Raw genomic sequence first — 68,340 nt, forward strand, 5'->3', positions numbered from 1 at the left:
CAACATTGGTATGGCATTTATAATTTACACAATGCAAAAAAACCTATGGAATTGCGTGCTAAACCGCGGGTAACTGCTAGTATGTATTTTATTATAGATATTTAGATGCTTGAAAAAAACCTAATGTTAACCTATTGTACATCTTAATATTAGATAACCCTAAAGTTTGGAACTGTATGGTAGACTAGCTAAAGTACTTTGTACCATTATAGTAGAAATTTTAAAAAAAAAACTTAAACCGTTGTGTGCTTAGGAGCAGTAATTTATTTTTTGAAGTTTTACTTTCCCACCTCCTCCTCCCAGATGGGGCATTTTTAACAAATTTGTGGTAAGAATATTGAGTGTAGCTACAGTAATACATTCCTCTTATGAAGCGTCTGGAACTGAGGCTGACAAAAACTAGACTTGTAGAATCGGAAGTGTCGTTCGTCTAAAGGGATGCAACAAATTCTACCCAACGAAGACGCTGGAGATTAACTTTTTTAAACTGTTTCTCTACACCAGAGACACATAAAATATACCAAATATTTACATTGAATAAACTATTTAGTGCCGAAGCTTAATTATTTATGTGTGGAAAAATGTCGCGTTTTACAAAAAACGCTCCTGATGTAATTGTATTCCCGATGATTTGTGGCCGTACGCCTATTACTGTTGGAGTAATTTTCGGTTCCCTCTCTGACTTTGCTCCACTAAAGATAGTTTCTTGGCCATAGTGGCCAGAAATAGCTGTGTTTATCACAGATAACCGCGAACACCTACGTATTTGGTGATGATGTTGCCGATAAACCGATTAAAATTTAGCCGTTCTCTCGACGGGGTTTCACTAACAACTCTTGGCCAAAAGACCTCTTGACAAATCGACTAACCAAACTGTGGATTCATGATTTGTGTCCAACGTCTCAATGTTCAACTTCCCTATCACGACGTATTCCTGACGTTGGTTGGTCAAGTTTGTTAGTAACTGTTCGAATTTTGAGAGGAATTTGCGCTTGTTTCCACTGGATGACCTGTACATTCTGATCACTATTAATTTTAATTTGTTTCTTTGAAGATTAAATTCCGACTGCTTCAAAATCTTTTTCGGTTGAAGCCTTAGATCGGAAAGAGGGAAAACAGGAAATTGTGTTTAAGAAAAAATGGCAAAACCCTTCTCCTTTAAGTTGGGTCGATAATACGCGCGATAATGTTGGACTGTGCGATTATTTCCTTGTTGAACCCGTTTTTCTGCTACAACAACAAGATCAGTTTTTTATCCTCGCACATGAGTTTTTTGATCTCTTCCAATTTGTTAGTTTGCGAATTGAACATTTTTTGTGAAACAATATTAATTTTTAGTTTTATGCCATATTTGTTCGCATTGGTCTGTTTTTGGCGGGGTTTTTCGTAAATCTTTCCTCTGTATTAAAGTGGGGCCCAAAACAATTAATTTTTAGATGTTGAAGGGCTGGGCTGTAGGTCTGAGATGGGCTCACCAGCCTGAGAATACGGTCAGTCTGTACACACTTTCCACGGGCCGAAAGTGCATTCTATGACCAGTGACCAAACGCCTACTGATGGTGATGAAATTGAGAATATGTAGACCCTCATGTCTGGCACGTAATTCCTTCATACAGCCGTTGATTATAGACAAGTTTGTTGGTTCTCTGTGTGGTGCGGAGGCAAGTCGTACCTGTGGGGGACAGTTGCTAGGTTCACGCTGGCTGACCTTGTCCGTGAGAGGATGCGCCTGCTCCAGGTCTCCGCGATGTAGTTCGCGCAGGATAATATGCCGCAGCGCTCCTAGGAGGGGCGGCGGTGCAGAAGTTATCGCAAGAAACTTGGTCCACGGATTGCTAACACAAGTCACTGTAGTTGTCTTCTCCACTCGTTTTTTGATGAGAGCGGCCAGGCCTCGCTATATACATTTCTACTCATAAACTATCTAAAAAATATAAACGAAAAGTACAAAAAATACTTTATAATGGATTTAAAATTCCTCAACTTTGCTTGGATTACACTATATTTCATATTTTGTTATCTATGTGTCTCTGATGTTGAAACTATGTACATGTAATAATATTTTTCTTAATACACCATCAGTTAGCCTTTGTTTTAAAATCAGGTACAATCACGATTGATAAGAAATTTAAAAACCGTTCTCTTTGTTAAAATGAAGAAAAGACATGATCACTGTTACGTTTCTTACTTTCTTTTGATAAATAATAATCCAAGATCTCTATTTAAACTACTATTAAAACATGACCAGTACTTTTTTAGTGTGTTAGTCATTAACAATGCTGTGCAGATTTCTTACTATAATCGTGGCGTTTTCTTGAGGTATTTATTGCACTTTGTGAGTTTAATTAAAATGAACTGTAAGAAAATATGCAAATAGAAGCAATAGAGATTATTCTGAAGTTGTTTTCTTCTATTATAAGATTTGTGTATAACGCTCCGTATATAAAAAGCAAAACGATAACGTAAAAACAACTTAATTCAACGTACGAGCATAATAAGGCGCGGGCAATGAGAGCATTGCATAGATTGCCTTCTCTGCGAAATGAAACTTTTTAATATTCTAAGTCCGTGAAAAGCTAGAACATTAAGAACTGGGCACTTTGTGGTTTTCTTGTAAGTGGATGGTTTTCATTATTAAAATGGCTACAGGAATGTTAATTTATCCGGAGATCATTTTTAAGAACTTCAAGTGTTTTTAAAATCCTAGTTTCTCCAAAAACATTTAATTTTACACAAACAGAAAACATTTGATAAGAGAAATATATATTTTTATATAACACAGGGCATTTAGATCACGATGAAGCATATGCAGAGTGAAAAGAAGAACAAAAACACATCTTGTTCCATGCATGTATGATTAGAATGTGGTAACTTTTGTAAATATAATAGAATATAAATATAACTGCTTTACTTATTTACTAATCTTTATGTTATTTAACGAGTAAGATTAAGTACAACATATATATTGTTTTATAAAAATGGTATTAATAAATTATTCCATGATTACGATAAATTTGGCTTATAACAAAACAAAACCGTTGTACTTCCTACGTGTAAAAAATTGAAATGCATAAAATGTGAAATAAAAATAGCATACAATACTATAATGTACGGAAAAAAATTTTATTAATATTGTTTAAAACAAAAAAAGTAACATTTGTAATCATGTTTTTTTGTAAAGCAAGCGGAAACAAGGACTTACAATTCGCAGCAAAAGCCCTGGACTAAATTCATAATTAGTTTTGGTGTTTCCAATTAAGCAACCTAGCTACCTACGTTACGTAAAGAAAACTCGGTTGCTCCACCTTGCTTAAAGATCGTCTCAGAACTACGTAATATACTCATTTGTTCACCTGATGAGACAATGAGACTGCCTCTTTACCTATGAATAGGTGCCTATGATGTCATAACTATGTAAAGGTTCGTTTTTTGAGCTTCTTCGCCGCCAACTTTTCTATGATCTCTTCAGACAAATGTGCCTCCATATTCCAGGAGTCAAGTCCGAGACAGCATAAAATACAAGATAAAAATGTTAAAAAGTTGTCTCAGATCCAACTGAGTTCCTTTCAGATGTAATCTAGTTGAAAATATTAACTTTTAACCAATGTAATGTGAAAGACATCTGACATTATCTTTGCAAATACCACAATAAAATAATACAAATTTAAATAGATAAAAACCTTTCCCTATGGTAAACTACACTATTTTTACATTTGTGTATTTGTAAGTAAATTAAATATAATTAAATACTATGAATGATTGGCACCAATCAATGATTACGTAGTTAATGCATTTGTCAATGTTCTAAACATAGCTATTACTCGGTTTTGACGTATCGCCTTAATGACTAATTATTGTTTGTCAATTATGTCTCTTCCATTATTAGTCGTAGCCTTCAGCAAATGCATTATAATGGGTATTACTTTACTATGTAACTACTTAGTAACATAACCTGAAGCGTCGAGCTAATAGTCAATTATATTCAAACACAACGCAACAAAACAAAATCCCGTCCCTCAAAGATAGACTCTAAAATGTGCATATTCATCAAAAATTTAATCAGGAATTGTTAAAGTTTAGATATCCTATAATTCTGGGATACACAGGAAATCTCAAAAATAAATTAACTATACCTATCAAGAAAATAGGCTATTGACAAAGAGAGGGCACTGTGATGTACTGACAGCACACCCGGCAAGGTCTTGGGTCGAGTCGCTGCGCAGCATTTGCTTTTTGTAATAGAATATTTATTTAAATTAAATTAGGTTATTGCCATTGGTGCAAGTTTCATTGATGTAATAAGTCGTTTGACAGGTGTTTGGTCTTCCGATCATATGTTAGTGTAGCTATTGTAACACATAGATGAAAGAAATGTAGCGCACTGAACACCGGCATCTATATATGAGCCTACTTTTAATCTGGAATATAGATGTATTAAATTTTTGTATACGAAATTCACGCCTTTAAGTTCCTTATAATACTTTTGACTCCAAAATTTCAGAACAGTAGTCCCGGTTTGGTTTTAACATCTAAACATAACATCTATAATTTAACAGCTTAGAAGTTGTATATACTACCTAGAGTCACGTGCCCAGTGCCCAACCATAAGCCTCTCAGTCCGTCATACTCAGCTTTGATGAACTAGTTGTATAATTTGAATATTTAATGTAAGCAAATTATATAATCAACGACACTACCAGCTGTTTCTCTGTTATTTCTACACAATTCTCTGTTGAACTCCTCTATAAATAAGTAATAAGCTGAACAGCCGGCTCCATCACTTTGCAATCTCTTGTTCTAATTTAATATTGTTTATGAACCGCCTACATTTTTATCAAGAAGCTGAAGATGAACCCGTTGGAATGTTTCATAAATTATTTTCACATAAATATTACAAAGATTATAAATTTTATTATTTAAAATAATAACTTATTATGACTAAAATTATTGTTGTAAGGAGATATGTTATAAGGAAGATTTGTATTTACAGCATATGAAGGAATAAGTCCGTCAAGCAGAGTTACGGCATCAAAAGTCAGCACTGCGAGGACACATCGGTGACATCGCATATTGATCGTGTCTGTAGCTAAAAAGAGAGAGCAATAGAAAATACAACATCGGAAATGTTGGCGATATGGTAAAGCTTATCATCACAATTAATAATCAGATCCTGCTCAACGGGCTAAGTGTAATATTAGTTCAAAAGTGGGTGACTTTGAAAAAATGTCTTATAAGTCTAATAATGTAACATGTCTAAAAACACAACATTAATTAAAAATAATCTTGTAATTTATACTAAATTATTAAGACTTATTAATATATTTCCCCCTCTTAGATAAAAAGGCAGGTAAATGATCCTTATAAATTAGCATTCTCGGGTTTCTTGTGATTATACTTCCTTTTGTTCATGTTAGCTGAGTTACGTTTTGGGGCATTTTCTTTCTTCCCTAAATATCACAGAATATGAGATGTAGCTGTCATTGTTCTACCAAACCATGAGAGCATTCGGTCTCTCGAAGCTCCTGAACTCTGATCGCACCTTTAAACCAACAACCGGTTTAACCTCAATATATCTGGTAATTCAGTGGCTGTTGGTGCTCAATGACTCACGGATAGTATTTTAGGTTCCAGAAGCTCTTAACCTCTTGGAATATGGAAATCCGCCCTGGCGTAACGTTTATAATAGACAAAATGTCTGCTAGCCTGATATTTTAAACTACTTTTTTTCTAAATTTTACAGATATCGGATTGTTTTCAAAGTGTTAGGCTAGTTGCACACACTCACCGATTTTGGATGGTCGGTAAAAAATCGGCCGACTTTTTATCGGCAGCATATATTTGCACACACACACCGATTTTTGACGGTCGGTAAAAAATCGACCGACTTTTTATCGGCAGCATACCAAACTTTACCGGTCAAAGAATCAGTTAACTCTATTGTCGTGAAACGAGGTTATTTCATAATAATGAATCCTTAACGAGTAGTTGCTATGTGGGTTTTGTATCGCCGTATTAAGCGACGTAGAATTAAGCGCAAGTGTTGGATTCATCCTATCAATCAAAGCAGAGAATACACGGGGACATTTTACACTCTTTTTGAAGAACTAAGGCTTGATAGTTGTAAGTTTTTTTAACTATTTCAGAATGTCCATTGAATCCTTTGACAAACTCCATGATAAGTTGAAAAAATGAAATTCAACGTCAGAATACTAAAATGAGAAACTCTATTCCTTCAAGAGAAAGGCTTGCTCTAACATTGAGGTAAGTAGTAACTTAATATATATATATATATATATATATATATATATATATATATATATATACCTGACACTTTTCATTGATATTCCAAATGTACTAAAAATTAGTGATTACATATTTTTGTAACATTTATTTATAATCTATAATAAATAAACCAAAAGATTCTTACAACAATAAAATAAGAAGTCCAAGATTATAAGATTTTTTGTCTATGATTTTGGAACTGATTTTGGAAACAACTTTTAGGTAAGTAGGTATTGAAAAGTGCAATTTTTTAGATATAATTTTAAAATGTTTCAAAACGCATCACAAGGACTCTACAGTTTGCGAGTTTGGGGTACAAAATAGCGATTCAATAAATTGTAGAAAACAAATAAACACACAAGTTATTTTTTGAATATTAACTTAATTTTTTTTACATGTTACCTTGAAACCGAATACTTTAAATATTATAAAGACTTGATGTAACTAATTAATTAAAGTCATAACTGGCTTCTGAATACGGAGATTCGGCTGGAGAAGGGCTCGCCGATGGATAGTTCTCTGGAGACGTGGTTGCTGACGTGTGGCCAAAATCTTGATAGTATTGTGCAGTGGTTTGTTGTTGATGTTCAAGCTGGTGGTTTGAATCACTTTTACTGGGATTTTGAATTTCGATTTTCGTGGAATTGATGAATTTGGGGATTGATGGATTTGGGGTGGTTGTGGGGTTGTTGTGATTGGAAGCTGTTATTTACGCTGAATTGGTTGGGATAAGACAATTGGGAAGTGCGACATGATTAATACTGTGGAAAGGGATAGTTTGTTCGGATAATAGGAAGATGTTTGCGTGGGAAGTAGTTGAGGTTGAGCAGCGTGTTTGCGTTTGTTGTTTATTTTATTAATTACTTCCAAAACACCCATTTGGAATTCAAGAATTTCAGTGTCATCGAACTTGTGCAAATGGGGCAAAAGACCTTGAATAAAAGAAATATGAGGACTTTGTTCTTCTAATGCTTTGATCATTTTTAGTTCAACCTCATCAGGCTGACGACGTCTTTTGTTTTCTCGTGGTTTGGGCTCCGTAAAGGTAGGCTTCTTGGGGGGTAGTTGGGCTTCGGGTAGATTATTATCAGCTTTGTCTTCATTGTTGTCTGTTCTAACTTCTAAACTTTCTGCAACTTCCCTTGACTGGTATAATTTATTTAAAAATTGCATCTGGTCAGCGTAGATGTATTTCTTAATATTATGGGCAACCAGCTCCACTTTTCTTACACTCTGATAGTTTCTTCTTCGACTTCGAGAATGCGTCCCGAAGATTGCCCCATCTCTTTATTACTTCTTTTCCTGAAACAATTAAATATAAATGTACACCGGGGTATTTGGACAAAAGAAACATCAACCTGAATTTCAAATAACATGCTGAAATTTGGTGAAGATGGTAGGTATACCATCCAATACAACACACTCAAAATATAAAAAAGCCACCGAGGACAACGACCGTGATTTAGGATACTATAAAATATCTGTGTGGCGAAGCATCTTATTGTAGGAGGAATAGTTTGTTTCGCTTTAAATGTCAGGAAATCCATGTTGAAATGAAGACACCAGTCTCACATACTATTAATACTATAATAATTTGGCGTGTCACAAGATTATATCGTCAGACCTTTGAAAGTATGTAAACACTGCGCTTAGGGAAATGTGGCATATTGAATTCATTTACAAATATATACTCTCTGACAAGAGGACTCTTACGAACAAATCCGTTTCATTTGGTAGAAAATCGCCAAATTTTAGCTGTTGTTTCATTGTCCAGGTTAATGTCCAAATGCACCGGTATAATAGTTTTTTGTTTTTAAAATATTCATAAATCACCATACTCCTACTAAACTATTTTTTCAGGTATCTAGCGAGCGGATGCACCTTTACCGACCTGCATTATTCCTTCAGAGTTGGGATTTCCACTGCAAGGAAAATAATAAAAGAAGTATGCCAAGCCATCTGGTTAGTTATGAAGAAAGCGTGTATACCTGAACTTACTAAAGATTATCTTGAAACAATCGCTTCTGAATTTAAAAAAAAAAAAACGCCAACTTTCCCCATTGCATAGGTGCTGTTGATGGCAAGCACGTTCGCATAATCTGCCCGATAAGAAGTGGTTCCATGTTTTTCAATTACAAAGACTATTACTCCGTAGTATTAATGGCAGTAGCTGATTCAAAATATCGTTTTATGTATGTTAAAGTCGGAAGTTTTGGCAAAGATTGTGATCCTTCCATTTTTAAACAATCCACTCTTTGGCAATCGTTATTGATAAACTCATTACAATTACCTGAAGAAAAATGCCTGCCGGGGACAGAATCTCCTAAAGTTCCTTACTACTTTGTTGGTGATGAAGCATTTGGTCTTCACACACATTTAATGAGGCCCTACGGTGGAACCCATCTAACACTTGAAAAAAGAGTATTTAACTATCGTTTGTGTAGGGCTCGGCGTTATGTCGAGTGCGCATTTGGCATATTGACCAACAAATGGCGTATATTTCACAGGCCTATAAACGTTGAACCTGACTTCGCAGTAGACATTGTAAAAGCGTGCATTGTTCTACACAATTTTGTACGTGACTTTAGTACGTGACGGGATGGTTATTTTCCAGAAGATACTACAACAATAACTGGTTTGGAAGATTTGTCAAGAGACCCAACAGCACGGGGTGGTCTACAAGCCAACAATGTTAGAAAAATATTGAGTAAATATTTTTTAACACGTATTGGGGCAGTTCCCTGGCAAATGAGTAAGATATGAGTTATGAAAAAGTGTAAAAAGCTTTAATTTGTTGAGTTTGTTCTTTATCTTTCAAGGCGTATAGGTAGAGTTTTAGATTGTTGTTTAATATTCTAGTCATGTACTGTAAAAAAGAGATTGAATAATAAAATATGGTACAAAGAAAAATACTTACCAAATGCATTTTTTTCTTTCTCCTCCATAGCCTCAAAATCGTCTTTCAGAACGCAGCAAACTTCTCTCCATGCATCCCGTGTAAGATTCCTGTCTTTAAATGATGACAAAGTTTTATCCCATAAAACGGGTCTTGCCTGCACTAACGAAATAAGAACATCATTGTCTATAAATTCACCCATTGGAAATGAATGTAATTAGCACGTACTAATTACCCTAGTTATAAAATAATGCACACCTATCAGCACAAAGTCGGCTGGAATGGAAGATGGCGGTGCGAGAGCTGTGAGGACGATCGGTAAACAATCGGTGCGTGTGCAAGCATGTGTTTAGTCACGTGCGCCACTGTTGTCACCGGCAACGGCGGTACGCAGTGGCAGTGGCCGGCTGCTGACCGGCATTTTACCGGCGCCGATCAGCTGTCGGTGTGTGTGCCAGGTTCCGTTCCCTCATTCAGTTCACTATTGGAATTTGGACGGCCGGTAAAAAATCGGTCGTCCAAAATCGGTGTGTGTTCAACTAGCCTTAATCGTGAAAATAGTAAATCTTGGTCATCTTTCTTTGGGTTTCAATACAACTCAATATATCAACGGTTCCTAAGAACCTTCATCAAGATTTAGATTTAAGATACGGAAGAGGTTGAATATTTGTGAACAAAGTTGCTTTGGTTCTAAGGTTCCACCTTCCTGAGTAAGGATGTTATAAACAACCAAATCTAGTTCACCATTTACTTATAGAATGCCTACGCTGATTTTCTTTAGAATCCTTTAATAATCAAAATATATTATAATCCTTCATGCAAATGTAGATAAATTTTACATATTCATAGTGCAATAGGTGGATTTGATTTCTACCTTGAAAGCTCAAGAAAGTAACAAAGAAGTTTTCTAGAAACACTCTTATTAAATCTACACAAACTAAAATTTATGTTCACCTCTGAAATAAAGCCACACGAGAATAAAGAAGTAATTTCCGTTGTTTTCCTGTAACTTCTGGTCTGCAGGGAGTAATAAAGAGTTCTTTGTCCCCGGTGGTAATGCATAATCCAGGGATATATCATAGCCTACATCACGGCCTTTTCTAGAATTGAGAAAGAAGAATGTGAACTATAAAAAACCTAGTTCAATACAACCAGTTTTATAATATAATTTATATTAATAAAGAAGCATTTTTACCTATTCTAATTTTAATATTTAAAACATTTAACAGTTGTTTCTAAAAGAATTGTAATTTTGGTTGTAATAGTCCGAAACTAATTCTAGCCATATGTAATATATAGAAAATTATTCTGTTTTACAATGAAGATATCTTTAGTTTATACAATGGATTGAATAGTTTTATCCAAATTGAATTATATTATTATGGTATTGTTACAAAAACACTATTTAACGTTGGCTATAAAACCTAAAGTATTCTCATGACTCAAAATGCGGAATTTAGCGACAAATTGTATTACACACTAATTACTGTATGACTGCAGTTGTATATAATTACCAATAAATTAAAAGTTATATTTTTAAATTTATATATTTACATAAATATTTCTCATATTAGATCTATGTACTGTTTTATATTGACATGGTATTCAGTCAAATTAATGAATACGTTTAAAAAACGTTTAAATAAAATGTGTTCTTCAAGTGGTTCATTGAAATTAATCTGGTTTAGACGAAGTTACGCTTACTTAGTAAATGATTATAATCTAATAATTATAAGTATATATTTTACTCATAAAATGAAGACTACTGTGATATAACCAAGTTATGTATTAGAAAATATTAAAATTTCAATTCGCATCCTTATTTAAAAATACAATATAGGAAATTGTGAGCACCGAAACTGTCGTATTATGGCGGGACAAAATCAATTCCTATAATATTACTCAGACATTTGTTTTATCCAAAAGATATTAATGATGGATGCCTAAGGTGTTGTGGACCGTGTCAGTGTGATAGGCTGTAGCTGCCATTAATAATTCAAATTGACAGCTTTCCATTCTAGGTGATGCGTCATTACCATGGCAAAACATTCACCAGGGTGGTGCCTAAATGTTCACTACAATTACAGTTAGTCATTAGGTTACCGATTGGTTGAGTAATACATTGAGGAATGACCACTTTATTCGATACTGTTGCTATAATTGTTTCGCTCCTTTTATTAACAGGAACTGCACTATCTGCCAAAGAAGAGGGTTCGAGGTAATACGTTTCAGTTGGTTAATGTGTATAAATTTACAGCTATTTAATATTTATTAACTGGAAAGGTCATTCTGTAGTGAATTTCAATAAAAGGGAAGTACATAATTCCAGAAATTATTTATAAGCAGTAAAGTATTTGAGTGTTTGAGGATTTAACAAACGATCATTACACCGATTAGTCGATGTTCAGTAAGGGTTATTATCGTTTTCAGATAAAGTAGCATAGTCCTCATGGAATTCTGCTGAACTGCACAAAAGTTTCATAATGATCCTTAGTTTGCATAAATTTTGTTCACATTGAAAATGTAATAAAACCTTATCATAATTTCTTACCTACCAGTACAAACCTAAACTGATCAAATAGAAATGTTTGTACTTGCAAGCAACCATTCAATGCCAAATCAGAGTCTAAAATAATAGACGTTAACCTGAATATTCATTTTTTACATTGTAGAGCTAGCAGTTACTCGCGGCTCGCTTGCAATTTCGTGGGTTCGCGGGTGTATGCCCTTTATTGTTCATGTGAATCTGACATCATAGTTAATCTGGCCTTTTATCCCCGATCAAGAAAATATTCATCCATAAACAGTTCTGAGTATGCCTAGTTCAGTCATAAATCTCAGATCTTCTGCCATTGTAATATACTTAGATAGTTCCGATAGCACAACGGATTATGTATGAGTTTTGTAAGCAAGAAGTTTTAGAAGATGAGTACAACCATAAGTTTATAATAACCCAGGAATCTTATGGCAAGCACATTACAATTACAAAATATACAACAATATAAATAAAAAATACAAACAACCAACAGTTAGATTGATCTGAATAGTCAATTTTATTAACTGTCAGTTATTGACCATGTATAAATCACCTCATGTCATAAGATTTTATGGTAATTATAACGGAGCTATAACGTATGTATAAAGTAAAAGAAGAATCTAATGAGTATTTGATTACGAGCAACATTATTTTAATGGCCGTTTTTGTGACGTCACAATACACGTTTAAAATAAGCCCCCCCCCACCCCCCCCCCCCCCCACCCCCCCCCCCCCCCACCCCCCCCCCCCCCCACCCCCCCCCCCCCCCACCCCCCCCCCCCCCCACCCCCCCCCCATTTGTTCTTAAAGATTTGTGGGCCAAACTTGTCCACACATCATTTTTACAAGTGACTGATAAGGGAACTCCTCTCCTGTACATTGCTCTTTATGTTAATATATCTTATCACCAGTCAATATATGAGATTTTCATCAGCATCTAAGGGGGACGGCGTGGAAGCGAGCTGGAGGTACGGTAGTGTGTAATCTTGTTGATCCAAGTGAAATAGTCTGAACTGACTAGACGTCCTTATAGGCTTCTTTCATTTGTAATTTTGTAAGACCTGTTTTATTTTTGATCCTGCTTGAATATAGCGCTTGATTTCTTGAAGGATTGCAATTCTGAGAGTTACAATCTTCTTAACATTCTTTTCACTTTAGCTTTTTGTTTACTAAGTATTCATAACCTCTCCTGGACTCGTCTTGCTTCCTTCAGAAGATTGTGGCCTCTGACCAATACTTATTGACGGGTCTATCTCATCGAATGATCCTGAATCTTCGCGTTACCATCAAACAACTGATATAGGTCTTTGATTCTTTTCAATTCTCTCAATGAATAGTTTTATAAATCTCGTTTCTTGTGGTTCGTGGTTTCCATGGCTTCAGCGGGATGGAGCACCGAAACAGTCCTAGAGACGGTCGCCACAAACTCATTTTGGATTCCGTAGTTGTCCAGTAAAAACCCGTTGATTTCGGGATCATGATATGGTGATTTAGTCTAACACTATGAGCTTTCCTGTCAGCTCCAGAACCCTTAACTACTTTTGGAAATAAGTTCTGATCATTCATTACATACTATATTTACTTGAGCGAACGTGTTGCGATTGAATAAGTTCCATTTGGTGTTATTAGTTTCTTTTAATGAGTCGCTAGTTTTCTTCAGTATATCTTTTGTAAGCGATTTTGTCTTACGTCATTGTAGATTTCAACATCCGGTATTCCGCTTGAAAAAATTCAACTCGTTACAGACCACCTGCTTGTTTTTTGGCTTATTAACGCCAACATCATCCATATTCAGAAATACATACCTTGTTCCTTCATCTCAAAAAACTGCAATTCCTTTATTGCCAACCATTAAAGTATTTTTTTCGTAACGAGGACCGTCAAAGATGGGTCAATTTTAGCATGAACGTCCACACCCAAATCCTTCATAAGCTCTTGACATGTTACTTCATTTATCGGTCAAACGGGATGAGCCAAAGCTTGTCGGGCGATATATTGGGACGGCTTAGCCGTCCTGTTAGGACCCGTAGGTGTGTTGAGAGGCATTTTTGTATATTTTCGCTGTTTCCCACCCATCACCGTTGGTCCCCCCCCGTCTGTCTCAAACACTTCTTCTGCTCACAATAAATCAAGTTCTAGTGGGACGACCGGATAGGTTTTTAAAATGGGGTAAGATTCGGCGAAGATAAATGACATTGTGGGTAGAAACTCTTGAGTTTGTGCAGATCATCGGTCATCATCTGCATCATTCTTCCTCTTTTCTTGATTTCCGTATCTTGACATTCGGTGTGGTAAAGGTGCGGGGTCCTCCTTGGTGTCAACGCCCCCCCCCCCCCCCCCCCCCCCCCCCCCCCCAAATTCCTTGATCAAACGGACTGGTATTTGACTTTTCAAAGACATGTCTCCTCGGACTCACAAATTCACCCCGCCTTAAACCGATTATACTTTTGTTTTATAGCATTTCTTTAATTATTGATATCTTCCGTCATAAGCTGCCTTTCTTGTATTCGCGCCCATGATTGACACTGAACCCTACAGCCTTGCTATCTGTTTATTTATATAGGTATTTCCTCATCTGCTGCTTCGAAAAAAAGAGATGAAAAGTATTCGAATAATGCTGCGAACCTCGTCAAGTACCGCGGAACTAGCACTTACCTGTCCACTCGTATCGTCCCGAAACCTATACCCTCTTCATGGTAGTGTCTACTTGTCTAAAAAACACAATGCCCGCTTCTTGTGTTTGTCTAAATGTTAAACGAATCACTTCTTTAAGTGAAACCAACCAGAGGTCAATGTGGAGTAAAGGTCGCGTAGTAATATCTGGTCTGTCTCAGGGATTGAATCTCTGGGTATGCGTTCTCGGTAGGCGTCATATCTCTAAAAATAAATGGTTCTTTTTAAATACCGTCGCCGCCACCTGAGGGATATCAGCAAGCGAACCGTATACTGATCGTTTGGGACACTGTTCTGTCCATATATTTCCTTCAAACGTTGAAATAGGTCGATGTCAAACGTTAGTGGTTTGTGCATACAGATTATGGAGTTTAGAAGAAGAAAACTCATTCCGAGTTTGCGCCGGTTAAATTCATGGCAAGGTGGGGGGGTGGGGGGCCAGCTTCTTAAACAGGTTTGGTTTGCGTTATTTTATACTCCACCGGTTTTCGTTACCTAAAGAGATGCCGAATTTTTGTCGCAACTGCAGTGGTTACTGTGGGTAATGCTCATATTTTCAAGAAATTCTGCTGGTGTACAGTCCATTGAACATATGTTGTTCACTGCAGCAAAAAACGAGTTTAACCTCCGCCTTCCCTATTATACACTACTAGTGCATTGGGCCGTAACCTTACATTTGTATACTTTATGTGTTAAGTAACACCGCGGACCGCTAGTGACACGTCTATAGAGTGTTTTTTGTAACGGGGGATCTGAACTGGATATACTTGCCGCTCAGATCCACACACTATAGCTTGTACAACCTGTAGTTGGCATAAGGTTTATTCTACAAGCAATCACTTCAACATCTTACTTAAGTATATCTGGAGAGTAAAGTGTTTCAAACTAACGTAGTGACATGTTTACTGAGTTTCCAATTATCGGCTTGGCCAAAGGAGGTCTGGGGAACGGGTCCTAAACCGAGAACAGGTTAGGTTCAATGGGTTCACGCACCGTACCGTTCTTATAGCAGTGTCCCTGCCCGCATGGTAATATTACCAAATTCATAATAGGTACATTTCTTCTCCCTGGACATCTCGGCTATAAAACGCCTATCCACCTTCATCTCTTGTTGTGTGTATATACGCCTGGGGCTAGGATGGAAATCATCAACAGGCACTATTTGGCAGGTAAGCTCCTGGCTGTTAGCAACCTTGCGTCTTCTATGTCGGCCAACAAAGTCGCTTCATTATAACGCATGGACCGTGTGCACCACGATGTCTACTGCAATAGTTTACCGCAACAAGCCCCCTTGTTCTTATCTGCGTAATAACCACGGTGCAAAGATTAGAAGCTTACCTTTGTAAGTCCTCTTGATAACCGCACCGCAACCGGCATCTGCATACCTTCTAACGTCGTTGTTTAAGTAATAGATCCGCGTTACTCATAGTGGACTCAAGGAATAGTGTCAACCCCAACGCTGGTATCTTGCCCTTATAAAGGTCGCGATCCTGTGTCCTATGACAAGAAAATCCCGATGCTTGTCATTCCACGCTAAGAGTGCATAGTTATTTTTCAAAGAGTCATAATAACGGCCATGTCTGTATTAGATGTGATCAGCGTACACGTGTTTAAGATTTCATGGTCATCCTGTTTAAAGAGTATTAAAAAATTTGCATTGTCTCGTAATCAGTTATGTTTGGGGATCCTGCTGTACGTTTGGCCAAGATAGAAAACAATCGATAATTGGTTGTGAACGGCCCATAGTAGAAAATGAAGCGCGGATGTTGTCATGCTTTTCACACGTTTAGGGCTATGTCGTCGAAAACCATAATGGAATGCGGTTTGGCTTCGCTAGGACTTATAACGGTGTTATTGTCATCTGAAAGGAAAGTAACTTCAAATCTCTTTAGGGCCAATACCTTTGCAAGAAAATTGGTTTTTGGGTTGATAAAGTGATTTAAGAAAAAACGTACACGTTCTCGTAAACAAGGCCGTTTGGATCAAACAAGAGGTTGAACAGCACGTTGGTTTTACCGCAATTTAGAAGGCCCTGCAATAATACAGCGTTATAGAGTTTGGTAGGAGAAGACCGTGCTTGCTTTTTTTCCAAATCTCCCCCTCCACCCACATACCGGTCAAAATTTAGACACGGGTAGCTCCAGAAGACATGCTTTCACGACACGCATTATCCAGCTGTTACTGACTGCTGCATCGTAAATAATCTATTGTTTTAAATATAGCTTGACACCAGCAGTCGCTCTCTCTCTCTCTCTCTCTTTAGGACGGAACTATTAAGTCCTCAGATTAATATGGCTTCTTGTCTATCCACGTATATCACTTGTTTCTATCGAAACCTGTCCATCTAACAATTACTTTTATCTATTTTTTCTTGTATAATACTTTTTCAATTAGATAATACGTCACCAGTTTTTTGCTTTGGCTAGTTCCTCTTTGTAACAAACCACCTTTTTAACACAGTCCCGCTAGAGGTCCATCAGAATGTATGTCTTTGGAATTGCTCGGTTTCCACGACGGCGAACACTGTGAATATTTCATTCGTCCAGTTCGGCATGTAACCTTTTTTTAAAAACACGCTTGTACTTGCTAATTCTTACTTTATCGTTCACGTTGAACTTTGACTCGATCTGTTTTTTCCCTTTATTTCTTCTCGATTTTTCGATACGCGTCAGAATAAGCTTTACGTGTTTTTCCCTCACATCCTTCGGTTTCATACCGATGCTCCCTGTGAAACGGACGCGTTGTACTCCTTAACTATTCTCGGTAACATGGAGAGCCACTCGTAATTACCTCTAGCAGTAAACAGTTTTCCACATTTTTTTTCTTTTAGCGTCCGATTGAGCCGTTCTACTATACTTGCTTTAAGCTCTGAGTAAGTGTTATAGTGATTTATTTCGTACGCCGTCATCAGTTTGTTAACATGAATGTTGAACCATTCTTTACCCTGATCGGTCTTGAAAGTTCTTCATCTTATGCTTCTTCAAAATTGGTTCTAACGCTCTCGCTACCTCTAATCCGGTTTTACTCTTTAGCGGTACAGCAAAAGCAAACTTTGTTAAGCAATTTATCATCGTAAGTATGTATTTCATACCTTTGTTTTCAACCAGCGTACGGTAGCATCTCTACAAGATCCGCTTGGTACAAATCGTCTTTACCTTTTAAGGTGACGCCACGCGCCTCTTGAAATTGCGACGAGCCGGTCTGTGTAGCTCGTTAGCTATTGCTTGACGCTTGTCCATTACGCAAATGATGAATATCTAAGTAAATCTTTTTATATTTAACCCCCTTAAATTCTACAGCCCCTCCACCGCTGTAGACCGTGGCATGCTCCAAAAGACGCTAGTTCATGCCTCCGTTATCCCCTGGCATTACCGATGGTTGTCAACACTCTGATCGACTGTCAACACGCCGACCGGGAATACCCATACAGCCCCAACCAAACGCTGTATGCTGTGATGGGACAACGAGTTCCCACCTCCCTTCCTTGTCCGTTGAACAAGGGTATTCTCTCGAGCAGCGATAAAGACCGAGAGTATGATACTATATTCCCTTTAGTAGTGGTATTAGGATTGTGGAAAGAGTTTATATAATCTAGAGGTCTGCAGAGGCATAAAAATCGGATTAGTGGCTGAAATTAGCCTTATTGCATACTTCATATCATTATACACCTGCTGACGTAAACCACGGGTTTCCGAGCGCTTTAACAGGGTGGTGGACGCTAGAGGTGCCCGTCCAGTGAAGGTTTTCACCCATCTACATGCGTGAGTCCTCGCACCTTACATGGTCACACCTCGTAACGACCGAAGGAAAAGTTTGTTTCTACGGTGTTTAGACCAAACCTCCTCGTCACCCCGGCTCTGGAACCAGCGAATACAACAGCGCAGGAAGTGCGTCACAACATGTGTTGACCACATGTGCTAGTAGAGGCGCCGTTCTGCCACGTATCCCGCTCTCAGTACTGAGTTCGGCTCCGTGCAGAGTGCTACCAATTATTCTTGGTGCGTATCACCTATACTCGTTTCTCGTTGATACGTTTTTCAATAATACCACTATCACGATCATCCCTCTGCGTCATCCGTGGTCTCCAGTGCTAGTGATTAGTAGTTTTTTTGCGGAATTCGCAATCAGGATATTCGGGTGAGGAAGATGAAGAACCCAGAATATTTCCGGTGTACGTGGTGATGGTGGATGGAGTACGACTAAAGGGAATACAGTACAGAGGTAAATTTATTCATTATTTTCTCATTTTCGCTCCAAACTCAATTCGACTGTGACAAATAGACTCATTACTTGTTAACATAATTCTGTATTGTCAGGCATAAGGTACCATCTAACTGGTTTTTGACATTTTACAATAACCATAAGGCAGGGTTTCCATACTCACCTTCGCGTCTGCGTTTTGGACCTGTAATTTTGAAAACCTTTGTCTCTTTGACAGTTAACTATTTGCCTGGACTTTGTTCTCCTAATTCTGTTTTCTTTCAATATCGAGTGTTTACCCAGGTTTCACTAAGAACCATTTCTTTAAGTTTTTCAAAATTTTAGATTTTTTTGAAGTTTTTAGGTTAAGAGTGAGACCCTTGATTTTGCAGACAGATACAAAATCGTTTTTGTTTGTGGAAAAAACGCGATAAGCATACGTCTTTGGACCACCGGAAAACAAATTCTACAATATGAGATCCGGGACCAGGGTTTCAAATCCTGGGCGGCTTGGTATACTTTTTGCGTCCTCACTTGTCGCTACCAGAATGTTGTAAGCCGTCTCTACCAGATAGCAGCACCGCAGTCGCACACGTACGCTAAGAAAAATAGTGTTTACAGTAGGCATACTTTTTGCGTCCTCACTTGCCGCTACCAGCATGTTGTAAGCCGTCTCTACCAGATAGCAGCACCGCAGTCGCAAAGCTAGCTAAGAAACTACAAGCTGATATGGAAAAAACCCGTTGATCGCCGGGCGCCCCGCGCCGCACGTACAGCCATATCGCGCGCCGCCACGCACAACTCGTCTCCGTGGTCCAGTGGTCAGCGCGACAGTCTCGCATTCGTAGGGGCCCGGGTTCGGATACCGGCCGCCGGAGACACAAATTTTTGTTCATCCGCCATGACACCGTCCGCCATCGCTCGTCCGCCATCGCTCGTTCCGCCATCGCTCTCGTAAGGTGGGGGGCTTGCTGCTCTCCCATTGGCTGGGGGGTCGTCGCAGGGGGTCTAGGAGGGGGCGGGGGGTGTGGGAGGGGTGAGGGGAGGGGGGCAGGGGGCGTGGCCCTAGCCGCCATTGCTGCTTTCTCATTGGTCCAGAATAACTCCATAAGAGCCCATGTTACGGCCAAAGTGGCGCCCGTTCTACTTTATATATATGCTCTATTACTAGTCCAATATTGGTAATAATTCTTAGTCACTCACGAAAATTATTTTATAATTCGGTATGTTTCTCTATATTAAATATATTCTCTATATTATTATAAAATATTATAATCTATATTTAGTTTGGTACTAACAGCTAACAGCCGTTACGTGTTACTTAATAAACAATTGAAGCATAACCGAAACTTTGAAAATATCTGTTTCAACAGTGTATAATTTTATGATTATTTATGGATCAATGTTTATTACATTCCAAATGTTATTTATATTCACGTGAACTACGTTAAACGGCTAACTATTAATTAATTTTTATAACTAGTTATAAATGTAAAACATTCTAAGTATTTGCAATTTATATGAAGAAAATAACGTATTATTACGTACAGCACATTATTAAAATCCTAAAAAAATACAAGCCTAAAATAATCTGGAGTATTCCAGTTAAGAAAAACGCTCACAACCTGGTGAATTGCCATAAAAAGTTTGTTCACTATACTTTGCAGTAGCAAAATAGGATTATGTGAAGTTTTCAGCAAATTTTAACTTATAATTGGTGCCCAGAGCAAACTTTCTGCATTGCTACATTTCATGTTCGTCCTAGTTCGGTAAAAATATCAATAAATCACAAAATTTTGCATTAAAGTGTGTTTAGTATGCAAAGTTAGGTATACACACAGGAAGACAAGTTATTTTTTATGCTTTATTGGCTAACACTTTCCGTTTATCTTCATATTTCTAAAATCTGAAATATTAAGATGTTGTAGTTTGTGTCTAATATTATACATAATTATAAGTAAGAGTAAATGGACGAGGGTTTTGAATCCTTTTCGGGCACTATACATTTCTAAAAACATACAAATAACCAAACTACCTAACACTTTTAAATAAACTAATAGTTCTATAAACTAGTAAGGTGTTGAAGGTGGAGCTTGTATTTGGCACTGTTAACTTATTTACATTTAAACACATAAACCGATGTTTGCAACTTTTATTTTTGTGAGGCCTTTCTATTGCAAGGCTATCTTCGTCAGATACATTACAAAGGTAAATACCAAAAATAAATTAGATTTTTAATAATTGTTAAACATATCAGATTTTATTTATAATTAACATATGTTTAACTGTTAATTAAAATCAAATTTACTTTTGTAACGTGTCTGACGAAGATAGCCTTGCTATCGAAAGGCCTCACAAAAATAAAAGTTTTAAATATTGGTTTATGTGTTTAAATGTAAATAAGTTAGTAAGAAGATATCTAAATTTTAAATTAAAATAAATGTACCATAGTACATTCCAGCTCTTTAGGCAGCACTAGTTCTATTCTTCTCGTACTCCTCTTATGAATGTGCTAATATCGGCTTGAGAAATTTTGTTCAATGTATTTCATTGTTTTTCTCAGTTTTATTTACTCTGAATTCCGACCCTTCCAATTGCATATAGTTTTTGCCGGTTTATTTTTCCATTTCTTAAACATTCTGGCATTTAGAAACATAACCTGTATCGTAACATGCAATTTCCTCATATAAAACAAATTTAAATTGTTTTTCATCACTAAAGTACATTCTAAAACCCAGGACCATATTATTCGGTTCAGCGAGTCATGTGCATTTTTGGTACCACCATGTAAGCATTTTGTTGAATTTCCAGGGCTGGCCATGTCTTTGAAAATTGGTCTTTTTTCCTCCATAATTGTTGTGGGGATTGAAAATGGTTAGAATGAGCACACTGCTCACCGCTATCCATTTCAATCTTTCCCCAGTATACCTACACTAGGAGCTCCAGCTAAAGGAAACTGTCGATTAAAGTCAAAAGTTACTGGAAAAATATGGCGTTTTTGCATTGTGAAATCTTATTTTTCACTGGCTCAAGAAATAACAGAGTAATGGACACTAATATGCATTAACACCTATATCACGCAAAACGGATAACAAACATTTGTTATTTTAAAATGATGTACGAATAGTAGGGAATTTTCGGTCTTTTCTTACATTAGAAGTAGATTATAAGCACCATAAGTCAATAATTGTTAACTGAAGCAGTACATTAAGCCTAATTGTGTATTTTATTTATATTTTCTTCATCAGAGTATGAAAGGAAACTTAATTATGGCACTTTAAACATCTGAAACCAGGGTAATATAGAGAAGCAAGAAATATACGCTTTTTAGTGTAGAAGGTTTCCGAAACTTAGGTATGTGCTATTTTCTGTATAACAATATTTTCTGATTTAAGGATTGCTTTTGTCGGAGCAACTTTGGTGTTGTAAATATAATTTATTCAAAACAGAAATACTTCTGCAAGACAGGCATAGAGCCAGTCACAACGTTCCTACCTTCTGATCGGAGGATGGTGTGTTACTATTTTAATACAAAATTCGAAACGAATGCTGTGTTAAATTAATAACTTTGTGCCAAATTTAGTCTGGGCCATTAAATATTACACGGGTACAGTGTTTATAACCCCATTGTTAAGTTATATAAGCCTATACACTATATTTTGATTTTCATTTTCATTCAATGACATGTCATTACATTTCGTATGCTAATTATATTTCTGTCAACCCGTAATTATGTTAAAACTAAGAGAGTTTAGTATATCCTAACGATAGGTATTTGCACAACCTATTCCTGTTCAAGTTAAATGTTTCCTCGTTAGAAGTTACTAAAATAGTTTCCCTTTAATAATAGGTTGATTTTATAGGTAGATAAAAACATTATTTCATATTTTTGGTGAGCATTAGCGAATCATGTCACTAAAGGGACTGAAAACTTTTATTTCTGTACATATGTATGTCTAACTCTCCGCACAATACCTCAAACATGAACTGATGTATAGACTTGAAAGTTTGCACAAAGCTTCTTTTCTATATAGACAACTAAGAATTAGATATTGGTGCATGTCGCTTGACGATATTTCGGTGAGAATTAGCATTTACGTTTGCATTGGTCATTATGGGTAACCCAGATGAAAATGATACAATCTCAGAATAAATAAACCCTTAACCAAACCAAATACAATATAATGAGATTGTAACATGTCGTTTTATTTATATAGAAAAAAATAAAAGGGTGCTATTTAATATTTAAAAAGGATGTTTTTAGTTGTATTTAATATGTAAATGGATGTTTTTAGTTCATTATAGCATTGTAGTGCTCTCCCTAGCTCACCGGAGCTTTTATTATTTGAACACAGCTATGAAACCTTATGAAGAAAATTATGAATGTGTCATGTAATAAGATATCTCAAAAGAGTTTATTTGTAAATTTTAAATTTGGCATGAAAATGTATTTTGGAAAATAATAGAATGAGTTCTATATATGGTACATGTCCAACTACGTAATGTGGCGTCATTGAAGCCTACACATCATACAGTAGACTTACAACATTTCTATTTATCTGCCTAAGGGATGAAAACATTTCTTTTCTGTATGATTGACTCTTTATCTATCTGTAAATAGGACTACCAAGAATGAAATCTGGTACAGACTTGAAATTTTTGTCGCTACCTCAGTGACCCCTTTAACACAAATGTTTGTGTAGCTTACTAATAAATTTATTTGAAACGCCCTACTAACTAATTCTTCTATTGATATTTTCTGAAGACAGATAATAAAAAATGGAATCATACGGTTACTGAATAAAATAATTGCTTATTTTCGACTTACTCATAAGCTTCTGGAACAAATAAGTATATTCTTTGATAACAAAGGTGTACCATTAAACTTTAATAGTGTAAATTACCAAGAGACAACTTAACAGTCGTCAAATACTCACATATGATGATATGGAGTAAACGTGAGGAGGCTCGCAACAAACAGTAAAGAGCAGTCATCTCGGTGATAGGGTTGGGTTTAGTGTAAATACAACCGGAAGCAGGTAAAAACAAGTTAGAGGAGGAAATGGCCTCTACCACATCTGCGATTGCTTGGTTTATAAACGACTTCCGTTTTACTTTGGCTCCTCCAGTGTTTTATTTTTTTATATTACTCCAACAACCACGGTACACTTTTTGTTAATGTACCATATCAACTTATAAAATTTAAAAATAGTTATAAAATGGTTTTCAATTTTGGGGGGTTTATACCTTTACCTAAATTTGTACTGTCTAAATAAGGAATAAACATATCCTAAAGGTTAACCAATACATTTGCATGCTATGCACATCAAGAAACACGTTTTAAAAATAGTCTAATCATATTATGAATCTTCTAAAATATAAATAAATTAAACTAAGGGTGTTACATTATTTTAGATATACGAGTATTTTACTAAAACCATATGCTATAACATCACTCGTAACAAATTTGTGATGACTCGAAATGAACATTTTTACTGTACTGACCATACGTATTCTAAATCATTTTTAGAGTATTATAGCTCATGCAGTATGAATCTGGTTTTCGTATACAATAACTGCCGTGATTTCTGAATGCGTCATGCTTAACTTAATATAAACTAATCTGTAAGGCTTGAATAAGTACCTTACCAGCGTCTCAATAAAACGCTTCAATATCATTTGTTTCATGTTTGCTATATTGACTACTGTGCAACATGTAACTAATACAAACTTTCTTTTAAAAATATACGTAGTTTTAATTAGTCGAAATTTCTTTTAGTCTTTTAATACAACACCAAAATAATATAATTTCCAAATTGTTGTAGTATTTAAAGTTATCATTTGAGTTATGTTTCAGGTTTAAGTATTATAAGATAAAGAGATTCTAAATTGACAAGTCACTTTTCAAGTACGTGTTCACATAAGTATTTCTAGATCATATGAGGCTTCAAAATGACTTCCATAGAATGTTTAAATGTTTTATTGATCCAAGGAATGTATCCAATAAAAATGAGTACAATCGTTATAGGTATACCAGGGCAGTATCAAAGTGTTGGGTTATATTATATTCCAGAGATTAGTCATATCAATAATACTAGTTAAATTACGTAGTTAGTGACTAAAAAAAAACAAAGGTAACCTTTCAACCGTTCAAAAACCAGTTGGGGTGATTTGACAGACTTTGTTTATTCATTCGCTTCTTATAGTAGTCCGGTCGAATCAAGACATCACTTCAGTTAGGACGTGTTCCTGTCATGTTTATTCCAAGAAACTATTGACAATTCCAATTTATAATTTTAAAAACAAAGTAAAACGATCCTAATTGATTACATGGCTATACTTTTAATACTAGTTTTCATTCATTTTTAAAATATTCACATTTTTATATTAAGAGTTTACATGTACGATTAGATACACTGTTTATAGCGATATAAATAAAACAACTGGATATACGGACAATTATATTATATTCAAAGATTTTGGGCCTGTAACGACAATGAGTTTTATATTGTAAAATGAAATTTTGAATTGTCTAACAACAAACTAAATATTGATCTATTATTAAAGTTAATTTCAAATAATATAAATATAAAATATTCTATCGTCGCATAGTTTAATTATTGAATTCCTTATTTCTTCCACTTCATATATGAGTCGATACTCAAATATAAACTCCAAATAGTCTATTAATACTTCACTATACCCTACATTGCCTATATTTTATATATGACGGTAGGGTTTACAAAACCTTCTTTGAGAAAATGCAAACAAATGATTTCTAATAGCTAGAGCAAGTCCAAGGATATTCCATATAAGCTACTGTTTAAGGTGAAGGCAGTAAGATAATGTTAAACGGAGACTAATATTATGTATAATCTGAAATATTCGCTTCAAAAATTGCAAAAGTTTGTATAGCTTAAGGTAAAAATTACAAACTTTTTAAGAATTGAATTATTATAACAACAAAACATTTGAACAGTATACTAACGATATTCAATAAATTGAACCAAAACCATGTTTGGTAAAACATTTTAAAATTCACAAATAAAAGACCACTTACGAGTAGATAAAATGTTAAAGAAAACGGCTAGACCAACTTTTGTAGCTTAGTTATCAATCGTTTCTTTCCTCAGCACATTTTAAGGAAATAATTACAATATTTTGAATTAAAAACTTGGGGACAAAATTAACTATGAAATTAAGGAAATAAATTAGTAAATACATATATGTAGAAGAATTTACACCATCGTCAATAATAAAGTTATCGAGTATTATCATGATATACATATATATAAATCCTGAAGCAAAGAACATTTTTAACATTTTATATGTGCTTTTATAGTTTAGATTCATATCTTCTGTCAATTGGTTTAAAGACCAAAATAATGCATTGCTTATATAAACATTCAAATAGAAAATAATATGAACATAAAAATAAGACCAGGTAGGACGCTTTAAATGTGTACGGAAGAATTTTATTTTCTCCAGGTCATAAAACTCTATTCAAGTAAATCAGGTAATAATCATTCAAGTAAATCAAAAACAATATCCACTATATATAACAATATACACAAATACAAATCACATAGAAGGAGTAACAGAAAGTGCGAACAACTGATTAAGTAATTAATAAGTAACAGATTATAATACAAGCTAACACCCTTACTACACCAAAATTTGGTTAAAGAGCTTTTCTCAGCCTTTAACAGGGCTGATACAAGATGCTGTCGTATCTAGAAGCTGCAATCCCTTATAATCCGAATGGATACGAATACATTACTGAGATGAATTGTGATGTATCTATAAAATGTTCTTGCCTACGTGCAATTTGAAATCTGTTTAATAATATACATAACAATTTATGTGACTTAAATGAAATTTATTCTAAAATACAGTAGAGAAAAAAAATATAAATTTTTATAAACACAAATGTTTTATTTGTTTTCAAACCATCACTTTAAATACATATTTTATATGCATAAATATTCACGTTGTCAGTATACGTAAGGCAAGTACAGTATGAACAGTGCAATTAGTTTTTAATAAACGTATTTTGCGTCCAATGGATTTCCAATTTTGATAATGTTAGTTTGATATTACTGTAACAATACCTATTAAATTACTGCAAAATTTTAATTGACTGACATTCCTGAGCTTCTTCGGCAACGTCGTTCCATGTAATTATTAATTACTATGTCCACTAGGCTGCACCTGCCTGACTGACACGGTCCACTGGGCTTTCAGCATTCGTTGTTATTTACTACTCTATTGATGTTACTGCGCGAAGTCTTGCTACGCAAAATTTATAGTTAATCCTGAAATGTTTTTCGTTTGATCCAGTTTACTCATTTTTGAGCAAGAAATAAACGTGTGTATAAAATTACCTTAACCTTATAAAAATCTAAAAACTACTCCTGTTTTTAAACGTAACTTTTTACGGTTGTGAGATCAGTAATTTTTCCAATTATAAAATAAAATCTCATTTACATAATATATTTTTTAAATTACATGTTATTTAATTTAATCACTATAATATGATTTAATTTTTACGAAAATAATGTTAATAAAAACAAAGATTAAGTTTTTTATTTATTTATTATAAGAAATAAATTATATGAGTAAATATTCTTGTATTAAATAATAAATTTTAAAGGTGCACAACAATTATGCGGAGCTCTTATATTCAATTGTATCTATTTATGTAGTTTACAAAAACATATAATTAAATACTCGCTAAGGGTTTCATAGTGGTAAAGTGTTAATCAAATATAACACAAAATACATTATAATAAACATCTATTGCTTACAGGAATATTGAGGTAAACAAACATCTGTCTTTTCTCTTTGTCTGGGAAATATGTATCAAACGATTATCTATAATTGAATCGTTTATTTCAGAAAACCCCCTAACTAACAAAAAGTAAATTTTAGGAAAAACAATAAAAAACTCTCCTCTACAAACACATTTTTTTTTCTTTATCTTAGGTTTTTTTACGTTGGTTCCACCTACATTTAGAAATTGCTTAGTTGTGTTTTTATCTCTCTACATATTACATTTTTTTGTAGAAAAAAAATTATTAAAAAAAATCAGTTGAAGGGTTTCTGCACCAAATGGTTGTTCCATATACACTTTTCATTGTCTTTATATTATTTATGGTATTTTTGGTGTAGTTTTAAAATAATTACACACTGAACAAGTGTCAAAAATGATTATTTATTACAGAGAAAACATCTATTTGCAAATAAAAAAGACAGAAGTGCAACTTATTCACACCCTTGATCCACTTCCTCAGGGTTTTCAGAGTCAGTTGTAGGCCACAGTAGGATTGCATTATAAAAATGTTCATAACCCTCTCGTGTACTCAGTTAAATTTTCTCAAATCCTGTATCTTTTTCTTGTTAATGGGTACCTGAAACCATTCCACTTTTTATAAAAAATGCAGTTTACTGATGAGAAATAAAATAACAAAAACTTGTTTGCTAATTTTATCATTCCTTTACATTATTCTCATGGAGTTAGTCTAAATTTTTAGTGGAACAAATTTTAAGAAATAAGTTTAGGCTTACCTTTCCTTGGGGATAGGCCGGCTGATTTGGTAGTTCTGGAGGCTTATCACATTTCCAGGAAGGTGAATGTAGATGAAATCATACCATCAATAAACGGTTTTTCACTACTACTTTTCCCTTTGTTCTTGAGCTGAAACAAAACTGCTTATATGTTGAAAGTTTGAAGGGCTCCTTGTCTTTTTTCGGAACATTCCTTCCTGAAGTTTTCAGAAGCAGAAGTGGACTTTTTATAAGAAAGTGGCCACCAGTCCTTGAAATTCAAGATTTCATCTGTTTTAACCATGTGAACTGAAAAGCGGCCTGTATTACTAAGCCCTCAAAATAAGTTCTCTATATTCTTCAGGGGTGTAGATCCTGTCTACCTTTCTTATGAGAACGCTTTATACAACCAAAATCCCTATCACAAGGAGAGTACGAGTGCCCTCGTACTGGGAAGTTGTAAGTGATTGTCTCTAGGTTGCAGTTGTCACACAAATTCATTAAAAAACCTAATTACAGTGTTGTTCTTGTTTTGGCCGAAAGGTCCATCACTGAATAAGATCAAATTGTTTACAGAATCTGGGATCTCCGTTTTTATATAGTCCAAAAATAAAAGAACACACCTCATTGGGAGATTTGTTTTCCTTCCCCTTCGTGATAGACGTACATCTTGGCCTTATTTGATTTCAAATCATGAATACAAAAATTGTTTACCCATAATTGCCTCATGTAAAATACCTCCTGTACGGGTATGTGGGGCAGGGGGAGGTTCTGCATAAAATCAAAACATATAGCAACAGTGTCATCATTTGTATCTTCACTTGCTAACTGTAAGGAATGATAAAATTTTTTTGCTCTCCTTTTGTGAAGAATTAGCTCAGCAGCAACATTACGTTTAGCCATTGTCACACATAAGGGGATCCTTTAATTTACTGGAAAAACTTTCGCACTGACAGCATACGTCAACTTGAGGACGACCAAATGAGAAATTAAAATTTTCCTTAAAGTAGCCGTAATAAAAGTTGTATTTTACAACTTTTTCTAGATCAGGATGTTTATCTATAAACATTTCATGCATTTTTCTTGACAGTAAGCCGAGCATCTAAGTATTTCTTTGGCTTACCACCATAATGAGTTTCCTTTATTTCATATGACTTTATATGTTGAATCAATAAGTATACAGATATTTCCTGGTATGGCGTTTCCACTTCGGGTTTTGCCCCTCAAGTCACGTGGACTTTTCTCCTGGAGCAAAAGCTGACAAATCCTTTTCATACGATCAGCTGAAATTCATGGACTTTTAAAAACACACTTTTGCAAACAGGTATAAGACAACCGTTAATTTTTAAAATGATAAACATAAGTATGATTTCTCTTGAAACTTCTAGTGTCCTGTTCCATTTAGCTCATTTGGTTCTTCACTCATTGATTCAATATTTTGTCCACATTTGGAACGCCTACCAATTTCTTTGGCCTCAAACAAGTGTTTGAAGGTAGACATCTTGAGCATTTTTTGTTTCCAGGGAGTAAAAAAAGTTTCCAAATGTTTTTCTTGGACTCATTGTTTATCTTACGATGACATTTGATTGGACACTTACAAACTATATCCTCGGTAAAACACTTTACTTGACACCTGCTTACCTTTGTAGGAAACATAACCTGCCCCCTTTACTCTGGCATCACGTATGATATAACGTTTATAACTTTCTGGTCGTGTTGTTCCTCTTTTCTTCCTTGGTGGTTGTTGCTCCTCATCAGAACTTTCACTCATTGTGACAAACACGTATAGTTAATAAACAAAACTGTGATCACTATTCACTAACTCAGATTTCTGACAAGTTTAGGTTTAGGTTAGTTAAATAAGCAGTATTAACAAACAAACAACAGCTGACCAGAACTGAATGAGTGGGAAAATGCTACTGGCTCAGTGTTACCAACTGTCATTTCTCATAAATTTAAATTATCCCCTATTTGTTTCAGAAAACCCCTCAAGTGTTGTCACTTGAGGGGTTTCTGCACTAAACAGAATATTCACTTGCATTTTAGTGTTGGTTATAGAGGTTACAGATAAGGGGTTTCTACACCAAACTGTGTGTTTATACTAATACTATAGTTTTCTAACAAAAAGTCAAATTAAAAAAAAATGTCGGTTAGGGGTTTTCTGAAATAAACTATTCAATTTCACGTTATATAAAATATTGGAATTTTTATATTAGAAAACACAAACAATTGACAGAATAAACACATCAATCACTATACGACACAATATTATTTTCAACTTTTACTTCGATTTTGATCAAGGTATATTCACTTATGAAAAAACGTGCATATTACTAATAGTCATATTGATAGTAAATCAAAAATCTTTGGTTTTGTTATGAATTTATTTTATTTAATCAAAATGTATCCCAATTGTTTAGTAAATAAAAGATTATTTGCCATTACGTTGAAATACCATTATATCGGTTTTTGTTGGGCTTCCTGCTAACAAGCCCAATGATTGTGAATGAAATATACGTTAAGTTATGTACTTTGTAATATATGTACTGTTTGGGTAAATTATTGGTTGATTTATTGTATGATTTCCATATTCCAATATTATTTAAAAATGATACATATTTTGGCTAACTGATAGAACTCTGTGGCGGATATTCAATAGATAACGAGTCCTGTAAATAAACAAAGCAATCCAATTAAAGCCACACCAACGGTCGCCTAAAATGGATTTTCAACAATGTATTGCGCAATCACTCGATAACGTGGCAACTGTAATTGATGTGGACCATTACCTGGACGATTGTTCTGGAAAAGCAATGACGCTTGGCACTTGTAAGAGAAAGCTTGTCAATAATAAATAATCATTAATGGCTACCACAGGCCATTAGTATGACATGGTCTACAAAACTTCGGGATTCTAACATATAGGTGTATATATACCTTAGGTGTTATTTAGATGATACCACCTTCCTATGAAAAGTTGATATTTCGTCTCATCATGGACTGATTACACCCTATCACCCTACCTCATATGGAATTTTCAAAATTGCATCCTTTTTAAAACTTATCATTACATAGAAGGATTCATTTCTATTTTAACATTCTAGAAATTGCATCGTTTTTTCCGTCATTTGATAAGTATGATATTTATTTACGAATGACGCTAATGTACAATAATGAAGTCATTATAATTAAATGAAAATTTATCCATCATATCACTCGTTAACTGTAATATGTTTAATAGTAATTAATTAAGTACCATAAATGCGTAAAATTAGGAAGACATATCTGGAGTTATGAAGGGTCCTAAACTGTATATATGTTCTTATAGCTGTTTTATGTTATATATTATCATTTATACTATTTTTCAGCTTAACCCTTTCAGGGCCAGGACCAAATATGAGATGTTGCAAAAATTTTTTCACATATTATATCCTCTTGTGACTAGTCAAAAGTGCCAGGCAAAATTTGGTGATTTTGCAGTCTCTTAGATTACAATTTATAACTTTTCATTTAGAGAATGACCTAAATGTTGCACCAAATTACTCGTATATATATATATATATATATATATATATATATATATATATATATATATATATATATATATACTATCAACAAATAAATATATAGATGTATTTTTAAGTAATTTAAATTTAAAAACAAAAATGTTGTAATAGATTACATAAAAAAGTTTTTATTTTTCTTATTTTTTTGTAAATAACTAAAAAAGGAAAAATAATTTTACCGTGGGAAGCTATATTATTATATTTTACATTTAGAAAGGAACAACCATACACAAAATTTTGTGTTATTTCTCTCATAAATAAATTTTTTATGGCACATTTTGTATAAATACGCATAATTGTACTTCGCAACAAGTGATAAAGCAACTGACTCTTACACTGAAGAAACTTAAAATAAATATTCACATTATGGATGTACCGGTAAACAGATGATTGTAGGATCCATAAACAGTTTCAATACAGTTAAAAACACTATTTACCAAGAAATATTTACACAATTTTATTTGAAATTTATTTACACTTTTTCTATTTACACATATGCTACTTACAATTTTACTCCCGTGAGATCGCAAATAGTCAGTCATTGTAACTACTACACACAATAGCTAAGCACGTAACTACTATCACTACTAATATTTACAACCACAAAAATAAAATAATAAAGGAGAATCCAGCATACAATAGTACGATTACACTAAAGCATAAAGAATTAACAACAATAGATCAAGTCAGCTGATAATGTCACATGACAAAATTACGAAATAAAAATGCATAGACCTCCAAAATAAAAATAATATTCATATTAATTATCTAACAATATACCAGGGAATAAAAAAAACATAAAACTTTAATCATTTGACGTCGTATTTGTATATATTGCCGCCTGGCACTTTTCAGACGCGATCTATGGCGGCAATATATTGCCGCCTGGCCGGAAAAGGTTAATATGATTATATTACTAAAATACATAACATTAATTTGTTTTTAATGAAATGTAATATATCATTTTGATTTTGAGATGGTTTAGTTATTTTTAGTAGCTTATGAATCCAAAATTTTATTTCGGCTGCTATTTTTATTGTTCATAACTAAGAATGAAAAAGGATATGATGGATAGGTATGGTTGCTTGCAGGAGACAATTGAGGACTTGCTAGGTTCTAGGGTAGACACTGAACAGCCGTGCCTTGGTCACTGGAGTTCTCGTAGTTCCTGAATAAAAAATGTTAATACTTCACTATCTATAGAGTTGAGAATACTTACTGAGACTTCGTCTGTACTATTTAAAGTTCGTTATGAGCGGGATGCAAACTAGGACAGGGTCCCACATAATGCTGTTATACTGAGTTAACTATAACCGTCAATACTGCGGCAAAAACCGTAGGGACGAAAAATAGTAGGGAGAGTGGTCGGTGTCACTCAGTATAGAGCTGCAGTGATGGTTAGGAGTAATAACAACAGCTAACATTGTTTTCTTTAATTACCACCATAAAGAATAAAGAAAAGACAAAATGTAAGTTGTCATTCTTTAATCATTAGAGAGTTTAGACATCAAATAATTTTGTGCAAACAGAATACTTTCATAGGCGTCATTAAAACCAATGACGGTTAACATAACAGTTTTTATAGAATCCATCATTTTTAATTGGCCAATTATATATAAAAATGTACAATAAAGAGCTATATACTAAAATAACTCTATAAATAAATAAATTTGTTGTAAAAATGTCATCAATTTAAAAAGTGAATATAATACAAGACTAAACTTGTGGTACTTTTAGTTGTTTGGTGGGTATTGTGAAATGTTGGTAAGGAACAATTAAATTTATTTGTAATAATAATATATTGATTATTTAACATAAATGAAACATTTTATAGGAATTATATTTATAAAATGGACTTAAAAGTGACATAAAACATACATACATATCAACAATATATTTATTATTTAGACTTGCAATTATTGGGTTCCAGTAGGATAACAACAATAAAAGAATTATTTATATTGTGAATGGGAAAAGTATTTTTTCCACAATTCTCGTTTTTAACCAAAACATAAGTATGTGTATGTAGATATAAACCATTAACCAATTACTTACTATTTAATACAACAGTGCACAATGATTACACACTAATATTTCTGAAACATGCACAGTTTCAGAAACATACCCAGAGTAAACTACCGGTACCATAATTAAAGCAACAATAAGGCACTAGGAAAATGCTCTGAACTTAAATTAATACCACTCATTTCGCTTATTAAATGAAAAATTAATATATGCGTACACAATTGATGCGTAGTGAGTTATTAAATAGCATGGAAACATTTCCAAAACAATTTACATGTAGTGAAATACATTGGAAGTTGCAAATTCTTATAATAGTCAAGTAAATTGGTCCATTTAACATTTTTAATTTTTACTTCCAACAATGTAGTCCACCAGATCAGAACGTGACATTAAATAAAAGTAATATATCTATTGATTGATTAGTTTCTATTCATTTGGAGAACATATTGTAGATAGACAACTGGCTTACTTTATTACCTACTTTGTTAGACATATACGCTGGTTCTCCTAATATATTATGATTACAACAAAAGGTAAATATAAGTTATAAATTAAATTTTCATACAAACAAGGTGATGATTACCCATAATATCAATTAAACAAATCACATGGAGGGACATGCACGATTATCAAACTCAGTGTTGCCTTTATAAAAATAAAGCTTCAGTAAAAATTTCAAATTTATAGTTCAGTTCGTTTTCCAGATATGGTGAGAACAGACAGAAATACTGAAACAAAGGTTTTTTTTCATCCCTACAAGTATAGGATTCGCTAACGCTCAGTCAAGAATAGTTCAATGTGTAGAACTAGTGAAGACTAGGAAACTATGCAGCAATAGCTATCCGTATTAAAAGTTAATGCAAGGGCGGTTAAAAGATCAGCATATTTTCACAGTTGAACGGGGTTGACGGTGGTGTAATAATACCTGCCCTCAACTTTATAGCCAATGAATGAATTATTAATTGGTTTCAGAAAGTTTGTTGCAGGTGTCCTAAGATTTATTGCATTTGGAAATCCTCCACAGATTCGTCATCTCAGGAGACTATCACATCTTGAATTAATTCCTGGTAAATTAAATGGTATAGAAAAGGTTTTATTATTTTAACTACATTTTCTTTTCTATTACAAAAATACCTCTTTGTTACAGTATTGAGGTTTAAATCATTTCATAAACCCATCGTTCTTAGCATGAAAACACTGATTATTAGGTTGTGCACACTTGCTTTCCCATAAACCTGACAGAAACTACGATTTCTACTTGGTTTTATAATATTCAAATTGGAATGAAATGTAATAGTCACAGTTTTAGCGAAAACTATCACTTGTAAGGCTGGGATATGCCATTTTGTCCGGAATATGAATCGAAAGTGAACTGACCTATGGACTTGACATTTTTGTATGAATCTTCATTTATATGGGAATCACTAAGTTCGATGATGGTACATGTCACTCCATAAGGTTTGATTCAGCGTTAGCGAGTATTATTTATCTTATTTATTGGAAACCGTTATGGCAACAACAAAGTAGAGTAATAAATAAATTTGTAAACGAAGTAAACACTGAAACCTCACACCCCCCCCCCCCCGTTAACACACCCAAAGTAGACAATTAGGAAGCGAGCACCCATGGTGGCGAACGGGATGGCGGATCAGAACTAAACGTAGAAGGGGAAAAATAACGCCGTGGATAGCGTGCTCAGATTCATCCACTAATTTGAAAGTCACCACAAAAACACAGAGTTGAAAAACATCAAAGACATCTTCAACCATGCTAAGAACCTTACTGTCGATTTAACAACTATTGACTTGACGAATTAAAAAAAAACTCGTGACTACAGAACTCAAAATCTCTGTCATGTGTCTCAGGTGCACCTGGATAAATGAAAAAATAGGAACTGCTATAATTTAAAACAGGAACTGCCAATTCCACCCTATATCCTTCGGCTAAGGGCGGGATCCTAATGAAAACCAAGAAATAAAACTAAATAACATTTAAACTAAACTTAACAACTAAATAACAAAACATAACCTATAAAAAAACAATAACAAAATAAATACATTAAACAAATAGCAGGGTATCACAGTTGTAAGACTAGTGCTATTTTATTCATCTCGTCATGGAGGCCGGTTTTCTGACAGAGCAGGAAAACCCTGGAATCGAACGTGTCTGCGGCCACCCATGATAGAAAGGCAGCAGGAGGCAAGAGTTCCTCTCCTGGACCCTGAAGCCATGTTTCAGCCTAGTACCCTTTTATATGCTGAAAAAACTAATAAATAATATTTAAATAACTTGTTGCCAGGTAAGTTAAAATCGAAATTACCAGCTAAAACAAATTATAAATTTTTTATATATGTATAGAGGAGAAATAAAAATTTCATTTAAAGTTAAAACATTGTAATAAATAGTTATAAATCCTTTGAAATTAACTAAAAATATATAATAGGACATTTCAAACCGTTTACTAAGAAAATCAATATTCAAAATTTCAAAGTTCAAAATATCGCAGAGATTCCAATACTGACTGAAAATGAGATAAACGAAGCTAAAAGAAGCTGGTGACATTAAACAACATAAATAAACTAAATATTAAACTTAAGAAGGCTAACACTTTTGGTTATTTTTATTTGTATATAAGGTATACACTGTAACTTAAAATACAGAAAATTTTTTTTTAAACATTAATAAATGAATAAGTTACAGATAGAAAAGGTTCAAATTTGTTGAAAAGCAGGGGATAGGCACCTTAAAACTAAATTAATAATTCCCACCCCAAAATAACAACCCCAAAGGAAGTTGGACTTAAAATTCCCTTTGCCAAAGAATAAAACATAGGCCTAGATACTCTTGATGAAAATTTTAAAATTAAAATATAACAAAAATCTGGTGGCCAAAAATAGTAGTCTATTAACAGGAGTCTAAATAACAAATTACGTGGCATTTGACCTCTTAACAAACTAGCGAACTTCAAAAATAAATTTTAAGGCCTAAATATACTAAATGAACATTTATGCCTCAAAAGGCTCTAAATGTAGCAAAATAAACCTTCAGCAGTCACTCTGGGTGTGTTTAAAAATAAACCATAAGCATATACACATTTATAAACATAAATTATTGGCTGCAGAAGGAAGTTAAACTAAAACATAGCCTAGAAAAGGAATTCAGTTATTGACAAAAAAAGACTTAAAAAGAGCAAAAAAAACTTAAAAGCAATTTTAATTCCAGTTTAGAGCAAAGTGTTCCAAAATATCAAAAGAACAAAGATTAGCATGGGCTCTCAACCTTCACAAACTTAGAACACTAAAGAAACACTAAAATTAGTAGTGACAGAAAAACTTACTCGTCAGTGAGAAATTTAGATCTTACAGCATATTAGTGGGAAAATTAAACAGAATTAACAAAAAAATAAATTGAAAATGAAAAATTTCACTTCAAGTTCTTCCTGTCTAACATACAAGAATTTCAGAAGTTCCTTGCCACTCTGAAAAGGACGTGCAGAGCGTGGTGAATAATTATAGGAAGTAACTGGGCTCAAGACTTTGAACCGGCACAACACTCATAAAATATTCAAACATATAACACATTAACATATGTAGTCTAACTATCCCAACTATCTAACTATCCCATTATGTTATTATAACATAATGTACAGTATTATGTTATAATAACTTGTATAATAATAATAAAAAACATAATGTTACAACATAATGTACAGTATTATGTTATAATAACTTGTATAATAATAATAAAAAAACTTATTGGTAAGTGTTGGTCAAGAAGTGGAAGTATTTAAACTGAGTGATAATTGCTTAGCTGCAGCGGATTGCCCTTTTTAATGATTGGAATGACTTTAGCAGACTTAAAAACTGATGGGAAAATTCATTTTTGCATAGAATATTTAATTAATTTTGTCAGTGGTGTTAAATATGCTTGAAATAAAGTTTAAGCAACCACGGGAACATACAAGAGTTTTTCCTATTCAGTACTTGCAAAACAGGAGCCACCTCCGCTATCAGGAGTCCGCACCATGGACAACATCAGGCCTTATCCTGACGAGTGATGAGTCTAAAAAGCCATTCCCAATTTAAAGGAAAATGGTACCGGTTCCTGTGTACATCCCTTAACAACCACCTTCGCAAAGTGATCAGTGATGGTTAGGTTGAACACACGGACTGAAGTGTTTGACATGTTTATGATTATGTTGACGATAGCTGTCCTCGACGATGCAATTACGTTCGCTGAACAATTTAGATTATAAAAATGATGAATATCTTGAAGCTGCTGACTTTAGGGCCTCATATTAATCATATCTGTTTAATATGATTCCTAACACTACTCTTTTACTATTATCCTCAAATTATCAAACCTTTCATTACGTGGCCCTCAACCCCACGTAAAAATGGACTACATAGCGGTGTTAATATTAATTCAAGCTTTACTTCATTTTGTTGAAGTTAAAGTAAGCTTGTGATTTAAGAGAAAATCTTGATGGTGATAATATATTAATGAGCATCATTGTCCATATTATTAAAGGCAAAAGGTTATAATATTGTATCTGTGTACATTTGTTAAAACTCTACAGAGCTATATTATATATTCTTCTCTATGTCGAATCAATGTAAATGTTAAAATAGAATATATTTCTTAAAAAAGGTACTCCGTGGGAAAATATAACAACACATATTTTTTAATAACTTACCTGTTTAACTAGTTATATATAGTTATGTTATTCCCACAATATCCAAATAAATTATCATTGTGAAATACATTCTATATTTTTAATTATTTATATGTTGCTTAAATATTATGTTTATCTTAGAAAATGAAAACTAGAATTATCTCCATCAGATTTATTCTGCAATAAAGCCCTCTTGAAGCTAAGCGTTACATTAAAAAGTTTTTACTTTATTAATTGTTACATTCTTAAGATATTTGAACTCTAACGAATATTCAGTCGTAAATATATTTCCCTTTCCCGTGCTTTCAAAATAAAGAATGTAGAACTATTTATTAAAATAAGAATGGAAAATAATTTTAAACATTTTTTATGATATTTTTAAGGTAAGGTCAAACCTGCCGGCCCTAACCGTCTTAGCAGTGACTGAATGTGAAAATGAATAAAACAGCTATTATTTTCAAATTAACATTACACTGTAACGTTTATTTTATGTATTATATAAAAATTGGTGAGTTAGGAATTTTTGTTTGAACCTGTTTGAAACTTGATTTCATTTTTCTTTAAATAATAAACAATTTTATGAAAGTACAAATATGTTTATTATTTTTATAAATACAACCACATGTTTCCTATGAATAACTTCTATTCGAAGATCAACCACAAACAATAAGTGCATAAATTCTAGCAAAGTCTTTCTAGCGAAGTCAATAATGTTTATTCACTCTATAAAATGTGCTTGAATGCTATAAGCACTTGCTCTAACTCGCTCTACTTGATCTCAATAGCCACATAACAATCTATTACGTTCCAAGTAGTCTGTTTCTTCTAGTAAAATGAATATCGTCTGCTGTTTACTGGTCAACTGCAGCTGTTTTACTAACGAATTTCAATATTAAATATAAATCATTGGTGTAAATTAAAAGTATCATAAAATCCATAACGTAATATATAGAATACATATTTTAAAAATCAGTCAATATTTGAAAAAATTTTAAACTAACATTTTTATTGTAATAAATTTAGAAAAGGGATATGGAATTGGTGAACTCATATATGTATATGACTTCTCATTTACATTTATAAATAGTATTGCCTGTAACAGGAAATATAAATATGTGGGTATCAAAATACAAGAATCGTACAGTAATAATGAAAACCTGAAGTTCACAGGACTTCTAATTACTAATTACTAACGTATTACACTACACTGATTATAAAGCTGGCACTTTGCATGTAACAAGTAGCTTCCTGCCTTCTGATTTGATTAAACGTAATCATTTAATTTTACAAACACAGTACTACGTCTAGTAGGCTACTATTTTTAAACATGAACACACACACTCTCTCTCTCTCTGTCTCTCTCTCTCTCTCTCTCTCTCTCTCTCTCTCTATATATATATATATATATATATATATATATATATATAAATTGTTACGCAGTTCTCAAAATAAAAACAATTGTATTCAATAAAGCCATTCCTTCTTTAGGATCACTGGGCATATTTACGGCCATACTCTTGGACATTATCTACTTGGCTGAGACAGGCCAAATAGACATTAACAGAGTGCATTAAATTTGTATTGTTACATATCATCAACGTCAGCGTTACCAAACAGGAATTCGTTAGTGCAATGGTCTGAAGTGGGATATGTGTGCCGCGGACAATCTTATACTTCAGTTACTTCATGTCTGCCTGCCATGGATATAAATTAAATTATACTTAAATTTCCTTTTTTCCGTTTTTTCGTTTATGTTTGTATGTTTATGTATTTGTGTAATTTTTAATTATATTTATTCTATTTTTATGATAAGTTCGATTTTAAAACATTTTACAACGGGACAGAGATTTTATAACGAGTCATCAAAGATCTACTAATAAAGTTAGATTTTTCGTCTGAAAAATGTTTCGTGGTCGTCTCTCTTCGTAGTCAAGGTAATTTCGTAATTTTCTCTGTGTCAAGTAAACAGCTCAGTCAGAAGTGTTTGCACCGGGCAAAGTGTCTTTTCATAAAACCGGAGTCTTAAAATGAATAATTATCAGCTCTGAAGACCATACCTAATTTATGAGTGTACACCCTTATTTACTTTAACACCTTTAACATCACATGTTCCTTTTTGTTCCCTTGGTTGAGTTACTTACATAATGTTTTCATGCTAACACAGTCTTAATTGTACTTTTGACCTTCTGTTACGAGGCCTAGTTTAGCGAGGCAGCATTACACTCAGAACTGATCTGTAATACTGCAGTTTGTTACCATTTCTTTTTTGTATGTAAAAGGTTAAAAAGTAGGTATCGATTTTACAGTGTTACAGTACAAAGATAAAAAGTATACTTTTAGGTATAAATAAACTTATTTAATAGCTTACTTCAATTCTAATTAATAAAAATAATTCTTCTCAGAGAATACAACATACCTGTGTACGTTATCGTTGTTGTGGTAAAAACAGTTTTGATACTTTTCGACTTACATTATAAGTTGTTCTTCATCAACATACAAAGCAATTATTATAAGAACACTGCCCTTATTTAGTCCTAAATTTAATATATTGTTATGGATAATAGGAAAGAATAAACAAGCGAAGAAATTTCATAAACTTTTATGTTCTTACAATGAAAAAATATATGTATTTGTTCTTGTTCAGATCAAACTCTAAAATTCGTTTTGGGATTAGTTTTCCACTTATCTGTTGTGGTTGTCTACAGTATAAGTTGAACAGCAGGACTTTGTTAGTGCTTATTCTCTCCTCGGTATTGGGATATCTAGGTATATACGCTCCATGCATATTAAAATACTATACTTTTTAAACCTTTTTATTACTTTATATTTCTATAACTAACTTTACTAATTGTTGTTATTAAGATGCAATATTTTGAACTTTTTAAACACAAAGATATCGTCAGTGTTCCTAAAATCCGAGTCACACAGTAAAGTACTCATATAATTTTAACACTCTCACATATTCAATCCTTTTTATATAGACACCTAGAGATCTAACTACTGTACTTCGAAAAACTTACTTTCCGGTTTAATACATATTTTTTATAATGCAATAACTAAGCCCTATCCTGTTACATATAACCTCTTTTAAATTAAATTGTCCAGATTAGGGAGGATATTGGAAGAAACTTTTTTAACGTTACTTTTCTATAAAAAAAGACATATTAATAATGTTGATATGATGTCAATATGGCATTTCTTTGAATCGATATCATATTTAAATTGTTACAAAATATGAATACCTTAGAAATTCATTGGGCCTTCAAACAAATTCTTTTAGTTTCTCCTGATTATGCATTTTTTGAATCCCTATTTATTACCAGAAACATAAGAAAACTACTAAATAACAAACTTTCGTTACTTAGAAGTAATAGTTAGACGACAGTCAAAACGTGGAGAAATTACTAGTCCCTCTCTGCTTTTGTTTGTCTTTAACTTAATCTTGTGTGTCTCTTGTGGCTGTCGCTCACATTTATTCTACATTCCTTTGTTTATATGAAACTTTCTTCGAGTAACTTCATACAAACGGGATCTTTCCACATTAATGTTTTATAATAATATTGAATATTTAACCTTAGTTACGAAATTCATGGTGTAACCTATGTCGAGATTATACAAAAACTTTTCAGTGTATTATGTGTTTTTGTAATATAATTTTATAATGATTATTTTTTTTTATGTCGGTACATTTTATAATAGGTTAGGTTTGAGTAAGAAAATATGTGGCTATCTCTTAAATAATAGATACAACAGACCAGTGTAGGTGACTACCAACAATGCTAGTGTTTTATAACTTTTATACATGCAACTTCACTGGAAGTAAAGTAAGTTTTAAATAAATATTATAAACTTAGTATAGTAATATACAAACATATTTAATCAATTTTTCAACCACAATAGATCATTTAAGGTTTTGATAATAATAATAATGGTCAAAGAATTAAAATTATTAGCCGCTTTATTAAGACAATACATTAAATGATAATCCTTTAAAATTCCCTTTCAGATTCTAAACAGGTCTTTTAGGGGCTGCGTGTGAATTACATGCAGTACGTACTTTTTATTTCACTTCTCATTTTAGTAGTGTCTGTTGTATGATGACACCAATAAATTCTTACCTTAAAATTATAAATATCTCAACACTTTTACATTAGGTATGCTGGGCTTTATTCTAACAATCCATGCTATAATTATACTAAGCACGCAAAGTCTTCAATGGAATAATAATTTCTATTTTTGAAATGTGTCCATTCAACCAGACCTTTGTCTTTCTTAAAAGAGCTTATTTGGTATATCAATCTGGTACACATTTATAATAGCTGTACAAATAATTTAAAAAATTACACCATCATATTATTATGGTAAATTATCCATTATGGTATTCACGCGTTCACTTTTCATAGACATTTGATAAATTCTCCTACCAATGTCATTTTAAAGCAGTCCTTCTCTAATCTACCCGGTATATTAAAGAACAAAACGGAAAATAAATATAACGTTCCCTGGGACCCCAATACGTTCAGTTTTTCAAACCAAATTTTGTTTTAAGTCTATGAATGTTAATTTTACATTGTATGGTGATATTGTGAGAAAATCTGCATTGCATTAACAAAAATGTACGTAAAAGGTACTTGATATTTAAAATCGATAAATATTTGTTCTAAAATATATTCATGCCAAATTAGAAAATACATCTAAGTTCTATGCCCATTTAGTTTACTTACAAGTTTATTATGGAAATAAGCTAGAAAAAATCTTTTGTTGAATTTGGTAAATATTATGGCTAAAGCAGTTTGAGTAATTGTTCGTGTTGGACCGATGTATGTGAAATCGGAAATCCCTAATTTAAGCTGTCAAGGTTTCCGATAGCCAACATTAACATACTGACTGTTGATATAAACTCTCTCTGCTGTGGTCAGAGTTATAAATAGCCTTTGACCACTGATCCATTTAAACTGCCTAAATTATCTTGTCCGTCTAGCTATATTTCCAGGATTTAATTACCAATTCTAGTTAATGGCTTGCAAATATCACATATTGTTAATTTGCGTAATACCACACAGTTCATGGTTCAAATACATCTGTTCTGTTATTTATTACAAATTTATACTATTTTCAATAAGCCAGAGATTTGTATATAAAAATTATTGTTTTCTTGTAGGTGGAAATGCAAAAGGAAAGTTATTTATATATAATAGTAACTTCTAATATAAGCAATTGGTATTAACACTAGAATACATACAAATCAAGATGGATCTTCATTTTAAATTAAGTCTTCAGATTCCTTTTTCTTTACCTGTCACATTTCAAAACGTTATATGATAGTACTAAGTTTGTTTTACAATCTATTTATTAATAGTTTCAAACCAGTATATTTGCAATGAATTGTGTAAATTGTTATTCATGTTGACAATGAACCTAAAAATTGTTTATACATAACAGGTTACGCCAAGCATCTGAGTTTGCATGCAACATTTTAAATCAATTGCTAATTCCATTAGCATACATGTGTTACTATATCACATTTTAAACTCTCTTACGATGACACATTGTTTACATATTTACTTATTCTGAGATTTTCTCTCTGACATTGTTCTCACTGAAAGACGTACAGTATGTGAAAATGTTCTCTAACGCTCAGCAAAATTACATTAAATGTCATGCACCATAATAGAATTACCTGTTGACTATATAGGAGTGAAGTTTCATGAAAACTCTTAAGTGTATAGATCAGTTTGTTGTTGAAATCTTCTGATATGAGACATATGTGGCAGAATATTTTATTTATATTAAAAGTTAATATACGAAAAATAAAATTAAATTTTTTAAAGGTTATATTTAAAAGTGAAACAAACGGCACCTGGCTTAAAGTCACATACGAAAATAAATTTTTTTTAACGAATTACATTTTATATATAGGTAACGAGATAGCTATCAATATTTTACCTTATAAATCTTGATATCTGGAGATAAAAATTTACACTTGAATCCGAGCTAAAGACATATCTGTAAGAAGTAAAGCATACAAGAGCCTTAACGTGAGACTCTTGAGAGTTGGAGAAATAGGTTTTGGAGTAAATTCAAATCCACCAACAGGAGAGTACTCTTCAAGTCTCACAGTTAAATGACAAAATCAACTCGTTTATATTTTATTCATACAAAAACCCGAATTTACTGAATATAATCTGTAAATAGGACCTAAATAAAAAACAAAAATTAACTGCAGTAATATTATAAAGTACTAATTATAAATTATTCCTCTCCAAATGTTAGAAGTGTCTGACCTTGCACAGGATTCATGTCTATTAGTCAGTCGGAAGGTGAGAATCCAGTATCAGAAAACATATCGATATTTACATCTTTATTCTCCAAAAGTAATATTTGTTACGACTGTAGAAATATTTACTATTCGGCTATACATATTATCCGGAAGTGTGTAGCCGGATTTTTTTGAAAAAATATAATTCCTTTCCCATACCTCCCAATTCTAAAGTTTTTGTAGTGCATGCATTTTGTTTCTGTAAGAATCGTTTGATTATTTAATACTCTGAACGATTATATAATTCATTGTAGGCATATCAAAATTGTGTCAAGATATAATAAATTTTACTTATAAATAATAATTTGGTAACATCTACAATATTAATTTAAATTAAAAAAAATAACTCTTCCTTGAAAAAGGTTTCAAAATGCATTTAAGGTTTTTGCTTCATTTTTTGTAAATTAAATAGTGTTTACAACACCGTAATAGTTTAGTGAAAATGGTATGGAATAATATATAGTTGACTTGAATTCACTGACACATAGGAACCAACAATCCTCTGTTAAGGACAATTTTGCGTCAATCAAGAATTCAAGAAGGTTAAAGATGCTAACAGTTATTGCCTCCGTCGCGTGTTATTACCAATTCCTTTTGTTAATAGGATATAATTTTTAAAAAATATTTTCATTGCCACTGCAAACTCACGTTTCAGGATTGCCTTCATTGAACTCGATGATATGGTACTTAAGGGTTTACGCATGATTACTTGACCTTCGCCATCACTTATAGGTAGACCGTTTACAAAAAGATCCTGGGTGATTTGAGTTCACCCTTTTGACCCCTCCGATTTGATTTGAGTAAATACCCCTCCGACGCTGTGATGTCGCCCTCTCCTAGTATCCCCACCACCGCTCGGCATTCGTTCTATCGGATCACCTGATTGATCCCGGTTGGGTTACCGAGCCTTTCCCGCTAGAAAGGTTATATGTATGCTGTTTAAATACTCAAAGAAAATATTTTTAGATCAAGTAAGTTGATGGTAAAAAATAAAAGTGGCTTGGATGCATAATAATTATGTATTTAAAACAAGACTTCCTCCACAATAACACGACTAAAATAAGTGATAAAAAGTATTTAAAATTCTAAATTGTTCTTTTGGGGAAATAATCGACTATACAGCCAGCTCTTGAGGTAAACTTATTAGTACATTATAACAGACCAGGGTTTTTATATATCAAAGCATTTTACGTGTAATTCCCGTAAAAGCTTAAATGTTACTGATATGTGCTTTTCTGGTTTTATTATATAAAAATGATCGACTAGCATCTCCATACTTACGATGTAAAAGATGATAGATAGCATTAAGGGGGTCTCAGCTTGTTGGTTTTGGAATCTCTGAATCTGTTAAATCGCAAATAGAATAAAGAGGATTATATCCTGTGCGTGCTTGCTGTTAACGGAAGGTTACAGCACAGGACATATAAATCTTTTTTACCTCCTAAGCCTTTGAAAACCGATTTCTTATCGTCTTTCATGCAAGTTCTGGGAGATTCTCTTCTATGTGGATTAGAAAGGGATATTAAATATGGTACCTTCTATTTTTTGGGAACTCTGAGTTGTAGGAGTTTGTGTCATCAGTACTAGCATGGTTTATGGAAGCTGCCAGCCTCTGTAGTCACTTTATGAAAACTATTCAATAATTTAACCCCTTCCTCTCCGGCCATTAGAATACCATTTTCTCTACGAACCTCTGTCATCTAGGCAACCCTGTTCCGAAGAAGATTCCACTTTCTTCTGAGACCTCAATAATAAAACTGATTAAAAAATATATTTATATTAACCAATGAAATTTAATTTAATGTCTTTCTTAGGTTAGTATTATGACAAGGTAGGAGTATAACACACAATGTGTCACATAACAGGTTTATCTAAGATTGTATGCAAATATCAAGTCTTTAGGCAATTTTACACTCGTGATGTTCTATAAACATATATACAAACAGAAAAGAGATTTTCATAGCTATTTGAAACAGAAAAGTGAAATTGTGCCTGTCTACCGAGTGATAGACTACAATCACGCTCAGCGAACTTTTCATTGTTGGAAATACACCATCCAAAGAGTTATATCTCTTTCTTGTCTTTCTGGAAATGAAATTACATGTAAAATTTCAAGTTACAGGATAGAAACTTTATATGTTTACCTTGCCACATATTAAACTCAATTTTTATTGATTAATTAAGGTTATATTACATTTAGATAACAAAACCTCCGGTAAACTTAAGGGTAGTAAATAGCAAGTGTGTGCTGAAATCCTTTCTTATCGCTTACTATAACACAACATTTCCAATTTATAACTTTTTTATTCCTGGACTAACAGTGTACATGAACGTGTTAAATTATTAATACCATATTTTATTATTTCGTATTATTGTACTAAGTTTGTTTACAAATATGTTTTATATTTTTGCGTTGCCATCATGGTTACTCATACGACAAAATCGTAAAAAATCGCCAATAAACAGGTAAATCCCACGGAGTGATACGCATAATCATCAAACTCAATGTTAAATTAAAAGATATTTAAATTTTCTTGCAAAATTTGAAGTGTGTAGGTCTTTACGTTTTCTGATATACACAAATTATTGTTTCTAGCCTCTTGAGTAATAAAGTTCGCTAGTGCTTACCGAATTAATTTAATAATAAAATACTTACCAATTATACGCTATTAATTTCAAACTCTATAACTAATTTACTCATGATATTTTTTTATACAATTATTGTCTTGAATAAAGAAACATTGTAGTAACTCAGATGTCATCAAGTTTGTAATTTACAAGCTGCTAATAGTTTCTTCAATTTGAAATCGATGTAGCATATCTTCTTACTTAAAGTTTTAGGTGATTATTACAGTCGGCACGTAAATGATTTTACTGAATAAAAATTTGACATAGGACTTTTTATTTGAGAACAATAATCAAATAGATTATCTATGTGTATGGACGACATTAATTTAATGGTGTTAACAATGTGTACTGTGAGAGAATACAGACAGTACTTATCGTCCGTTCAGCAAAAAGGGGATTCTTGCACTTTACAGCACTTGTTAGATCAGAACTCTCTTACAAGAATTTTGACGTTTTGGATATAATCATCACTGCCAGGATTCCCCATTAGTTTTCAGAGAACCAGTGAAAGAATCAAAGTGGTCGAGGATAAGATAAGAGAATAAGGTTTGTCATGAACAGTTTCTGGGAAGATGGGGAAATATCAGGGGGACCTTGGAGGAGAAAACTATTAAACAGATGCGTTTATGAAAAAAATAATTCTGTATCGGGTCATCTTTATGATGATTAAGATGAACTTCAAAATTCGTTCAAATTGATAAATGAGCCTTTTTCGAGGTTCCTGCATGCACAAATTGGAGCCTGATAATACAGCCATAAGTTCGTTCATCTCGTTCTGTTAAGTAGACGCTTGAAATAAGAGCTCGGACTGTGATAGTTTGTCAAGAGAGGCAGATAGGCCCGGCACAATAAGAGAACTTTACTAAAGTAATATACAAAAGTTACTTTGGTGCTCAACAAAACCCCCGTCAGAATAAAAGTCACATCAAGACAAAGTAATGCACAAGAAAGAGTTCCGCTTGGAGTGTATAGCTTTTTGAGTGTTTTATGGATTGTTTTATATCGCAGATATTAATCAATGCTATAGTGGGACTATTAAACATCTAGACATTTCTGAAGGACTTGTCTAATCTAATCATAAGGTATTATAGTTTGAATAAGCCCGCACTGCTGGAAATTAAATATTTCCTGTTTATAGTTTTAAATCATGAAAAATTATTATTTTTGTTGACTATAAAGTAATATAAAGTCCTAGTTGACCCAAAGTATATTATCCTGAGTATATCGATTTTTTCAATATGTAAAATATTGTTATGAATTACATTTTTACGACACGATACTTTGTATACTTAAGTTGATCCATAATGTAAATGTTTTGTTGCCTTATTGCAGAGATATAAAAAAAGTTTCTATTATGTTTTATAATGAGCTAACCTCAAAATTTGTTACGTTTTAGTATAAGTAATAAAACACAACTATATTTTATAAGTAAACTTGGCAATATGACTATGTTGAAATGAATTATCATGTAAAAAAAGTAAATAAAACGAGTAAATTTTAATGATTTCCTCACACAATAAATACCGTTGTTCACCGCAAGGATTAAAAGTATATTTACGTGCTTAATCGTAGATATCATGATTCTGCAATTCGTGAAAGGCAACCAAATTTCAGCACGTTCTGTGCCTTTCACGGTACTGCTCGGTCATTATGGTGATTATTGGGTTCGCGGTGACTCTATGGTTCACAACTCTACTTCGGAGATTTCTTTGGATGACTTTTATCCTGTTACGTTTTACAAGCTCTCTCTAAAGCCTGTCGGTAGACAGAACCCTCGTTCCAGGAAATTGTTTCCATTTTTTTCGAGGATACGTTTAGCTTCAGGGAGAAACAGCAACGGGCCTTCACCTATGATCCGCCTCCTCACGCTTAAACAGAGGAATTTAACTCTTCTGTCGGGCACTCTGCAGTCCGCCCGGACGAGGCCAAAAACCCTTTGACACTTCCAACCTCTGACGGATCTTGCAATTGACCAACCGACTTTGTTCCCATCCGTTTTTAGAAACCTGTTAGACGCACACTCCGTTAGGTGCACTTATTCCAGTCTCCTACCTATTGGAAAGAGTAAAGTAGACCTTCAAGCTCACCAACTCAGTTCTCATATCTCAGATGATGGCAGCCTTGAACTCGTCGACCGTAGTTGGACTGTGGAAGTCTTGGATTTCCAAGGCCGGAATCGGCTCAATTCTTTGACGGTTCCTCTAGACCCGATTGCATATTTCGATAAAAGGTAACGGTTAGTGGTCCCCCCCCCCCGAGTTGCAACAAGATGCCTCCAGTTCTTGTCTCCTTTATGACCCAATCCCCTTTGCCCGTGTCATAAGGTTTTACATTTCCTCGTGTTCCTTAAGCATTTTTGCATTAGTCCTGTCAGCGGCCGGTCTTATGAGGACTACCTCCGGATGAGCCTTCCTTGGGTCTTTTGGTCTTGCTGGTGTCAAATTGGGTGATATAGCAGCAAGCTGTCCCACCGGCTTTATCCACTTTAGCTGCTTCTTTCATCGGTTTTTCCCCCGGTAAGCTGAAGTAAGCTGCCGTGAACTTTCTTTGGTGCATCAATGGCAAATTCCATACAAAATGAGTACACGTAAATGTTGTTTGAAAAGATAAGTAAATGGTTCAAAAAGTGTACATTGTTACTTTTGATATGGATTATCTTATGTAAAAATAACAGTATACGAATAGCCGCTATCCTGAAACCTTTCATTGGTTAAGGATACCTTATTAAAAGCAAACTATGAGTGCTGTCTTAGCATCATGTTTAGTTTGAATCAAAATGGAACAATGGAAATTGCAGTAGTCACCATTATTTCTGCAATGTTATTGTATGCTACTCATACATTGTACTAAAACCTTTATAACATATAAAAAACACTAAATAAGCAATATTTAAGCAAATAACCTGAGAATTAAACAATGTTTTAGCTCTACGACGATTAACTTATATATATATATATATATATATATATATATATATGTGTGTGTGTGTGTGTGTGTGTGTGTGTGTGTGTGTGTGTGTGTGTGTGTGTGTGTGTGTGTGTGTGTGTGTGTGTGTGTGTGTTAATAGAAAAATAGATAACAATATATAAAATTTGGTCTATATTAAAAACAGTGAAATACAAATGTGAATGGCCACTATCTATAACATTTCATTTGTTACAATTGGCTAACTAGTCCAAATTATGTGCAAAGCAAGTAAAATAAGGATCTATTAAACGTTATGGCAGTTATCATAATCATAAGATCGCGTTATATTACATAAGCCCATATACAGCATATAACAATTAGGGTATTTACGAACTATCCAGTTATATTTTGGAAATTCGTTCTTGGGGTCAAGACAAACTACAAGTGTCATTTAACGTGTCTGAAAGTTATATTTATTATTTCGGACCAATGATCGTATTGTTTTTTATTACTACTTTGACTTACCACAAAGATCAAACCTCCAAAAAGTACCGGACTGCTGGTAAACATTTTGTATAGAAGTTTTTTTCCGGGTTTGGAATTTAAAGACTGTGGTCTAAATATCACAATAGGTAGATTTCTATGAATATATATATAAAACAAAACTTAAAACTGACGTAGATTAAGATATTTACTGGGTTATCATGGTTAACCAATTGTAAACTATGTAAAATTCAGAATACCAACAATTATTAAGCTGTAGTATTCTAAAACTTTGAAATTTTGTAAATTCGATAAAGGTATACAGTTTTATAAGAAAATAAATAAGATCAGGTACAAAACCAAGTTCCATATAACTATTAGCTGTAAGTGAATAAAATAGAACATAATAACTTAGTTGAAGAAAACAAAGGAATAAAGACAACTTCAGGAGGCATTAGACTGCACTTACCACTGAAGAAACGGTTGTGTTTGTTTCCCGGTAATACCTGTATACTTATAGCAGCATTAGCCTAGTTTCGTTCGCGAGTTTACTTTCGTGTTTGTCTTCATGATGTGTTTGGGTAATGTTATCTAAGAGATTTATTTTGCACAATTTACACAGCTCTTGGCATACGATCAGTCGTGGTTTATTGAAATAGTATACAATTATGAGAACATTCAGGGGTTTATGTTAGGGATAAAAATGCAGCTCTTTGTTGTCTGATTATCGGAAATAGCATTACAAAATTTTTAATTAGTTAGGACCAAATTGTATTCAAAAACGTTTAATGTACCTGACTGAAATGCCACTAGCAGAAGAAAGCTCCTTAAAGCACGCTAGGAGGGGTTGAAAATAACATGTTTATTATTGGTGATCAGTAATTGTGTCAAGAATTAAATAAAAGTTAAGGTGTATAAGTATATGGAAGGATAAAACTTGTCATACACCCACAGTACTTATCTTCAATTCTTGAAAATTCAATGTTCTTGAAAACTAATTTTCAGATATTTTTGCCACATGTACATGAGGGAAATGAGAAAGCCACTCTCTCTCTTCATTAAAAATGTATTACCACAGCACCACTATTTAAACATATGTTTTACCGTAATTGCTCATAACATCGGAAATTCACCAGAAAACTTAGTTAAAAAGAATTACGCCAATTCCGGTTTGCGGTTGAGTTAAGCTTGAATTATAAAGCAGATAACCGCATCGTTGGGCAGGCAATATATTCAGTACAATGTTGGTGCAAATCGAATAAATGTTAAAGGGGATTAACTACATATTTTATGAATAATACTTTTAGGTTATTCGATTGACTCATAACATTGTAGTTCTCAAAGCATATTTCTTTATTTGTTACAGTTGTAGCAATCATCTAATTAACCATCAATTAATAAAGTTAAGGTAACTTAATTAAATTATAGTTAATTATGTTTAGAATAAAAATTATTACAATACATATATTTGTTGTGTGTGTAAATTAAGGCACCATGATAATTGAAGGATTTGGTGGATGAAGGGGTTATGTAAAACTTGTTTAGAATATTAGATATTTCAGTGGATGAATGTGTTATGTACCTAAGTGCTATGTTACATGATCGGAATGATACAAAAACAGACAGAAGAGCCAGATATCAGGTAGGCTATGTTACATATATGCTGTATCCAAAGAGGATGAAGGGGACATGTGCCAATAACTCCTCCTTTAGCTAGGGCATGAACTTGAAATAAAAACATAACTCCTTCATGCACTCAACAGCTGCTGAACAGCGGTTGTGGTGTTGTGTTTTCAGATCGTTAATGCCAAGTATAATTAAGTTTTATTTAATTACATCTCAATTGTTATTTTGTATCACTTAAATATGAGTTCTAGAGGAAAGATAATGCTAATTTAGTTCTGGAACAGAAAAAAATGATTCTTTAAATACAAAAGCTAACTCTACAATAGAAAATGATAGTAACCTATAAAAAACCCATGGTGTAAATTATGTTTCCGTTAAAAAACTTGAAATTAACAACGGTAAGTAAGGTTTATACATAGTATCATTAATTCATGTTTATGATAATAACATCCTGTAGTAGCCTATTTAAAATTAAAACATATTTAGATAAGCAAACGAGACATAACCTCTGATCCTGTATAAAGCATGCTTAGATATGCTGTAGGCTTATAAATTCAAAGTAATTTCACATGTTAGCATTTCTTACATCAAATTGGCCAAATCAATGCATGTATACGCAAAAGCAATAAAATTTGCTGTAAATACATTTCTCCTTTTACCTATAAATTAGGTTAGGGTAGCCTTGAACCTCACTGTGTTTATATAAAACTTTTAATAATTTTGTCTGATTTTTCAACATTGTGTGGATTACATTAATTAAAAAAAATATCATTTTAATTGCTGGTTAGATTTTTTTTCAAATTGCAACTTACGTTAGGAATATAACCTTAAGATTACAAATGACATTAGATTTTGCTGTGTGTAGTAAGAATAGATGCTTCATTATTTTCGTTTCTTGACTCTCAAGATGTTAAGTAACGAACAAAATTCATGTAGTTAAGAATGAAATTATATTTCGTTAAAATGCAATGTCATTATCTAAGGAATTAAAAGCATTGAAATAAAAAATGCTAACTGGCCACTTATGAAATTGTGTTCAAAGGATATAAAGGTCTTTTAAATATTTAATGCAGGACAAACATATTTCTTAAAAATTTTTGTTAATCTATATCAATCAAACACTACCTAATTTAATTTCATTGCATGAAGAAAAATTACTTGTTATATCAATGTTTATGTTATATTTAGTTAAAAAATAATTATAAATGTATGTGTTTAAAATTGTCATCTATAGCATCATAACTAATAATTAGAGCATAATTATTCATGTGTGTTTATATTGCAAGTAACATACTTTCATACAACAAAGGTTTCGAATTGGTCGTGTGTTTCCGGTATTTTGCAAACATTAACACAACAATAACAGTGACCCCTCTCTGTCATTGTTGTTTTACCTCTTGTAGTTTTTAGGAACATTATCACTTCTTAAACACTCCATATTGCAGTCGCCTTTGAATTAACAGATATATGGTATCATGTAATGATAATGGTCTTAAAATAAGGACTACCTTAATTATGTTTTTAATTTTAATTTTCTTTCTCGACCTAACCTTAATTCTTGTAAGTGACCTTAAAATGTAAAACTATCACAGAGATTTCCATGTACTAATTAGACCATTTATCTATAGAACAAGTTGAGCTGCAATAAGTAATAAGTATGTACTAACTTTTATATCGAATGCTCAGCTTCAGCTAACTAAAAGAATGCACTTTTTTTGCAGATACAAATAATTACATTTAAAAGCCTGTAAGTAAAAATGATTTGACGATGATTAAATAAAAGAGAACATGGAAATACGAGTGAACGTCAAGTTGCATCCGATTCAAGGTATAACAAGTCATAAAAATAATTATAATAAAATAAAGTCAATTGTTGTGTTACTAACTCTTTTGAAAAGTTATTTAGCCCCATCTTCATTTATAATTTAATTTAATACATAAACTAAAATTTATAATCTAAACAATCAATATACTCCAATTTCTAATTCCACCGTTGTTATAGTTTGTCGAATAATTTTAACATTCATAATAAGTTTCGTTTACATATAAAAAAGTGAATGTTTTTCATTCTCGAAAGATTTATAACAAATGGAGTTGTTAAATAAATATATTACACTTGTAATCAAATTTTAAGTATTTACAATAAAAATTCATTTTGTGCTATAATTTATAAACAGTGATCTGTATGTTGCATTAAAAAATATCGCAATATATGTGAACATTGTTCAGAGTCACTCTAATAGGAATATGGAGTTCATGGTAAGTGTAAGCTGCACATACTGCAAGCGTGCTTGTCAAGGGTTGTTCACAGTGTCTGCTGTGAGAGTTTTACCGCAACGTACACACACTTCACATCCCTGTATCCTCTCTCACGTCATACCACGAGGGCTTTCTACCCTTAATTTATTGCATATGTACCCATAATTCGTGGTATAAAAAGTAAATCACCATTTTTATCGGGCAGTTCTAAAGTGTGTATTGAGAGTGATAAAAAGGAATGAAATATTAAGTATTTGTATGGACTTACGCATTATGGTTCTTATACTTTATCACACTCATAGCAACTTTATACTGAAAAACTATAATGCGGAACCTCAAAAAATAATGGTAATTTACAAATTAAAATAAAATAAATCCCTACAATAAATTGTGGTATTGCGCAGACATCAACACAAAATATTATTATGATATCAAAAAGAATACTGAAAACTAAATTCTAATTTTATATAATTAAATTTGCATATATGTTAAAGAAACATTGTATACCCCGTTTTAAAGTGGGAATATCAATGTCAATTCTTTGTCTGAAGTTTGAATTTTACGATGAAGGATTGTGAAGGAAACAGGATTTTCTGGACATTTGTCATCTTTCAGTATTACTGAAGCTTTCAATTTGTTAGAAATACGAGTATAAGTGGACGCAATATTTGGGAAATGCAGTAATTTTACGAATGTAACAACAATATTTAAACATTTAACTGCACAGAAGCTTTCGCTAAGGTGTATATCGACTATAAAGTTCCGTAACGGAAGTCTCTCAGTAATAACGGAAGTTGGAGCTGCTACAAACAGGAACAGGAAGTCGTTGTTAAGACGGCAAACATTTTCTTTGTAATACACACGGTAAGTTGAGTTATACAATACGTCATTAGCACCGTTGAAGTTACAATTTACAAAATGCAAATATAAGATGTTACTTAATTTCAATATTTGTGAAAAATCAAAAAAGTGGTATGTTATTTAAAGCTATTTTAAAATTGTTAGAGCCTACATTATCTCCTATTCTAAATAAACGATAATTTCTTTTAACAGAGCCTATAGACTCTAAAACATTTATATTGGACCCTAACCTACTACTAATCTTCCGTAGTCCTTCCATTCATCAATGGACACTCGTCAAGTCGACTCCCAAAAGTCTAATTTATAAAATAGCTATGAGGTACAGACATGCACACATGAGAAAAAGGTTCTTCTTAAAATATGATAAATGCCGAGGGTAAACCACTAAATCGCAACTCACATGTACGCTCTATAAAAACCTGCAACAGTCACTACTTATATAATCCAAATATAACAGTACAATAGTAAGGATACGGATATATTTGATTTTACTTTTTTATTTGAGTTTACTCGGTCACATATCCCAAAGCAATGACTATTGACCTGATATTTTTGTCCTCGTAACTCCCAGACGTAGTCTACCTGATGCTGAACGGAACATTCATTAACGTACATATAACTCATTACTGAGGGTAGCTTTAAACTCAGAAGATGTATAAAAATACAGCAAGTGTGTGGTGACTTATTTGCCATCCTTATGAAACCTTTTTAGAGCGAAAAGATAGGTTGTCAAGTATCTTACAAACAACTTGGTTAAAGCCTACTTACTACATGTTTTACCAGCTTTCCGGTAATATTTTGGAGATTTGTACTTTAGACCAAGATAAACACCAAATATAACATAAACATAGGTTAGAAATTTTTATTTCTCTACTTGTCTGCAATTGCTTTATATTTTATTTTATATTAAAAACAGGTAAGATACACACATTAATGTAATATTATTATGTCACAATTTAAGATAGCGGGCGGTTAAAGTTTTTATCGCTAATAGCATAACGGCTAATATTTTTAGCTTATACATTTACTTACAAATATTTCGACACTAAGAACATAAAAATCTGTGATGAAAAAATACAGATTAAACTATTAACTACTGTAATGCGCGGAAACCCCCTCATTGTCTACTTGGTTATGTCATATAATTAACTGTGCAATTTCTGGGGGCAAGCCTCGAGCGTGAATTGTAATCTTTAATTAGGAGTTTTATGGCTCAGCTGATTAAAGAAAATCACAAAGACGGTTCTCCGAAGCAGCTATATGTCCTTTAGTTGACTGAACAATGATCACTAGAGCTGCAGGGACTTGGCTTCTAATTTTAAAGGCAGTGAAAAATGAACGTCGGATTTTAGTTAATCCTTTGAAAAGTTATAACTGTGTTTTCATCTTGGCTTATTCACGAACAGAAGTCCTGTTGGCTGCATTAACGGTTATGATGACGTGAGTTTTCACAAATCACGATCAGTGTCATGTTGGATTGGTGTTATTAAGCTACGCGTTTCTCAAATATTCGTTATGTACTTCTGTAAAACAGTGAGTGAATGGTAAATTTTCTTTTACAATACATTTTACTATTCTTAAAAAGGTTTTTAAAAATATTGTTATAATTTGGTTATATATTTTTATATAAAATTTAATAAAGAATTAAATAAAAGACACTAATGACTAATCTGATCCCTTGAAGTTGCAAGATATTACAAATCAAAATGAATGCACTTAGTGAGGTAAAAGACTATTTAAATTTATAATCCGATTTTAAATATTTCAAGAGCAATGAATTTTCAGCGCGTAGGGGTTCCAGGTGGTAACAAATAAATGGTGGGGTCTCAGCTGAAGCCTATTACAAGCATGTGAATAAAATAAAGTATTAATGATGAAAACCATAGTTAAAATTATTAAAAAATTGTCAATGGTATTTGGGACTAAAATCTCAATATCAAGTTACATTTTAGTTTAAATGTAAACATAGATTTGTCCCTTCTAAATATACATCTTTACACAAGGTATGTCTTAGTATTTCAAATGTAATAAAAGCCACTGTGAAATCTGTAGATTAATGAAAATTTATTTAAGTTATCTCGTTTAAATTACTGACATTAAGTGAATTTGTTGGAAATTGAATTATCATTTAGGGAAAGGTAATAAAAGACTTCTTAAGTTCCTGTTACTGGAGGTCTGGATTACGATCTTCAGAAAAGAATTTCTGATTTAATTTTCTAGTGCAGTCTGCATGATGTAGTGAAATTTTGATCTGCATAACTTCAGGTCAAAATCTGGCCTCTCAATTTTATTATTATATTTATTACAGCTGGCATAAATGTTGCTCCACTTCCACAATAAACTTTGCATCAAACTTAATATATTTGGAATAAACTAAAACACAACCAGGAAAAAAATAACTTTTTATATTTGGATCAATCTAAAACCGCCTAGACGCCTTTGCGCGCCAACGTTCTCTACTGCAATTTGGCACGTATAGTCAGATACACGTAATTTCAGTTCCCCGAATTTACACGTCGTTTGACACGTTGACAATTTTAACACTCCATGTTAACATGTCTATAGGTGTGAAATTTTATGTTCGTATAGTATGCATCGTAAGGTAACATAGTGTCTGATAGCCAAGCTTTTTGGCCGCTGACATTCTATCGTGGGTTTTCGATCCGTATAGTATTGTCCTAACTGATAATTTGGAAGTAAAATAATTTAAACTTTTCGCTGTTTAGATTATAAGGGTGCATAAGTACATAAGGGTGCATAGAGCAGGTGATATGAGATGTATATGAGTGATGAAATATTAAAACACTTGAATTTTTATAAAACAATAAAATAACTAAATTATTCATTGGAACTTAGTAAATAGCTGCACATTCTTCAACATTATAATAGTAAGGAAATAAATAATTTATAAGAGAGGGAAATAAGCTAATTTAATAAAAATAAATGTATAGTACATTTAGTTTTTTATATTACAAATTTATTACAATTATTTTAACATATTCTTTTTTATTCTCAGTAGTTATACTGCATAATATATTTTGTCTATTAGAATTTATAAAACTTCAACTAATTATTACAGAGTTCTGTCTTATAATATTTCTTGTGATAATATATCAGCTTGTGAACGAGATTTGAGTGTAAAATGTTTGACAAGTGGGAAAGAATATTTTACAAAATGGGCGCACGGATCTTCTAAAAAGACGGCATGTAATTTATTTTACCCAAATTGATCATATAATTACGGTTTCAGTAAAGTTTGTACACATAATTATACTTTTTCACCTTATTCTGCCCGCCCTCGTGGGCCACTGGCCATTAAGAAATTCTTGTTTATATCTGTGGTAACATTTCGGATATAAAAGTTTATAAACATCTGTCTGCACACCACAACAATTGGGAGATTCTCGTTAATTTAAAATAAAAATCTAATAAATAAAAAAGTTAGAAACTAATTCAATGTATATTTTAACTATTAAAGTAATCAGAGCTTAATGTAAGTAAACCGGATCAGCTTAGTCATTTTTGAACTGTAAGTTACGCCTCAGCTGTACAATTAGTAATCTACAAAATTGTGAATCTATGTGTAGGCCTACTTATAGAGCAGTTTCCACTGCAGATGATTCGGTATTGAAAGATAAACCAGAATGAACACGTTAAATACATTTTGTTACTAATGATTGTTGGCTTGAATGTGTAGAAAATGTTCAATATTTAAATACAGAACTCCGAAATAAAATATTTCAGGTCGAGGAAATTATTTCAAATATGAATGATTATGCGATCTCAAACATATGAAAAACATATATGAAATTATAAAGCACAGCAGATTCTCATTTTGCAAATAGAAACTAAATATAATGATATAAGAAGTGAAGCGTAGTGGTTACAACGTTAATTGTGTTTATCTCTTCATAAACTTCAATTTTTAACACAAAGAAACCTAGTGGGTAGCTGACTAATACATAAATGACACCATGAAACGCTTATAAAACAAAGCCTAAATATTATATAACCCCTTCTTTTAATGCGGTAACAACAATAATAACATGCTAACAAAATAAGGACCTTAATTCTATGTAAAGAAATAATACTATTACAACTGTAAAATAAGCTTCTGGTAACGAAGTGTCAGACTAGGTTTCTTAATTGGGAACACCAAAACTAATTATGGATTTAATCCAGCGCTTTCGTTGCAAAGCTTAAGTTCAGCTTCCACTTGTATAACAACAACAAAAAAACATAATTCCTTTGTTTATACGATCTTTCATCTTCTATAATTAAACAATTCATTAATAAAATATGTATCCGTGAATTATAGTTGTTTCATGTGCAAAATTAATAATGTTGCAATATTGTTATAACCAGAAAGCGCAACTGTTGTTTCCACTATAAAAGTACCAAAATTACAGTTACTCTGAGATAATTTATAACAATCATTGTATAAAATAATAAATATGTAATGCTCAATTCATAGTCGTTAGATAATATAAAGACTAATATATAAGTACAACAATTCAATAATTATATATTTTTTTAACTTACCACACTCTAATTATACGTACATGGATAAAAATGTGTTTTTATGCTTCTACGTATGCTACATATGATAGATTATCTTCTGAACACTCTGAGTAATATTAAATTTATATTTCTTATTAAAAGTTTTCTACACAAAACCACAAAGTCTTCCAGCCCTTTATCTTTCAGCTCTTCACAGACTTATAACATATTTTCGTATCGCAGAGAATACAATATATGCAATGCTCTCATCGCCCGCGGCTTATTCTGCTCGTACGTTCAAGTGCGTTGTTTTATACGTCATCCTCGTGTTCTTTATGAATGTTACCTTATACATAAAGTATTTATAACACAATAAACATTATAAAATTCCTTTATACTGTTTATTTTTAGATATTTACACGTATACAATTAATTTTAATTAAACTCAACACGTGCGATATATCATTCAAGATGGCGCAACATATAACATTATACACAAAAACAACTAGTCGTGTTTCAATAGTAGTTTTAAGACTGATCATGGAACATTACAATTGAAATAAATTGTAGAAACATAATATTGAACATGCCTTTTCTTCACTTTATTCAAAAAACTAGTTCTTAAATTCGTCAATCGTACCTGTTCATGTGGTCAAACAATGGCTAACTGTGGTTGTAGTATGACACATATCATTGCAAGCCTGGAAGTTATTAATTATTATTATTTTAAAGAGATCGTTATTAATCTTTTCGATACTAGGGCTATCGCAGCAAACTAATTTTCTATACTAATCTGACGTTTAAATGATATGTGTTAGGACTAAATGCATTAAATGACCATGGATTTTCCACAACACATACTTGTAATAATGTATCTCGTTGTGTATTAGTACAGTATGTTTACTAAAATTAAAGAACTAACATCTGAAAGTCCCTTTGTAGCATTTACGTGAATTAAATACACTATGAACAGTATAATAATTGCTTACAAATATCATTTTCATAATTACTATTAGATTCAGGAAAATTCAGATTGCATTAATATTAAATTTAAATATAATTAAACTAATTCGGTATAATTACTCAGTAGAGTGTATGCCCTACAATACATGTATAGTTATAGTATAAATACAAATAACCACATATAGATCGGTTCACCAATATATAATACCGTTTGTATTATTTAAATAAAATAAATTGAAAAATCGCAAAACTAGAATTTTTTACCGTTGACTCAACCTGGCGAGGGCGTCAGATAGGCCAGGGTGCGCTATGATCAAGTTATTATGCAAGTCAGCTTTTAGTTAGAACATCATCCTGCGATAATTCATGAGTTGAAAAGTAAAAATTATTTCCATTTGACATCGAATTAAATCTTCTAAATCGCTCAATAGGCTAGTGTACGCGTGATTGTTCATAAGTGTTGTATTAGTCCAAAGTAAACATTCGACGGTAAGAAATTTCTAAGAAAATTATTTCCACTAGATAATTTGCAAATCCCATCTCTTGTAAAGACAAGTACTGCACTGTATTTGTTTTTTGTTTGACAATCTGTCTCTAAGAAATGAAATAGGATACACTAAATATTTTAAACATTCAATTCAAATTTCAAATTTAAAGAAAATATTCAATGATCATATATATTATTATTAATTAATTATATTTTCACTTGATAAGCCACTCCAAGTTACTTTATTTTATAAGGAGGACAATTTTTTATTACAGACATAGTTGTGATAGTAAAGTGAAAAGCAATTAAATAATTTATCGCTTAAATTTTTTTGAGCGTTCCGAAATGAGCGAATATTGCCCCTATTCCCAAAACAGGTGACTCAAGTGATATACAAAGCCTACCACAACAGGGTAGGTATTCGAGAGTTTAGTGGCTGATAGACTCAGACCTCTTCTTGTTAAAGTAATCAGCCCATACCAACAAAGGTTCGTCCCTGTAAGGACAACTACATCAAATCTTCTTATTCTGCACGAATATACTCTGTCGGTATTTGGAAGAAAAAGTGAAGTAGACACGGTTATCATTGATCTAGCAGAGGCCTCCGACAAGGTGGACCGTCGGGTATGTTCTAAGCTTGAATAGTACGGCACCTCAAATCCGCTGATGAAGTGGTGTCATAACTACTTGAATGATCGGAGCCTTGCAGTGAGGATAGAACCCACCTTGTCTAAAGACTTCATCCACCCATCAGGAGTGCCACGGGGCTCTATTTTTTGGTCCCCTGTTATTAATATTTTGCGTCAACGATCTTTTTCACAATGTTCAAATTAATGTTCCTTGATATATGCTGATGACGTCAACATTTATACAGAGATAAAAGGAGAAGAGAACTCCTCGAACCTTAAGCACAGCCTTGGAAGTGTCAGCGACTGGTGTCATGCAATCGACTATTATAATATTGTACGACTATTAATGTATCTAAGTGTTCACTTGTCATATTCCACCGTGCGCAAAGACCCAACCTCATTCAAATATTATCTCGAAAGAAAAGGGCTTCAAATAACTTGAGCTGTAAAGGATATGATTCTATTTTTGGTTTATACACCACTTTGATTTTATTTATAAGATATTAAGCAAAACTCTGGGATTCCTCACTAAAACAACAAGAGGAATGAAGAATCCCGCAGCCCTAAGAACAATATGTTGTACTCTAGTCAGGCAATCATTGAAGTACGGCAGTAACGTTTGGTCCCCCTTCTTGCTTTTGCTGTAGGCAGACTTCAGGCAGTGCAAAGGATATTCATCAGACTTCTGGTTGTTACACTACGATTTACCTATCTCTACGTGCTTATCCACGACTTGAAACAGGATCTCCAATTGCTTCCCATGAGTCAAAGAGATGCAAAGCAGATATATTGTTTTCTATAAATTACTCAATGGCAAAACCATCTGACCAGACCTATTGGATGAGGTGAAAATCAGAGTTCTACACCGCACAGTGACCTCTTCAATTGTGTTACAACTTATGCCTTCAATAGTCCCTTGGTAAGGATTCTTTGCTCTGGTAACGAACTGGCTAAGGAGCAGACCGGAAATAATGGAAATAAGGCCCCTATATATAACGACATTGACCCAAACAAGCATGATTGACGACAGCAAAATGATTGTGCCCTGCACTTTAGTGCCCTGTTATTTTTTTATGAACATAAAGATCTTTGAGCTTCTAATGCATTATACTACATTATTCATTTTTAACTAAACTAAAATACTCGTAGTATCTCAAAATGAAATTACAAAGTATACACATTTACATAATTACAAAAATTAGAATTTGTACAGCAAATATCGGCGTTCATACCATTAAGACAGGGGTGCCTTAATAACAAACCGACCGGCTTTCATTGCGATGTTATACCCGAATACCGATAGATGGAGCAGCTTTAAGTTGTTATTTGAGGGAATTAGAAATGGAAATTTTCGTTTTAGTATAGGACCACTGCCCGTTTTCTTTCAGACTTGAGGAAAGAAACTTGGAGCGTATCTGTAGTATTAAAGGATACCGCGATGAAGTTTGCGAAAAGAAATTATTTTAATTATATTCAGCATAAGATTGAAAGGATAATTAGCCCATTACATTCGCATTCCTTTATTTTATGGGTTCTACCTGTATTGCTAGTGAAACGTATTTGATCTGGAATGTTATAAAATTTAAGTTAACTTAAAATAAAATAGAACTTGAGTAATGCATATAACTTAGAATATTTATGACATCTTTTCTTATAGTGAAGATTAAAATATAGTGAAATTATTATATTAAAATTAATTTTCTGTTACATAGCTAAATGTAATTCAACTTTAGATTTTGCTGTTTGTTAACTATTAGGACAAGGAATTAGTGCACATTTTTGGGAGGGTGTTTGTGTAAGAACATTATTTTAGAATGCTATTTATGTAATTTTACTAAAAATATAATTTATACTTTTAATTTTAATTTCAGATTTCACGTCAGTTCTGGTTTGTAGATAAGTGGGTTCCGTTTGAATTGTGTGTGAAAATAAATGTTTGTTTTGATGCTTTTTAAATTACTAATATGAGAACGTTTTATTTTTACTTGGATATACCTTCCGCTGAAATATTTTAGAGAAAATTGTCGTTATATAAGTAATTTTTTGTTATAAAAGATGAGTTGAAAAAGAATCATAGCGTTTTATAATACAGTGTTTTACATGATTGTTTAAACATTTCTGAAAATATTAGGTTGATATGATATGAGTAAAGGATTTAAACTGTGTTGAGGTCTACTGTACTGTAAAACTCAGTTGTAGCTATAAAGTAATATTTAATTTTTTTAAATCAACTAGAATCACAGTTCGTCGTAAACAAACAAAATACAGGAAGCTAATCTAGGTACACTTTTGTTTATGATTGACAATTAAGGCTGCATATCAGTACGGTGATTAATCTCCTATTTATATGGTATTCGATCAATAAAGTATATAAATAGAATGCCTTTTTCAAGTAGTTAATTCCCATACGAATATATATTCCGTTTTCAAATGGGTATAGTGTATTAAGTAAGTATAAGGATATATTGTACTTTATGAATAAATACTGTTTTGATATTATGTGATGTAAGTTATCAATGAAATATTGTAAAATTTTCAATATGTATTCTTAATGAAAAGGACAATTTAATTAATGAACTAAAATTATTGAAACAATTGTTTGATGACGAGACAATATCAATATTTATCATATTCTAAGACAGGTTGTTTTATCTTAACGGGATTAATGATGAGTCCAAGGTGTTGAAGACCGTGTCAGTAAAATAAGTAGGTTTTAGCTGCCTCGAAGTTATTAATAATTCAATTTGACAAGCGTTCCATTCTAGGTGATGCGTCATTACCACAGCAAAACATTCACCAAAGTGGTTGTCTAAATTTCCACTGCAATTACAGTTAGTCGGTACGTTATTGATTGGTTTCATAATGTATTGAGGAATAACCTCTTCATTGTATGCTGTCGCTATAATTGTTTCGCATCGTTTATTTACAGGAATCGTGCCATCTGCCAAAGAAGTAAGCAGGTAGTGCGTATCATTTGGTGTGTAAAATAATTCGTCTAAGATTACAGTTATTTAGTTTGTTCATTATTCATATTCATTATAAATGTAATTTTGCAGCGAATTTCAGTAAAAGGGAATTAAAAATTTGTAGAAATCAATTGCAATTTATAAAGTATATGAATTCTTAGGATATCACGAACTCCTGGTGATTACAACGAACAGTCAATTTGTATTCATGTTCAGTAGGGGCTTTTATCGTTTCCAGAAGCAGCAGCACCAGCTTCGTCCTCATTGAATACTGCGGAACTACAATAAAATTTAATAACGATCATTAGCTTGCATAGTACTTTTTCACATTGAAAATTTAATATATTCATCTTATATTCTCACTCCTCCCTGTAGGACCCTCCTCTGTCCAAACGGGAGGTTTGTACTTCTGGGACCCAATATAATATGCACTCACTGTTGTATATAATAGACGTAATCTCAATATTCTTCTTTATATTAAAGTATTAGTAGTTACCCGCGGCTTCGCATACACATTCATGGGTTTGCACGTTTATGAGCCTCTTTGGTTCGTGTGAATTATATTTCCAACATCTATGCTACTTTCGCCTTGTTGTTGTTGTTGAAAAAATTTGTCAATAAGTGTATATTTATGTTTCAATTATATAATAAATTAAAGCACTAATCAATTTGTTAATTATTTTAACTAATTTCAGAATATAACGTGAGTCCGTATATAAACAAAATACAAAAACACATAGATATACATGCTTAAGTAACACTATTTGATTTATACAGAAACACTATTTATACACTATTTGACAGAAATTAAGGGCCAAAGTTATGACCGATGATATTGTCTCTTAAGTCGATGAGAATATTAAATAAGGGATTTACAATAACATAAATCTCATTAATTTTTCAAAAAATGTCGAGGAGTTTGTTTCGAAATTGTTACGCGTTAGTTACGCAAATGTTAGTTGTACCAAACATTTTGTACAAAATGGGTAAGGAAAACCGTAACATGAATCCATATAATGCCGAGTATGAGTTGCTTAATTAAAATTTTTGGACAATTTAGCAAAAAATGGCGACTCGTGTTCCATCGAATTATTACAGAAGACGAGATTTTGGTAAAACACGTGAATTGCGAAACCAAATTACAGCCTATAGCGTGGGGGTACACTCAAAACCCCAAGGAAATACATGCAAAAATTGTCGGCACGGAAGTTTATTGCTAAAGTTTTTGGGATAGGAAAGGAGTTCTTCTTGTTGGTTTCTTAGAACGTGGCATAATAATAATTTCTGGGATTTATTGTGAAACCTTGCAAAAATTAAGAAGAGCAATACAAGACAAGCTAAGTTAAGTTAAGTTAAAAGAATATGTTTTTGCATGACAACGCCAAACCACACACTACAAATTGAACTCAAGAAGTCTAGGATGCTTTCAAGTGAGAGGTGTTTCCAACTTTCAGTCAAGACCTTGCACCCAGCGACTACCACCTGTTTCCAGCATTGAATACCTCTGGCTTGCGACGCAGCGCATTGATGAAGATGTAGAACTGTGGGAGAGTGTTACTACCTGGTTGAAATCTCAGGCGGCACAACTTTATAACGCTGTGATTTGAAAACTTATTCACCATCATGATATGTGCCTATTTTTTTAAGGAGACTTTTGACAAATAGTACTTTATTGTCACTTTCAAATGTAAATAAAATAAATTTGTATATACTTTGTTTTTTATTTACAGCAATAAGCTATTTCCGGATTTTTATGAGTTGTATCTACAATTTTACTTATGGTTAATAAATATCCTATACACAACAACATTCAATATTGAGGCATAATTATTTTTTTTATGTATATCAGCCAGATAGCTGCAAAAGAATAAAAGTACTAGGAACTGCTCGGAGGGATGGATACGAGGTACTTAAAAGTACGTCAAGTGGCTTATTTAAACACTTTGAGCCTATTCATGACATATAAATCAAAAATTGGTTTAAGGGAAATGTCAGCTAAAAATTTTAAGTGTTTTATTTTTGTGTAAATTATTATGTTGTTTATGTAATGTACAACACACTGCATAAAACTATTTTTTATCGACTTGTTCATTACTTAATTGTCGATATTACAAGAACAAATTAATTTGTTACTCAAAATAATGTTGCCTAGGAAAATCTACCGGATCGAAGTACATTTGCTGATAACAGTTCATTGAGAGATCAATACTTTAAACGGAACCTCCAGTATGCCATTATGAACCATATTTACAGTAGCTAAAGTACAAAGTTTATTTGTGACTGAGAGCGTAACTTCTACTTTATTTTCAGCAAAACTTTGAAACTTTTAAGTCCTGTTATAAAACCTGTTAAACTTAATGAAACTGGATTTTTTATTTTATCAAGTTGTTAATTTAAATTATTCCGTGAACGAAGAAAATGTCATTATAGGGATACGAAAACAATTCCTAAGTGAATGAATTGCAAGGTTTTCATCCATGTCAATATTTTTACTATAAGGAGTAAAACCACAAAAGCTAAAAACCTAACACATTTTTAGTTCACAGAACACAATATAACGCAATGATGTTTTTATTTACACTTTTAAAACATTTGCCTAGTTGAAGCTGGTGTTGAAAACTTGCGTTCGAAATAATGTAGTGAACTAAATTGTGCACCTGATGAGCTATATGTGATTAAGAGGAGTTGCATTTTGTTTCTGTTTTTTTTTCTTTACTACCCCGACCTCAGGGGTAGTCGGCTTTCGACTACACGGGAGGCCCCCCCTTTCTTCTGAGAGGCTGGCGACCCCGGGGCTACCTGAGCCTAGCTGTGACACTCTCCTCACAGTCCTTCTACAGCTAAGGTCTTTCTTCTCTCTTTCGGATCTTAGCTCGACATCTTTTATCTTTTCTGGGCAAATCTCGCCCACCTCTTCTTGTCATCGACCCAACGTGGGTGTCACTTCCTCCTTCTTTTCGACCGGCGCATACCGGAGAACCCGGGGAGTGTCCCTGAATTGTGACAGAGACTGATGTGTGCTTTGCACTGCCGATGGTGTTTTCTCTGGTATGACGCCAGGAGCCAGCTCCTTCGGGCCCTAGTCAGGATGTGCGCCATGGATGCAGAGGTCGGACTCTGCATTGCTACGGTCGGCCCCCGGTACATCTGGTTTCCGGTGCTGGGAGTACGGTGGTCGGGCCCCAGGGAAACTGGGGTAGAGGCTCAGTCCTCGAGGGTACACCCGTTCCCGATTTTTCCGGGCCGCCCTTGTCGCAAGATGCGCTGGTAAACTTAAAGTATGGAAATCGCAAAAACCCTTCGACAACGATAC

At 33.1% G+C, this 68,340-nt stretch overlaps 1 pseudogene; it reads right to left on the reverse strand.

Moving 5' to 3' along the window:
• Positions 1-6,730: 6,730 nt before the first annotated feature.
• On the reverse strand, positions 6,731-29,904 carry LOC124355729 (annotated as a pseudogene).
• Between the last annotated feature and the right edge of the window lie 38,436 nt (positions 29,905-68,340).

Source organism: Homalodisca vitripennis, chromosome 2 (genome assembly GCF_021130785.1).
Source record: "Homalodisca vitripennis isolate AUS2020 chromosome 2, UT_GWSS_2.1, whole genome shotgun sequence".
In the NCBI taxonomy this organism is placed as follows: domain Eukaryota; kingdom Metazoa; phylum Arthropoda; class Insecta; order Hemiptera; family Cicadellidae; genus Homalodisca; species Homalodisca vitripennis.